General features: G+C 43.5%; 1 protein-coding gene across 1 annotated transcript; it reads right to left on the reverse strand.

Annotated features, from left to right (window-relative positions):
* Positions 1 to 2980: 2980 nt before the first annotated feature.
* Positions 2981 to 35292, reverse strand: Lonrf1 (LON peptidase N-terminal domain and ring finger 1). Its single transcript, XM_052752038.1, has 12 exons — positions 34529 to 35292; positions 21805 to 21923; positions 18895 to 19017; positions 17167 to 17316; positions 16455 to 16695; positions 16257 to 16353; positions 14562 to 14676; positions 11012 to 11133; positions 8180 to 8338; positions 7931 to 8093; positions 4951 to 5103; positions 2981 to 4393 (listed from the first exon to the last, which is right to left on the reverse strand). The coding sequence occupies exons 1-12, from the start codon at positions 35232 to 35234 to the stop codon at positions 4232 to 4234; spliced, it is 2310 nt and encodes a 769-aa protein (XP_052607998.1). The 5' UTR covers positions 35235 to 35292; the 3' UTR covers positions 2981 to 4231.
* Between the last annotated feature and the right edge of the window lie 36797 nt (positions 35293 to 72089).

Raw genomic sequence — 72089 nt, forward strand, 5'->3', positions numbered from 1 at the left:
ATCTGTATACGAGTCTTTATGATGTGAATGGATCTGGGCCCTAAGACTGCATAGAAGGTGTTGCAGTAGTCTCAGCATGACTCATGGAAAGTTGCTTCTTTCTTTCCTTCTGCTAGGAAAAAGCTGCTCAGCCGGCCAGACATTAAAATCTTCCTATTGCTTTCCTTCACGTTCCTATTGATTATTCATGCCTGTTATCCTTCACGTTCTGAACTCGACCTCTTGTCATGGGAAAGGCTTTAGCTGCATCCTCCACTGGACTCATTATCTGCACTCAGTCTATTTGGCTCGGTGACAGACTTCACTTGGATGATTAATTCACTGGTTGAATGTTACTGAAGTTCCTAATGGTGGCAGAGACTGAGACACTTTCCTGGTTCTGTCATCTTTGGGAGGATTGGGACCTCCCCTGATCTCAGCACCCTGCTGTCTTCTTCATTATCTTTAAACTTCTAGGATTTGGTTGTCTACTCATTTTTGTTGTTTGAGATTAAACCATTGGGGTTAGTGCTCCAGTGAAGGTAGCCTAGCTAATGTTGACCATGGAACATTCGGGAACACACTGCTCAATGTGAGGTGGCTTGTCTCTGAGTAAAGGTTCTTGATCCCATAGGAGATCAGTAGCTATGTAAGGTATGGTGAATCTTCTCTGGCCCAACACTCACGTTCAACACTTTGGCCTAAGAACAACTGCTGTTTCTGTCTACAGCACAGTCGGGGACGGGGACAAGTTCAAATTCACACTCACCCTCCTTAAGTGAGGTTGCTAAGATCGTCTCTGAGTCCAGGGGGTGGGGGACGCTCCCTTAGCTATTTGCACTGGGCCCACAGTTCTCCACTTGTGCTAAGCCATGGTTTCCTCAGGTCTACCACGCCAGCTTCACTTAGACCTCTGATACACTCAAAAGCTCCTGCCCATTCTTGATGTTCTGATTTCATAATGGCGTCTTCATTACTTTCCTTTGCATTATTCCTTGAATTGGGGGAGAAAGCAGTGATTTTCTCATTCTAGCTATTGAATCTCCTTCCTCGACTGGAACTTTTTTCTTCCCATCCCAAACAGAGGCTCACTATGCGGCTCAGGTTGTCCTTGAACTTGTTGATCCCGAGTGATGAGGTTACAGATGACTGTCACCACACTCTAGTGTTGAAGTACTTATTTCAGCTGTTCAGCGGTCAATCGTTGACCCTTCAAACAGGTCTGAACTGTTGGAGCCGTGGGAGAGCCCTCAGTGGGGCCTGTGAATGTATCTTAGCTACTCCTGCAAGTACTATGAGCAAAGCACAAGGAAAACGCTGTGGAGTTCACAGTCCCCTACCTGAAGCATCTGAGTGGGATCTAGAAGAAGAATTAGACATGCAGACAGACATATAGCATAGCAAACTAGACACTTTAGATAAAAGTATTGCACCTATGATGGAACTTAAGCACCTGCAGTGATAAGGTAAGCAACTTGATTCTTCAATTTCTTTTTTGATAAGATGTACAGAAATATACAATAAGAAAAAAAAATCTATAAACTGCCATAGAACATCTGCCACAAAATCAGAATAAATAAGTAAGGCCCACATATTTCCACTGGCGTATGTATATGTACATATATAGAAACCATTCAAAGCCCATCCACATATGTAGCACACATATGTAGATTCAACACCAGAGAATTACTTTTGCCATCTGGTATTTGAGAAACATATAGGTAAATTATGTACACACATTCTCATTTTAATAGGCACTTAGTAGCAGTATTTTTAATCACAAGAAAGTTTAACAATTCGAAACTATTGATAAAGTACTAGTAATGATAAAAGTACTGTTAATAAAGTAGCACTGGGTCATTTACTACCCATTCATTGGCTGCTTTCTGTGAACACTCTTCGCTGTCAATGGTGCTAGAGAACAAAGCCAGGGCCTTGAACTTGCTAGTTTTCAAACAAAGGCTAAGCTGCCCACACTGGCCTAAACTACTGGCCTGAATCTTCTTGCTTCAGCCTCCTGAGTGGCTGAGGTACAGACCTACATCAACAGACACTGAATGGTTATCCACAGGCTAATGGTGGATACCATGGATGGTGGTCCACAGGTTAATGGTGGATGCCATGGACGGTGGTCCATAGGTTAATGTTGGATGCCATGGATGGTGGTCCACAGGTTAATGGTGGATGCCATGGATGGTGGTCCATAGGCTAATGGTGGATGCTGTGGATGGTAGTCCACAGATTAATGGTGGGTCTGAGTGGGGTCTTCGAGTTCTTTCTGAATAGCTGCAGCCAATCCTGAAGGTGTGATTTGGGGCATGGAGGTGTGTGCCTGTAATTACAGCAGTTGGAGTCTGAGACAAGAGAGCAGCAGATCTGAAGCCAGCTTGGGCCACAGTGAAATCTTGTCTGCAAACAAAACCAAAACAGTCCTGAGGCAATCTCAAAGAACCGGGGACAGAAATGGTCAAGTGTGCACAACCAAGAGGGGCCAATGGGGAAGAATGTATGCAGAATTTTATCTTCAAAATTTTAAATTCGTTAGTGACAAGACGTATTTTTAGCATATTGAAAAAGAATATCTTTATCTTAAAGGGATATGGGTTTTTTAAAGGTTAAAAAACAATGCTTGAGAGAATGGTGGTTGGACCTGAAGCCTCAAGACACCACACAACTTGTGGGTGTGGTGGCAGATGCCTTGAATCCCAACACTCAGGAGACAGACAACTGGATCTTTGTGAGTTCAAGGCCAATGTGGTCTACAGAGTGAGCTCCAGGACAGCCAGAGATATGTAGAGAGACCGTGTCTCAAAAAATACCACCCCCATCAAAAAAAAAAAACAAAAACAAACAAACAAACCAAAACCACAACTTAAGCCCTCATGTCACAAAACAGGAAACCAAATACATGTGTTCTCTACTATATAGGGATTGGTCCCTGTATTGACTTTTTTTTTTTTTTTTTTTTTTTTGACATCATTTACAATTTAAGGTCTAAAAGTATTATGAATTTAGCTTTTATTCAAAATTAAATAAGCAAAAGCAAAAATCTTAAGAAACTTGTACAAATTACTTACATAAAAGAAAGTTAATAGAGACAGTCACAAATCTGCAACAAATAATTATAAAAGGGCTAGGGCAGCATGGATATAACCATGTCACAGCACGGTGCTCTAACTGGGATGTGAATAAGGCATAACTAACATTTGCACCAAGACCAGAGGAAAAACAAAACAAACCTTACAAGCTTAGTTCTACGTTAAGCTCCTCCTCCCCCAGATCCTCAACGGCTTTATACACTAGCTAATTCCTTAAATACGAGTTATCATGTCAAACTCTATATGACAGAGACGGGCAGTTAATGTGAAAAGCCCCCTAGAATGTACAAGCTAACCGGCTGAACCGAGTTCTCCATCTACCTGTATGTACACTTTAATGTAAACCATATTTTCACAGTTTTGAGAATGGATGCACAGTACCATGTTAGGTTTGCAGCTGTCCCTGGAGACTGGCTCTAGATTCTGCATCCCTGCCGGCCGGCCACGGGGATGCAAGTATTTACATAAATAAGAAACTGTGTCATAGTCAATGGCCAAGACAGTTCAGCAAGAGCAGGATTTCCAACAACAAAAAAAATGATACTCTGTACCATAGTTTATAGACGTGTGCAAATAGAAGCATCAGGACAAATAAATCTGAGGCAAATTCAATCGGCGAAATCTCCTATGACTACCGCTGCGCTGTAAACGTGGGCAACAGAGGACCCTCAGCAAGTTCACTCTCTATGGCTTTTTTTTTTTTTTGTCTTTTAAAATTTGTCTTTTAAAGCCAGAGAAAAAACACACACGCTACCCCACACAAACACACATGCACGCACACACGCACGCCAGTTTGCATTCACACAGGCATACACACGCACACATCATACATCCACGGAGTACTTAGTTCAGTTAGAGTATGGTACATAGTGCAACTTCATCACAATGTAGAGGTTTAACACACATTCAGTGTGTGTTTTCTGTGCAAGTTCTTAGTGGTCTAGGACCTAGTTGAAGGTATTCATTTGCAGATCCACGAGATTCAGGAGGTTGAAGAAAAAAAAAAAGTTTCCTTAATTTCTTAAACCAGCACTGGGTGTGCAAAGGCAGCGGACAATCTGGCCGTCCATGAGCCAGATCAGGGTGACTTTCAATGAGATCCAACCGCTTCTCAGCCTTGGGGCTAAGAGCAAGCTAAGGAAGATCCGAGCCGTTCATGACTTAGATTGGTCTCTAGAAAAGTAAGTCAGAATGTGCTGTATCTTCGTCAGCCGTTCCTCCAGGGACTTCATCGACAGGACGGAGAGTTGATACCGAGGGTCTACAGGAAGGACTGCCAGCAGCCACCAACACCATGCAGGTCCATTGGGGGTTGCCTAAAACCAACCCAACAGTTCATACTGTTAAGAAAGTGTAACAGTAAAAACTACCAAAAATGCCCCACTTTAATTCAAAATTAAATCAAATTCAATTAAATCAAAATCAAATCTAATCCAAAAATCAGAATCCTAAACAAGAAGAAAAAACTTGACTTCCCATTTTGAAAAATGACATGTCTCTGACAAGGAAGTTCCTGTGTATTTCCGGAACAGCCACCGAGACAAGGAATTTCAAGATTAGGATCTGAAAGCCTCCCTCACTGCCCACTACACTGGTGCTCACAAGGAACCACCACCTCTGAGAATGACAAAGGAACCAGGACAGTGCCTGGGGGTGGCTCCACTCACTGTCTGCATTGTCTCAACTCTGCATCCCGTCTCCTTCCTTCTACATCCCAGAGACTACGGTTCCCAGAATCCTATCCTCCACATGCCTCCAGGTTAGGCTCAACCAGGCCAATGGCATTCTCAGCACATGCAGACACTGGAGAGAGGTCATTATTCTCTGGAAACTCTTACGCAGTGTGGGAATGACAGCACCAAAGTCATCTCACCTGAAGGTTTTCCTCCCTCTCAGGCATCGATCCAAAGTGTTGAAGGATTTGGCTTCGAAATCTATCTCTTAAATTCTGAAACCAGCTGCAGGCTTGTGAGTACACCAAGTCATGAAGCTCTCTCAGACTCTGTATCTCATCTCCATTCTCAATCTAGAGAGAAGAGTTGGTAAGATCTCTGTGTCCGATTTCCTAGCCCTTAGCATCAACCACCCAGAACACAAAAAGCAGAACACAGAACAGAGGAACAGCCACGTCAGTGCTGGATTCTCACAGTGAGACTCTCTTGCAGTATTAGCTTATGTTTCTACCCTACAGAGTCCTACTGGGACTTGCTGGAAAGAGCATGGCCTGATCTCCACTGAGAGCAGGCAGCAACCTGACTGACCGCCTGGGAAGGAAGAAGTATGGTGGGCAATGAGTTCTGGCTCAAAGGTCTATGAGAATTTGGAATAAAACAGTTGCTGCAATATGAAGAAAAATGGGTCGCCTAGGGTACAAACGGCCCGGCAGAAAGCAGTGTCGGGAGGGAGGGCGGTCATAAACACATCTTTTCCCAGAGAACTGGGTCACAACACAAAAACAAAAAGCAGCGAAAATACTTGTCCCCAGACTGGCAAATCAAAAGGGAGAGAATAGAGTAGACAATGTTCAACTTCTGCCATACAGGCCGAAGGCTGGGGCTCCCTCCATTCACTCCTCCAAACCACCGAATAGCAAGTGTCAAATGAAAGGCATCTTCTAGCCAGGAGACTCACAGAACACAGGTGGACGGACCATCAGGGAACTCAGCCATTTGAACAGGCTTCCCCACGTTCCTGCCCCGCCCCCTCCCCGTGTGCCTGGCTGTGCTCTGAGACAGCTACATCAGTTCACCTGAACAAACAGCAGGCAAGTGCCACAAGACCGTTTTCTGGGCACAGGGGCTTGCTGCAGAAACTGCCAGCCTGGCTGCAGACCCACAGGGTGAAAGAGAACTGACTTCGAACAGCTGTCCTCTGAACTCCACATGAGCACCATAGCATATGAATGCCCCTGTGCCCACTACAGTGAATGAATGAATGAATGAATGAAATATTTTTAAAAGGCAGGATGACTCAGACTTTCATGTTTTAAAGGGTGACTAACACAAAACAACCAAGGGACTCAGGAAGATTTTGAAATACAAAAACGTAAAACCCCGAAAGGTCATGCATTTCACTTCTGAAAAAACTAAAACGACAACTGAAACTAAGCATCAAAATCAGCTGTAATTTGCATAACATGATATATCTATGAGCTGTGCTTAAAAATAGCTAAAACGGGAAAGGGCTGCACATCGGAGAGAAAAACGAAACCAGCCCAGAAGCAAACAAATTTCAAAAGCAAGCGTTTTTAAGGTTAAGAACACTGCTACAACAATTAAATAGAGCTTAAAATTTCATTAGACACTACAGAAAATAGGATTACCACAAGAAGAAAAGGTAAATAATAAAACTGAGATCTTCCAGAGCAGAACAGGCAAAAACAAAAGCAAAGAGCCAAAACGTGTGAAAGGGAAAAAGAATTCTTAGACACTGTTATGACCAAAGACAAGAGCCAAGTCTCCTAAACACGGCACCACTTTCCAAACACACTTCCAACATGCTACTCTACCGATACAAGCTTTCAGCCATAGATGTTCAGCTATGCACTGAAGGGATTTTGCCTTAACATGTGATATATCATTATACAAATTTACCTAAAATTAAAACAAAGAACACTGTCTTTCGCAAACAATTCTATCCCAAGTACACTAAAACAAAGACTATCAATCAACTAAAATTTTCAAGTCATTCAACATTCTGCCCTGACAGAGCCAAGTATCCCTCCCCCATGACATTTTTGTTTGTTTGTTTGAGGCAGCGGGGTCTCTCTGTGTAGCCCCATCTGCCCTAAAACTCACTACACAGACCAGGCTGGCCTCGAACTCTGCCTGCCTCTGCCTCCTCCCACATGACATCTTTCTAAGAGAGACCAGGCAACATCGGGCCAGTCAACTCTATCACCAGAGAGGCAGCAGGGTGCAAGGAGAAGGCCCAGTGTGTGGAGCCGGCCATCATTTGTTACACACTACAGATTCCTGGGCAAGTGATCAGCTGTCACCTCCTCTCTCTTCAGATGTTAACTGTCTCAGAGTTATGAAAGTCTATGAACTCTCTGTGAGGCGGCTCGGGCCCCACGGTCAAGAAATGTTGACTGAAATGAAGGGACAAAATAGATCAGAGAACAGTGATAATGTTAGACCCGTGCTTTATCCTGCCTTTCCCATAGAAACTGTTTTCAACTTGATACTGAAAAGAGCAACAACTTTCTGGTACTTTAATTCCAGTTGGTAAACCGGGTCCTGAAAACATCGTGAGGCCACATCAATCTTGTCTAAGAAAGATGTCTGTCACCTTAGAAAGCTATCAGCAGCATGTATCCACTGGCAGTGTCTTATCTGGGACATCTTACCATTTTAAAACAGCATCCAATTGTATTTATTTTCTAATTAAGATTGTCTCTGACACAGGAAAAATCCTAACACACAGAATAACCATTAAAGAATTTTGCGTTTACTTTCACATTAAATTTTAATCTACAAATGCTAACAGTTTTAATTATTAATGAATCAAATAAAATAAGGTACAGATTTGATGAGCTGGGGGCTCAATTAGTCAACAGCTACTGTTAAGTGATTACCGCGAATACAATATGAACAAGCACAGGTAGGGTCCAGGCACCATCCTGCCGGGGATGCCTGGAACGTGATGAAGCTGGAGATTCTCATCCCCAGGTTCTCCGGAATGGGCAAACGATTCAAGAGCAAGATAAAAAAGGCAACTGGAGCGGATCCTTCTATGCAGCAATGATGAGTAAAGAACTGGTTCCTGTGCCTACAAAACCTCACCTACATGTACGTACCAAGCCCTAAGATGCGGCAGCCCCAGAGCACAGCAGAATAGAACACTTTCAATACCTTGACATCTTCCAGATACTCAATGTCTGCAGTGCAGTATCCGTCTTTCATTCCTCTTTTTAAAACTCTAAACCGCTTTCCTCCAACTGTGTCAACCACAGACCGTCCGTCGGGTAAGAAATGCACATTTCGAATTTGTAACATACAACCATAATCTGCAAAACTAAGAGAAAAAGAGTGTTTGAGCGTTAAGTGTGCAAAGCCTCATTCAGACACACAGGAAGATATCGAAGTTCACAAGCAGTCTACCTGTTCTGTGTATCACTGACACACATCCCGAACTGCTTGGTTCCAGTCTGTATACTTCTTCGAATCATGAGCCTGTATCTGGGCTCAAATACATGGAGAGGGCAAGGCACAGTGGGATAGGCCATAGTGCAAACAAATATTGGGACATTCTTGGTCAAGCTGAAGAAAAAGAAGAAGAAGAAGTTTCATTGTTATAGACCAAATCAGACGGCAAAAATATATCAGGATACAACAGTGACAAAATGGATTCAAACCCAACAAAATCTATTTTAAATACGTGCTCTCAATTCCTGGCCGGGACAGGAAGCAGTTCCCCTTTCTCAAGTTCACACTGCTGCATCCTAAGCCTGAAAATCTGATTACGTTCCTCGTATTTATAAGCTTGAATTCTAAAACAGTAGGTACCATATCGAGCTAACTATTTTTAAGAATGAAAAGGAAATTTACCAGAACTAACATTTTATATTGAGAACTTGTTTAAAATACTTACAAGGAAGGACAAAGTTATAGCTTTAATCCATGAAACATTGAGGAAAAAAAATGGACTCCTAAAATGGACAAAAATTCTGAAGCATGATATTTTCAAGTTATCAATGGAGATAATTCAACAAAACAACATTTTTTTTTTTGTTTTTTGTTTTTTGTTTTTTCAGATAACTGAAATGTCAGTCACCTTTCTTCTGCCAGATTGTGAACAGTAAGAGTGACCAAGGCAATGCCTAGGTAGCAAGGATGAGTAGGCCTGGCCGTGTGTGTGGGGGTGGGGGCGGGCGCAAAGCTGAGAAAGAAATGCACATCCAAGTACTTGGCTCCACAGCAGGAAACCCCACAGGTTTCTGGGTAGAAAATGTTCGTGTTTCTTTGGACCAAGAATTTTTCTTTATAGAAACAACCCTACAGATGCAGAAATGAATATTCACAGTGACATTGTAGGGGCTTTCTGGAAGTTGCCAATTGGAAGAGGAGACCATACAGTATGGGGCAAAGCGTGGACTGGCTGAAGACGGAGCGCCACGCTGCCCACTAGGAGGCCCAGGGCTGCACTGACCTACAGAGTGACCTGCACTGTGGAGAAGAGGACTGTGGGGAATAATGACGCCAGCGTGCTCCCTTTCCATCTCACCAGCGTGCTCCCTTTCCACCTCACCAGCGTGCTCCCTTTCCACCTCACCAGCGTGCTCCCTTTCCACCTCGCCAGCGTGCTCCCTTTCCACCTCGCCAGCGTGCTCCCTTCACACCTCGCCAGCGTGCTCCCTTCACACCTCGCCAGCGTGCTCCCTTCACACCTCGCCAGCGTGCTCCCTTTCCACCTCGCCAGCGTGCTCCCTTTCCACCTCGCCAGCGTGCTCCCTTTCCACCTCGCCAGCGTGCTCCCTTTCCACCTCGCCAGCGTGCTCCCTTTCCACCTCGCCAGCGTGCTCCCTTTCCACCTCGCCAGCGTGCTCCCTTTCCACCTCGCCAGCGTGCTCCCTTTCCACCTCGCCAGCGTGCTCCCTTTCCACCTCGCCAGCGTGCTCCCTTTCCACCTCGCCAGCGTGCTCCCTTTCCACCTCGCCAGCGTGCTCCCTTTCCACCTCGCCAGCGTGCTCCCTTTCCACCTCGCCAGCGTGCTCCCTTTCCACCTCACCAGCATGCTCCCTTCACACCTCGCCAGCGTGCTCCCTTTACATTTCGCTGCTACATGACCGCTCATGACCTAAGGACATGTGAGGCTTCACACAAAAGCCCAGTTGAAAGAACAGGCCTGCGAGCAAGCATGGATGCCCCTGGCTTCTCTCCCCCACTCTCGGCTCTCCACCTGCTGCTTCTGCAACGCCTCTCTCTCTCTAAGGGTGGGCTGGCTTCACCACTGTGCTTCCCATCTGAAGCGTCCATCACCACATCTCTCTGATCTAGGCTTCTATCAAAGACAGGCAGGGTCTTCACCTCAGTATCTTCTATCATAAACTATACAATAAAACATGAGTTTCTTGGGAGGATAAATCACTAACGGGCTGTAAAGAAGAGCTTAGGAACTTCTGTGTTGAAGGCCACTGGCCTGGGAAGAATTTCCATGGGCAGGCAGAGGTGGGCAAATCTACCCAGCTCCAGCCAATCCATGGCAGTGGGGACAGCTGCTAGCACCCCAAAGTCGCCTCTGGGTGTTTCTTCATCCTTCTACTAACCTGCATGTTCTCCACCCTGGTATCTTTGCTGAGGATTTGACCCCTAAGGCATTCCTTCATATTTCAATCCCACCCTATTCCAAGTCTCTAGCCTAGGGGTTCTCAACCCGTGGGTTACAATCCCTTTGATGGGCCGTCTAAGACCCCTGGAAAACATGGAGAGTTACATTACGATTCAGAACAGTAGCAAAACCAATGTTATGAAGTAGCAACAAAAGAAATTATTTAGTTGGGGGTCGCCACCACACACAGACCTGTATTAGACGGCTGCAGCCTTAGAAAGGTTGAGAACCACTGCTCTAGCCTGTTAACATTCCTGCTAACGGAGGCTGATGTTCCTCCTGTTCCAGGATGTGGGAGACCAGTCTGCATCCGCCTTACCCACTTCACCTCTACCCCATCCCACCGCCTGTTGTCAGAGCAGGAAATCGCCCCCTAACCTCTAACACTGCTTCAGTCCTAAGAGCTGCACTGGTGACTCCCTATAGAACATCTGGACTCGACCGATCGAGCTTCTGCGATCCCATCTGCTCAGGACAGAAAACCTGATCAACAGTTGGCTAACGTGTGCCTCTGTGCTAGACTGACTGACTGACTGCGTCCAGCTCGCTTAGGGAAGGCTCTCTTGCTGCTTCCGTACTCCCGGTTAATTTCACTAGAGACTTACTGTGAGAGCTCGGCAGTCTCTTCATCATAGATTTTCTTCCTCTCAGACAGCTCATCCGGCAGATACTTCACTATTAACTCTTCCAACAGCTGCGTGACGCAGTACCTCCTGTCTGCTAGATACTACAAGACAGAATTATTTCACACTCCAGTCGATGTTTTCCTACAGTACAAGGCAGGCAAAACAGTGTCCCTGAGAGATCAAAGCCTTTGCTATAGACCTGCACACTTGATTCTGACTGCATTTAATTAGCGAGGGGGACCCTGCAGTTCGTGTAGCTACACAATAAACCTGCCTGGGCCTCTGCTCCAGCGCGAGGCTGGAGACTCAGCTGGAACCAAGCCCCACGTAGAAACGGTCCTGCCACGAGCACAGATCTTTTATTGGCAGCAACCAGCCTGGCCCCTGCCATCTCCCACAACACAAGCCAGTTTCTAGGAAGCAAAAGGAAGACGTGGATGAAGACAATAATGCACTTGTCTGATTTCAGAAATTCAAAACAATTCCTGTTTTGTCTACTTTCAAAGATGAAGTCTCTACATGGCTTTTGTGGTTGGGAGTGCTGTTTCTATTTCTGTGAGATAAGGTCTCACTGTGTAGTTCAGGATGCCTTGCCTGGAAGTTGAGGTTCTCCTGCCTCAGCTCCCTAGGTACTGGGATTGGAGGCATACAATACCCCTCCATCCTTTGAATTTTTCTCTTAGGTTTTCTTTCCAATGTTACTATCCCTTAGTGTTCACCGGGATGATGCTTTTCCTGTATGATCATCCCCACCTCTTTGTAAATGGTACATTAGTGTTCCCCTTTAAACCCTGAAAACTGCTATCCACACGTAGTGTGTATCATTGCTGATACACCGAAAAAAATATCCACCTCACTCCTGTGAAAGCTGTGAAAGCTCTCTCGGGTCAGGAGCCAACTGCGTGTTTCATGACGTCTTCCTTAATTACTCTTTCTTTACCTTACACTGTGTATTTTACAGTTTTTACTACAGTAAAGGGACATATCCACCTCTACACTGTACCACATGGATATGGATACATAAATCTCTGTCACTAAACTAAAAGTTGCTTAAGACCAGGGACAAGCTCAGAGCAGGTAGACAAAAAATACACATGTATTAACTACACGTAGTCAGAATGAACTCGGAAGAAAAACCACAAGAGAAGCCATCCTTCAATCTGTACAGCCAACCAAAGCAGCAGTTCTGTCCAATGAAGAACACAACGGGAAACCGAAGAATTCGGGAAGGAAACGAGGGAAGCCGTTCTCAGCGCTGACTAGGAGACAGACTGCAAGACTCACCCCGGGGCTGACTTAGGGGTGCGGTGTGGAGTCTGAGAATCAGTTCCTGCAAGGGCTCAGCTGACCCAGGTGCTGCTGCTCAGTGCACACACTGGAAGGAGGGCTGGATTTACAATGGAGAGGAGGCCTGAGCAGCACTCCATTAGACTGTGTGTGTGGATAACAGGAGTTTGCCATCAGACTAAACACATTATACACTTCGTAAGAGCAGTCTTCTTACTATTTTCTGTTAATAAAGATTTCTGAAAAAATGGATGTGCACACAGTTACAGCTGATGAAATAGTACCTTAGGCCCCTTGGGAGGGGTCTAAATCTGTGTAGCAGTTTTAAGGGACTAGGCAATCCGACAAATATTTTAGGAGTATTATAAAAATATAGCCACTGATTCAGTAGTTCACCTCCCAGGAACTTAGCCAAGGCTATTGTCAAATAGCTACTCTCATTAATTGACAAAGGGACAGACCAACTGTAAGCTCTGGAACAGGGGAATGCTGCAAAGCTCATGTCTTTACACCATACTTCATGGGGAAAGGAAGATGGCAAAATGCAAGCAGGAAATACGCAAAACTACAGAGCATAGCAGTATAATTTTCAAATTCTATACTATCTATATTTACACTTTACAAATGGCAATGTAAGGTATCTTCAAAGTTGGAAATAGGATAGATATTTTTAAACAGCTAATTATATATTCAAATAGTATGTTCAAGGTTTCCTTCAAACTACTAATATTTTTAAAGACAAAATTTCTCTAAATGAAAGCAATGTACTGAATAATTGTTAGCTTGAAAATAAGAGCAATGCTAATACAGATTATCTAAACTCTGGGAAAAATTAGCATGTTAAGCATAGCTTATCCAAAAACATTGAGAAGCTGTTACAACTGGTAAACCCTTCTAAGACTTCAGCTTACATTTCTTGACTTTGCAAACACTGTATATGGGTGTGTGTGTATACACATGTGTGCTTGTGTGTGTTTTGAACATACCAGCTTGCTATTTAAGACACATATCAAATGTAGCAATACACACCACTGTGTTTTCCACACAGGTATCTTTTATATAGAAAATAATTACATTTAAAAAGGTTTTATTCATATTTTAATTCACTGGTGGAGGATGCTTTCTCTGTACAGATGTGATACAGGGAGGCATGTTCCCATGGATGCTCCCACTGCAGATGCTACATAGCACCACTTTGCTGATCCTGATAGAGAGGGGCCAGGAGACAGCCCTGCCCCCACCTTCCCATCACAGGATGCTAGTACTAGTCTGACTCTGAGACAAGGGGGATGCTTCTTCTATCCCACCACTCCTTAGAGCTACTCTGTCCAGCGTAGTAAGCACTGGTCACCGTGCCTCAAGGTTTAGTTTACTGAACAAAATGAAAACCAGTCCCTCGGCCACTCTAGCCACAATTCAAGTGCTTCGGCAGTCACATGGGCTGGTGGCCGCCAAACTGGACAGGAAAGCTGACCGTTTCTATCATGCAGAGGCTGTACGGGACAGTTGCTCCAGGTGATAAGGGTTCTGAACAGGCCTCAAATCTGGGAGAGATGCAGGGCAGTAGCGTTTCCCCAATAGTGTCATCATTAAAACTGAGCCTTCCCCTGACCAGGCAGCTGAAAAGGCTCGGTCTTTAGGACCTGTCTCTTCCCAACTCTCAATTCCCCTTTCCTAAGCAACATGGTATCTTAGTTAGGGTTTCCATTGCTGCAACCACACACCATAACCAAAGGGCATGAAAGAAGCAAGGGCTTATTTGGCTTACACTTCCATATTGCTGTTCATCACTGAAGGAAGCCAGGACAGGAACTCAAACAGGGCAGAATTCTGAAGGTAAGAGCTGATGCAAAGGGCATGAAGGGGGGCTGCTTATTAATTTGCTTCTTGTGGCTTGTTCAGCCTGCCTTCCTATAGAACCCAGGACCACCAGCCCAGGTATGGCACCACTCACCATGGGCTGGGCCCTCCCCCACTGATCACTAATTAAGAGAAATGCCTGACAACTGGGTCTCATGGAGACATTTCCTCAACTGAGGCTCCTTCCTTTCTGATGACTCTAGCTTATGTCAAGTTGACCCACAAACCAGCCAGTCCAGGGGGTAATGAGCAGTGTGTGCAGTCAGACAGAATGTACAACGCACCTCACTTTGAAAATGAAATCACTCTTTCTGGGCCTGAACAGAAACCAAACCATGTTGCCAAACTTAAGGCCAATAAACAGATACAAATGCACACTTACCTCCTTTAAGCTCTCTTTGCAGAGGGGACAGTACGGCGTGTGATCTAAACAGCGCTCAAGACAATTCTTACAGAATGAATGTCCACAAGGGGTTGTTACTGGCTCAAAAAACAACCTGAAATCAAACGAAGTACGTGTTAGCTTTCCCACCAGGAGCCTTCGCATTGGAAAAGCGTCTGTTCATGATGGATCACAACACAAATCTCCACTTAGAGGAGGGAGGCCGAGCTGGGGGGCAGAAGAGAAGGAAGGAAGAGGGCAATGCTAAGTGTACTGTGCCCTCCTGAACCTTCTGGAAGATCTCTATCAACAAAGTACGCTCCCGGGGCCTAGAACTGTGCTGGCCACTGCAGTGGCCACTAAGTGGATGCCTGTGGCTACCAACCACTTGAGCTGTGGCCGATCCAGACTGAGCCTCGAAAGTAAACTGACAGCAAACGCCGATGTCAAAGACAGTTCAAAGTAAATAAAGTTCAAAGTAATTAAGATTCTTATACAGCCTCATCAATTAAAGACGGTACTTTGTAGTTTTATAAAAGCTTTACTACACAGAATACACTGAAAAAAAGAATATTCTAAGCAAACTATAATGACACAAGTATGAAGATGCCATGATGAAATTCCTTTGCATATTAACTCAAAAACTTAATTTAGGGAAAGAATGATCTAACATGGCATGGTGGAACAGGTATTGAATTCTTTTTTTTTTTTTTTAAGATTTATTTATTTATTGTGTATACAGTGTTCTGCCTGCATGTGTCCCTGCAGGCCAGAAGAGGGCACCAGATTTCATTACAGATGGTTGTGAGCCACCATGTGGTTGCTGGGAATTGAACTCAGGACCCCTGGAAAGGAGCCAGTGCTCTTAACCTCTGAGCCATCGCTCCAGCCCTACTCCTAATATTTTAATCCTAGCACACTGGAAGATGAGGTAAGGCAATCATTAGTTCAAAGCACAGGCTACACACTGAGACCCTGATTCACAAAAGGAAAACAGAATAAATATGACTGAGGAAGCACCAGAATGTAATATCAGATATGACTCTCAACACAGAAAAATGTATTTACTCTATAATTACTTTCTGAAAAATAACCCTCTGGCTTCCCCAGAATATTGCTAGATTTGTATATACTTTAGGAATGATAAGGAAACTGAGGTTCCCAATAAAGAGACCCACAGAGGAGTACCATAGAGTCTCACCCTCAGCCAAGAATGGCCAGCCCCAGGCCTTGGATGGGTTGTGAACTCCGAGTCTACCATAATTCATGAAAATGAGAAAAGTCCTTTCAAGCCTTCCTAACATCCAGGATCATAAGTAGTCGCATAAGGGAAATCCTTATCCCATGTTACTTTAATAGGACTTAATGGTTACTATGAGAAGGACAAGATGATATCCATGAAATACATACTCTGGATTCTTACTCAAATCTATGTCAGAACACACTACAGCTTGCCATATTCTTTTTCTAGTTGAACACTGAGGTACAGGCTATGCAAACACTGGCCTCACTTTCTAAACCTGTAAATCTGAGATTCAGAGATCTAGTCCCTCAAAGGTGTGAACAGCTAAACTTAGGACTAAACTTCCATCATCTGATCCTTAACTAGCATCGTTACTCTCTTTCCTAACATTACCTTTATCTCTACCACATTTACATCAATAGAGTCATCTTTATAAAATGTGATACACTTACCTCATACAGAGAGAACATTCAAAATCGGAGACATCTATTAACTCTTCTGGGATGTCACCGTAAGCTAATGACAACACACAGTCTTCACTGGGGGACTCTATTGAAATAAACAGACAGGGTTTCACTCTTCAGGGAGGAAGTTCAAAGGTCATTCTCAATCAATCCTTTATGGGGGTAAGGGTAGGACGGAAGCCTTACCACTCTGCTTTTTAAGTTTATTCCTCCCGTCTTCATTAATAATCACATCCTGTTCTAAGAGAGACAGCTTCCTTTTCAGCAGAACGCCTTTTCCCTGAGCGGACAGTAAAGGTTCTGAGGACACGCGCTTCAGACCCTCTTCCCTGGCAGGCACTGGCGCTGTATTGACGGCTTGTGCTGACCGAGCACGGTTTAAACTTCCTTTGACAGGCGCTGGGGCGTCCTCTGGTCGCTCTTCAGCCTACAGAACACAATACAGAGGTAACTCTTCTCGCCGTCCTTTACTCTTGCCCAGAAGAAAAATGGAAGTGAGATTCCAACTCATTTAACGGAACTTTTTAATTCCCAAACGGGGCAAGCAAATGAGTTTTGTCAGGATTTACGCAGCCTTAGACATCAAGCTGACTGACGTCACCGTGTGGGTTAAGGCAGTGGTGCTAATGTAGACGCTCCGAGACCGAGAAGAAACTATTTAAAACTGTCTGCATGTTCTAAAACACTGTCAACTTCCTGACAGTGAAGTGATCTAAAATGGTGGTCAATGAGAAAATATTTTAGTATAAATCAAAAGCCGCAGACAAGATCCTGCTGCGATAACTAGATAGGCAATACACACTTAAGCGGGTCTTCATGCTTGACCATGAGAAAGCGGGGTCTTAGCTGTGAGGAGGCGGGGCTGCAGAGCAGATGGTCACCTCTTCCACCATCTTACCTGCCTCAGGCTAAGCTCCCCCGGAGAGTGAGGCCCTTCCACTACTGCAGGAAAACCGACAGGTTTGTTTTTAATACATGGTAACAAGCTCCAGGACGACTCCTTCAGGCCTTCCTTTAGGTTCTCAGGCGACAATAAGTCACACAAGATCTGTAAGAGACATGATAAAAATAAAACAGAAGATATATACTATCTGGTGAAGAATGGCAAACTTATCTATTCAAATTCTCAGAGGTGTTTGTAGCGGACGTTATTTTTAATCATCAGGGAAAATAAGTCAATATATTTTAAAGTTTTTTTAACCAAGGTATGTCTCAGCTGGGATCCTATCACCTCAAGAAAAAAAGGTCAAACCTTTGAAAGAAAGGAAGGCATAAAGTGGCCTGAGAAGGTACTCAGGGGAAAGGCTGGCTTTTAAACATAAGGATTATAAAGGGAAGGGATTTTAAGAGAAGCAGAAACTATTTAATCTATTAGTGAGCCCAATTCTGTCAAGACAGACCAAGGGGTCCACTCCAGTGTATTCTGAGGTTGGAACTGGAGTCCTGTGGTCCTGTGTGAAGCACAGACACTGGACTCAAGCACAAAACTCTGAAGGTCCCTGTGCTTATACTGCACTCAGCCTGTCACTGACCAACTACCCATAAGGCAGCCTGCCTTGTTGGGCACTTGCTCGGGAGCAAAGTGCTACCCTGCAACAGCTGGGAGTTCAAATGCAGCTGGCTGCACCATCGAACCTTCTGGGTGTGCAACAAAGGATGCATCTCAGCCACTCAGATAAACAGCTTTATTAAGGTAGAGGGAATGCCTGGTTTTCAGACGCTGTGTCAGCCTGGCGGCAGCTAATGTCACCCTTTTGCTTCTGTTTTGTTTTTTTCCATGATGGCACCTATTTAACTTGGTTTGGTCCAATCTTTCCTCTGAAGTCCTCTGATCATGGAACTCACATCTCTTGCCCCCTACCCCTTCCCTCCCTCGCTGTCTACTAAAATAACAGCTATATCAACAACTCCAGGGCAATCGATGGACAAAGATGTGTGGTATGCTGAGATAAAGAAGGCAAAGCAAGCTGAATGGGACAATACTACTGTCAATCATGGAAGGAAAAGGCCCGAATGACAGGTAAGTCCAGAGATTCCTGAGTGGGTATAATGAAAGCAACTTTCAATAGGGACCATCAGCTTGGTTCTGACAGAACAAAGTACAGCCCTTTCCAAAGTGCTTGGGGCCAGAAGGGTTCTAATTAATTAATTAATTAATTAATTTTAAATTTTGGAGTAATGACAGAGATATCTTGGGTATGGGACACAAGTCTAAATACAAAATTTGTCTGTCTGTATCTTGTACCCATAAACTAAGGGTAATTTTATATCATGTTTTCAGTGCTCTTGTGTTTTGACTATGACCAATCACTCATATGAGGTCAAGTATGAACTTTTACACATAAGGCATCTCATCTCCAATGTTTCAATTTTTGATTTTCATATTAGGGATGTTGAACATCAATTTGGAAGCATCTGTATTAATAAAGCAAAACTACCACAGTGAAATATCTGTGACTGAAACTCCTTGGTTTCCTCGAGAATCCAGTATCTGAAGATAACAACATGCTTGTCAAATTGCTCCTCAGATGAAACTCCTGAAATTCCTTGTCTCACTGATTTTAGAGGGCCTGGTGGCTGTCCGCCCTGGCTTAGACAACGGACGACTGTAAGCACACTGTCGTACCTTCTCTACTTGCAGCTTTGCAGGGGCGAAGTCCTCATCCAGGGCTAAGCACTGGAGGAAGAGCTGTAAGGCGTCGCCTAGGAAGCCGGCGTCCTGGAGGACCTTCCCCTTCCGGAAGTAGACCTTCAACAAAGCACACGCGCCAAGCGTTAGGACTCTTGGCCAAAACCATCCAGGAAACAAAGCGTGCTCAGACATGCTGATTCTGCAACCGAGTGACTCTGAGAAGGACAAAGCGTGTGAAAGCCTACCTGTCGCTCCAAGGAAATACTAATGGGTAAACTGAGGCCCTCAAAATGACTGGACCGACGTTCACAGCAGTTAGTGTTTCTGAAGACCAGAGACACATCTTCACTTGACAAATTACTGATGTAAAGACTTATTTATCTTTTATCTGTGTGTGTGTGTGTGTGTGTGTGTGTGTGTGTGTGTGTGTGTGTGTGTGTGTGTACATGCAGGTACCTGAGAAGGCGAGAAGAGGGTGTCTGAATCCCCAGGAACTAGGGTTTATGGTTATGAACTGCCCTCCACAGGTGCTGGAAACTAAACTCAGGTCCCCTGGAAAAGCAGCAAGTGATCTTAACTGCTAAACACCCCTAACCACTAATTGAAAGATTACTCATATAAGAAGTTGTCTGAGGGAAACAGAAAATAACATGTAGAATTTATTAACTTTAAGTTGTATCAGAAGCATGTATTAAAAAGCATGTAAAACCCTCATCTTTAAATCAGGGTGAATAATATTAATATTTAAATTATGAGTGATTTCTTCCAATACACTGAATAGATCATTACCAGTTACAAATAATTTCAGTAAAATTTAAATAACCTTGTAACTGTTAGTGACAAATAATCTAGGTAAAATTTAAGTTATTATCTTATAGTTCTGAACAAACAGAAGTTGCTACTCAACTTTCAAATGTGTCTAGTGAACAACCTATGCATGTAAATAATTCAACAATTCATGCTATGGTGGGCTGTATATTCAAGCTAAAATACGGCTGGATGGTGGTGGCACACGCCTTTAATCCCAGCACTCGGGAGGCAGAGCCAGGCAGATCTCTGGGAGTTCAAGGCCAGTCTGGTCTACAGAGCGAGATCCAGGACAGGCACCAAAACTACACGGAGAAACCCTGTCTGGAAAAAAAGAAAAAAAAAATCAAGCTAAAATACAATGTTCATACTATCTACAGAATGTGAGGGGATCTAAGTAATCAATTCAGGGCAACAGGCCAACATCTCCCAAGTTACTAAGGAATGTATCTTTTTCTCTCTATTTTGAGACAAGGTTTCTCTGTGTAGCTTTGGAGCCTGTCCTGGAACTCTCACTCTGTAGACCAGGCTGGCCTCAAACTCACAGAGATCCACATGCTTCTGCCTCCCGAGTGCTGGGATTAAAGGCGTACACCACCACTGCCTGGCATATCTTTCTCTTTAGTCTGTCTTAAGTAAGAATTTGTAGACACAACCTTGTCAAAATCTTTGTCCTGTCTTATTTTTCTACATGATATGAGTTCAAGTTCTATGACAAAAGGTGAATCCTAGAAATCACCATTAACTCAGCAAAAATTCAGTATGTGGGTCACTTCCACAGCAGGCAGCTTGGAAACATCTTCTGTGGTCAGAAGGAAGTGGTCTTCCAAATCACAGGCTCACCAGTGCTAAACAGCGTTAAAGGACACTAAATACTGTCCACATCAGTTCTTACTATCATTTCAATTAGTAAAGACAACCATATTTCTTTATAAAGAACATAATTTAGGGTTATTTGATGTGTGTGGTATTCGGTCCACATGTGTACCACATGCATGCCTGGTGCCTGTGGAGGCCAGAAGAGGGCATCAGATCCCCTAGAACTGGAGTTACAGACAGTTGTGAGCTGCTACAGGAATGTTGGGAATTAAATCCAGGTCCTCTGGAAGAGCAGCCAGTGCTCTTGACCATTGAACCATCTCTCCAGCCTGAAAACTATACTTCTTATTACACCATTTCAATGAAATCAGCAGAGGGCTCTTTTCTTTTTACGTCTGAATGCTATTTCCCTTGTGTGAACGACCAGGAGAAGTGCATCATTTTCCTCAGTATAGTATGACAGAATCCTTATTGGACTATCCTCAGACACAGTTTTGAGTGGAAGGAGAAAGTCATCCAAAAGATCATTTCTAGCTCAGAAAAGGCAAATCAGGAGACTCGGTAAGTGGATCACATCTTATATACATACATCCCTTGATCCTTGTAAAAACTACCCAGGCAAGGCCTACTTCTGTACAAATCCACTGTGCAGTCACCTCATTTCGACTCCACCACCTCCAAGCGTCGCCCGGCTTAGAGGACTACGTGCTTTCCACTAACAAGCTCTTGGTGAGATCGCATGAATCCATCTTTACAAGGCAGTAAGTGGAAATTTTTACTTAAAAAATTGTATAACATTGTCCTGTGTCATGAATTGTTTGTTCTTTACTTGGGAAACAAAGGAGTTTAACAATCCATCTTTTCTGATAATAAAATTTGCTTAAAATACTTACCTTACCTAAATTTCTAGGAAGCTATGTATTTCTTTTCAAAAATGATTTTCATTTGTGTGTATGTGTTCATGTGTAGGCAGGTGTGCATGGAGACCAAAGGTCAACGTCTGGCACTCTTCAGGCACCACCTTATGAGCCCCAGGGCTCTGCCTGCCTCTGCCTTCCTGGATTATAATCCTGTAGCAAGACACCTGGTTTTTACATATGGGTTCTGAGGCTTGAATTCAGGCCTTTAAGCTTGTTTGGTAAACATTCAGTGACTTAGCTCCAAACTGTATTTCATCTGAGGCCAACCATCCATTCTGTTAAGACCTGTAGCTCTAACTGAAGTTGCTCATAGCTGCCACTTTAAAATTCATGCAAACTTGACCGTCAGTCATCTTACCTCAGGCCAGTTTGGAAGCTGAAAGAGAACTGCGTTCAGATCCTCTATGGCTGCTTTAAACTCCTGGAGGCCAGCGTAGGACTCGGCTCTGTAGATTTTGAGAGTCAGGTCACTAGGCTCTGAAATAGACATTTCACAAGGATATAATTAATTTAGAAAGATTACTATAATAATCTGCAAAATATTATACTAGCTTAAGAAAAGACTTGAGTCCAAAGCCAAAAACTACCAAATTGAAGTTTATAAACCAAGTACAGCATTCATGCAACACACTTTTTATATTAAAAGTTGAACGCAAGTTTTGTCATAAGATTAGTTCAGTGACAAGAATTATAATTAGGAACACTGGAAATACTTTTGTGATAAAAAAAAATTACTTGTAAAAAAAACTCTTTTTTTTTCCCAAAAAAGTACCCTATAAAGATTTTCAAGCCACGTCTTACATGTTTAGAAAACTTGTCTTTTTTGAAACTTTATCAATTAAAATAGAATCATATTACTAACCCCTGAAACCTTAATTTATAAATCACTGTTTATAAAAACAAATGAAAAACCAAAACCACTTCAGATGAAGTGATGGGAGTGTCCAAGGTTCGGTCTTATGACAGTATAAAGTGGTCCTGATTCTAAAGGGAATGGACTGATCAGAATTAGTTTGTATGTGGTCAAATCTTTAATTCCCAGTCACAGCAGGGCTTGTACCTAAATACATACATCTAGTTCCAAATGCTCCTGGAAACCCGCTGCTCCCCTCACTGTCCATTATGCACGTGCTTGTAAAACCAAACTATTATCCAGTAGCTTCAGGACTCAGGCACTGAGCTGGTCCTCTGCTGTTACTGTAACTAATTAATACAGGTGCTCAAACCATCAGCTAAAGCCTAAGCAAACATTTAATACACTATTGATGAGGTTCAGCTGACTCTTCTTTAAAGCTATTCAGCTTTCAGCTTTCAAAATCTTATGTTTCTAAAATAAAGCATTTGTTGTAAATGACACTTAATGCCTCCAAAAATACATTTAATAAAACTCAGTAGTTCCTAATTTACTCTAGTTTTTAAATAAGTGTTTTCCACAGATAGCCCCCACTTTAGAACTCAATTAGGCACTTTCAAGTCTCTGTAGCATGCTTGAGAAACTGGAATGATATTGTTCCCTCAATTTTACATTGATGAAAAACCTTGAATCAATATTTCATGAGAAACGCCTTACTTCCTAAATAAAAAGACCCAGTAGCTGCACACAGGAACTCACAACGGTGGTGACGGCATGCACAAGCCAGACACATCCTCAAACCAGAGTAAAGCCCAGCATGGTGAGAGGAAGCAGACAGGAAGTCCCACCCCGAGCAGAGGAGCCTGGCAACTGACAGCTGCTGGGAGATAAGAATCTGTGTCAAGACTGCTGCCGATGGGTAGGCCAACCATGCGCCAGTGGAAGGCCACACATCCATGAATCCATGGGCCACACAAATTGCATTTGGTGGGTGGGAAAAAAAACAAACGGAGGACACAAAGCTGGGATGAGGAGTGGATCTGGGAGGAGCTGGGAGAAGGGTGAATATGACCCAAACTTGTTGCATGAAATCTCAAAGACCTGATAAAAAGTATTTTGAAAAAGACAGGACAAAAATTCCATGTTTCTTCTTAAAGCAATAATTTAAAACAAACTGAACAAAACTGCACAGAAATTTTAAAAGCCCAGTGATTGATCAACCAAGAATTAAAGAGCTCCCTTCCATTCCACCTGCCTCTGAGCACCTTACAATCTAACGGGTAAACAGCCTCAGCAGCACTGACTGGGGAGCCGAGTGTGCGAGCCAACACCACCCAAAATTGAGCAGCAAAGTCTCGGCATCCAGGAAGTGTGACTTCGCATCACAGCTCAGGGGCTTCCAGCCGCCTCGGTGAGGCAGAGACCCCTCAAGAGGTAGTTCAGCGCGGAAGCACAGCCCCCTCCGTCCCTGGAGGGCTTCTTCTCCTGTCACATGTTTACACAGTTCTCACCGTGCTTGGCACATGGTGCACACTCCCATCTTCCCATCCACCTGCTGGGACTGGAGTGTGAACCGGCTTCCTCCTGCTCCCGGGAGCACTTGGCCTCCAGCTGCTGGCAGTTTGCGGAGGACGGGGAATGTTTTGCACGTGGGGTCTAGATGGCAGATACTACTGGGCTAGAGGGCTGTAACCTAGCGGTTCCCAGTCAGACGTGCTTCCTGGTTGGTAGCATGTACAGTGCAGTCCCACCCTAGTTCACCACCACCATGAAGCCACTGCGTGCCACACTTTCCTGGTCACCATGCATAAATATACGTCATTCTACAAAAAGAAAAGAAGGAGCTGTCCTCACTCTGACAAAAGTGGAAAAGGGGCCGTATCTTCTCTACAAACACTCAGCTACGTTGCCCGTCTACAGCCAGTCCTAAAAAGTGGGTGCACTTGGAATAAGAGAAGAGGTATACTCTGAGAAGAGAGGAAAACAGAGCTGGAATAATTTACAACACTTGCCCAGCTCCCTGTAGGTCAAATGTTAACGGAGTCATTATTCTGAGTGACTCCATTAGCAAATAGCAATGTGTCCGTGAGCTCACACTTTGATCACTTCTGAAGGAAGCAGGGCCACCCCACTCACTCACTTCCCATTCTCAATTCTCCAAGGGACCCAAGCACACTACTTTAGGCCCTTTGGATATTCAAGCACACAGAATGTTTACTCGCCACAGAAACTTTCAAGAAAGCCAACTGAAAATAGCACCCTGCCCTGACTGTCATCAACCCAAGGTTGAAAGTCAACAAGGATGAACCACCTGCTCCGCACTTGAAGACACTGGAGTAAACAAAGGACTTTACCACCTGGGTCACCACAGAGGACCCCAGTCCACCACTGCAGGTGTCCACGGCACCCGGCACATGCCTGGCGTGTTTTACACTCTGTTGAAAAGTGAGGAGCTGGGATGACCTGGTTTGGGCTAACCATACTGAGGGAAAGCGCTGTGGTTCTTAAGAGCCTGGCACTGTGGGGCCCACCTGTCACCTCCACATTCAGGAATCTGGAAGATCCTGAATTAGAGGCTAGCCTGGTCTACCTGATGAATTCTAGGACTACATGGTGAGACTTTGCCAAAAACAAGATGAAAAAAGGTGTGGTGGTCCCAAACCCTGTGATCTCATCTAGCTGTTCCCTGCCACCAGGCATGTATCTAGTTCCTTGCCATTATTTACCTCTAGGGTCTGTCCCCTCAGGCTTGAATTTTCACCCTAATGTCACAATCACACTTCCATCCGCCTGCTATAGCTCTCCTCCAATCAGCCTGTTCGCCATCAGAAAGTGCTTTCACCTTTCTATGAGTGACAGTGCTGACTTCTCAAATCAACGTCATCCTTAGCACTGGTAAGTCTCTTCTCTTTCCCAGTTCTCCTGCCAGGAGTCCTAAGTTGGGCTCCTATTAGAGAAGCTAGCTTTCTTCCGCCAATAGCTTTACCTGTCTTCACCATCCACAAGACAGAGACGTGAGGGGAGGCCCTGCCTCTTTCGGCCTTACATCTTATCGTCACCCCCCCCCCCCGCCCCCCCCCCCCCCCACACCCCCATTTCAATTCCCAATGAGAGACGACTGCTCTTCGGATGCCAGTGTCTATGTCCCGACTCCTCCCTTTGCTCGGTCTTCCCTCCTCATCCTTCTGTCCCTTCCGTAGCCCTCTTCTTCTCTGCATGACTTTTCCATCCAACATGTGACTCAGCTCACCAACCTCCTTTCAGGATGCTCTCCTCTGGAGTCTGCCTTGGTACAGAAGATCATTAGGATCAACAGTGTGTGAGGTCAGACGACTTGGCCCCTCCTCACTGTCATCTGGGGAAAATGACAAATATCCTTTACTTCACTTAGCTCTGCCTGAGGGGGTTTAAGGTTTTAAAACTTAACCAAAAAAAAAAAAATCTTGCGCATTAGAATGGGTGTGTCCATGCCACAGCACCCATGTGGAGGTCAGAAGATAATCTCGAGCATCAAGCCTAAAGACAGCGTCTCTCTTGTTCTGTGCTGCGGCTGCCAGGCTGGCTGCCACTCAGCTTCTTACCGTTTTCGTTTTTTGCCTCTCACCCCACTATAGAAATGCCAGGGTTATAGATCCATGGTACTGCCTCATGCTTTACTTGAGCGTCCATGCTTGCACTCACCTAGGAAGACATCACCCCACCCCCCTGAAATCTATTTTGATGAAACTGGGCCTGCTGGTTCGGATTTGTAATCTCAGCTACTAGGGAGACAGAAGCGGGAAGATCTCAAGTTCAAGGCCTGCCTAGGCAACTTAGTGAGGCCTGTCAAACTAAAAAGTGAGAAGAGCTGGGGATAAAGCTTGGTGCTGGAGGGCTTGCCCGCATGCATGAGACCCTGGTTGTAACACATGCAACTGGCCCACGCTGGTAATGACAGACTCAAGATGCTCAACCCGGCGCTCATGCTGTTCACAGCTCCACACAGTTAGTAATGAGCAATTAACACAGGACTGATGCATGGGACACATGAAGGGCTAGGCTGATTTCGTCCATCACTCTGTGTGCACAGCACTGGAAAGCAGCTCCATGTTGAGATGAGGGACGTCTCCATCTCTTACTCTGTGTCCCGAGAGTCTTGTGATCTAAGGGAAACACTAAAACCTGAGCCCTCTGAACTCCTCGGTCAAGTTCTCATTTCCTCTTGCACTTGGCACTGTCGTCAGTAGACAGCTAAGCTCTGCTGCACCGCTGAAGAAACTAGGTGGGCCGCCCACGCACACCATGGACTGAAGGGGTTCTCTAGCCATGGGTCCTCATCACTGTGTCTATCTTCAGGGATCCACAACATTAGCGAGAATCTTAAAATTTGTTTCTTTAATCCACCTTAGAGATTTTTTTTTTTTTGGCCATAGTGCAAAAGTTCTAAAATGCATACTGAGAAACTGAAAAATAAAATTAGGAATTAAGCTGGATAGGGTGGTACATGTTATGACTTCAGCATGTGGGTATGTTGAGGCAGGATGGGGAACTTGAGGCCAGCCTGTACTAAATGTGTTCAAGGTTAGCCTACATGATACTGTAAGAACCTACCTCAAAAGAAAATATATGTGTGTGTATGTGTATATATGTTGTTATATGCATATATGTGTGTGTATATATATTATATATATATTATTTTCCCCTCTCACTCCCCATCATCTCTAAATAGCCAGTATCCATACCATCAAAAGACAAAATCGAGGTACACTAGCTGCAAGCTTTATCCTAGGGGAAGAAGAGCAAGCTGAGGTGGAGGCGGCAATGGAGGCAGGTGGTACCCTGGGCAACCAGGAAACTAGTGACAGGCGAGCTCCTCTTCCAGCTGTTCCAGCAGCAGTAATGGACTGAGGATCACACGCCTCCACCATCACCAATAACTCAGACTATTCTCTCCTCCAGAAAATCGTCAGGGACAGGTAGGGATGAAGTGTTCTGAGCTGTCACATGTGGGAATTTGGGAATCCACATCTGCACCAGCCAGGAGTATCACCATCCGATCAATTACATGAGTTTTAGTTTAACCAGTCTTCAAACTCTCCAAGGTACACATACACCATCATCACTGCACACTGCCAGTGGAGTTCTCATCCTAACCAGGAGACAGGCCAGCCAGCTGTGACCTGATCATGTATTGCAACAAGCATGAGTCTATATGGAGGCAGAGACGGTTTCTTCAACAAAGACAGGAGTCATGACCACAGGATTCATGACAATGGAAACCAAACAGAAACTAGTAAGGACAGAGAGTGCCTGTCACCTCAGCGTAAGTGTCAAAAAAACATTGTTTGATAGTCACTTCAGGCCCTGGAACTAAAGTGGTCTGAATTATTTTTGAAAATCTATAAAGAAGAGCTTTACAATTTGCCACGTTTCTTTATACAAATTTTAAAATCCACATCTAGTTTTATACAGAAAGGAGAATTGTGGTTCCAGTTTAGTTACACTGATAACCTCTCAATGCTGAGATCCATCCATCTATCCGTTCGTCCGTCTGTCCTCCATCCATCTGTGTGTCTGTGTAATAACAATCTCGCACTGAACCTGGAGATCACCAATTCAGCTCACCAGCAAGCACTGTGGCATCTCCTTCTTTCTCCCCAGCCTTGGGATTACAGGTAGACGCTAATATGCTCAGCTTTCTCCATGGGTGCTGGGCAGAGAACTCAGGTCTCCACGCTTGTGTGGCAAGAACTGTACATAACGCCTCATTTTCCCAGCCCCATCTGTGGGTTTTATGAAGAGAGAAGGGTTTCCATAATAGGAAGTGTCACAATTCTTAACAATTTCTGACAGCTTGGGATGGGCGAATTGTATAGATTAGCTGAATAAGTATTTTAAATACAGTATCTATTATACTGAAAGAAATCTCTTGCCAGTGTATCATTTTGGAGCGCTTGAGAGAAAACTTTCAAGTTGAAAGGGATATGCATGTTCTGGTGATCCGAAAATATGCTTTTTCAGTGATTCACTTTTATTAGCATTTTGAGAAAACTTATTGGTTACATTTAGGGATAAACCATATTATTTACCTTAAAAGTATAGGTTCTGTAAAAGGTTTTAATGATTTTTAAAACTGTAATTGAACACACAGGTCAAAATCTAAACATGTTACTGTGTCCTAAAATTGCAGAAGTCTTTCGTTAAGCCACGTGTGATGTACGGCTGCACCCACTGGATATTACCTATCTCTACATGCTCATCTGTGCATTAAGATTAGGGTTGCGATTGTTTTTCAAGGAGAACAAAATGCCAATACACAGTCAGATAAAACTGAATCAGTTTTACTAAAAGCATTGTTTTTGAGGTAAAGACTCACAGAGCCATATAATGGGGAGACAATGCCCTACCTGTATGTCCTACGCCACATTAAAATGGACATTTCAATCAGAAGAGATCTGCATTTCTGACGTAGATCCTACAAGGTTCAAATACCACCTCGCTGTGTAAGCCAGTCCACTTAGGCATGTACATAGACTACGAAGAGACAGGCTAGTGATACACCCTCAAGCGATGTAGGACTCTTAGCAGTCAGTTTCTACATTGGGTGTGTGCACAAAATGTCCTCGTTGATGGCCTTATTATTTCTTCCTTATTTATATATTAAAGTATCAAAATATCCAATGAGTAACAAAAAAATAAACTTTTCCATTGTTTTTTGAGCAGTCACAGGTAAGGAGAAAGATCCCAACTGATGTGTGGATCCCAAGATGTGGGTTCAGGTTCCCTTCAGGCAGCTTAACTCTTTGGCTCAGTTTCCCGATCTAGAAAGTGCTTCTCTATAAAACAGTTATATCGGCAGGCATGGTAATACATGCCTTTACCCCAGCACTCAGGAGGCAGAGCAGGATTATCTCTGGGAGTTTGAGGCCAGCCTGGTCTACAATGTGAGTTCCAGGATAGCCAGGGCTGTTACACAGAGAAAGCCTGCCTCAAAAAAAACCCCAAAAACTTTTATCTTAAAATCACTAAAAAAACTGAATAAAATAACAAATGAAGGGAAAAAACTAGACGGGCCTGGCACGCAAGTGCTCAAGCAGTACCGAGAGTGTCAATGACATGGCGACAATTTCAGAATGTCATAAAAGCAGCTGATTAACTCTTGATGTGTTTTAGAAGAGGGTGCTCCACCTTGTCATTTACCCACATAGATCTCAGACGAGAAGATAAACATCTTTGGGGATCAGGAACGGAGACTGGACACCACAGCTGTCCAAAGTGAGCTGGGGAGAAGAAGACTTAAACAAAGCTGCTGTCTTGCAGATCAGAGTGTTCGGAGGGAATTCATTTTCCGTAACAACTCAACTCCAATTCTGAAAAATACCTCGTAATAAAAGAAATGGAAAACTATACCATGTTATCTAAAATGTTACTTGAGGAGGCTGGAGAGATGGCTCAGCAGTTAAGAGCACTTGCTACTTTTGCAGAGGACCCAGGTTCGATTCCCAGCACCCATACTGGGCACTCACTAATAGCCTGTTAACTCCAGCTCCAGGGAACCTGACATCTCTTCTGGCCTCTGCAGGCACTGGTACACATATGGGGTGTGTGTGTATGTGTGTGTATGTGTGTGTGTGTGTGTGTGTATAGACACATGCATTTACACACACACAAATTTTAAAAATAACAAATCTCTAAAAAAATGAAATGTTTTAAATTAAATAGAAACAATTTTGAATAAACAAAAAGTTACTGTACAAATAACTACAAATCTAAGGTAACTATGTTTTGGTATACTTTTCATTATTTGATGAACAAGTGACAGGTAAAATATGGAAAGTACTTATTTAAAACGGGACACTTAAAAGGTATTTGTAGGGCCAGGCTTTTCCATCTTCTACAACAAAAAGACTACTATATCCGTCTTTTTAGTAACACAACACTGTAAAGACCTTTCAAGCTCCTCATTAACTAAATGACTATAGTATCAATTAATTAGAAGTCCATAATTAACAAACTCAATTCTTAAAAATATTTTTGAATAAATATCATTTCGCTACAATTAAATAAACCAATAATACAAACTCTGCAATGACAGGGACTTAATTTTGTTCTTTATTCTATTTCTATATAGCACATGTTCCTGCCATATCAAAGACACTCAGTAAATACTTGTTGAATGAACAGTATGGAGAGTTAATATTCCTTCCATACTAATACTTCAATCTACTCCATTTGCAGGGGCAAGTCACCTGGTTTCTGCTTAGTTCTAACTTGACTATTGGTCTTAGAAGCCATCTGCAACTCTTGGGCTTTCTTTCCCCAGCCCATGAACTAGAAACACTGATGCTTGCCTTTCAGTTCACACAGGTTTTGTGGGGTTCAGTTAAGATGATGGAAATGAAAATATTCTGTGAACTATAAGAAGCACATATCTGCCCATGTTCTTTGTGCAAAAAGGATATAAATACGTTTAGAGTAAATTAAAATGCAATCATTTGAAACTGGTTGAATTGTGGAAGACTGCAAAGCTCTTTACATTCTCTTTAAACATATTCAGAATGTACTGGATTTGATCAATCTTTTTATAACTAAAACTTTGTAGTATCTTTTGCTTCCCCAAACTGATACGGCAGGCTGCTACTAACTGACATGTATACTCTACAATCAGGATTTCACTTTTATTTGGTAATAACGTATATAGAAACTGGAATTGAGCATGAAACCACAAGGCTTAGATTTCAGTTTCAGCAAATTCACTAACAATAACAAAGCATTCGCGTTGTGAAACTGTCTATGGTTTTCTGGGAATTTACTGTGCAAGGCACTTTTTTGAAGCAGTTCACATGTTTCAAAAAATTAATTCTCACAGCATCCCTCTGAAAGAGAGACCACGCTCACGTTTTAGACAAGGAATCCAGAGCACAGAGAGGTCAGGCCACATACCCAGGTCACACAGTAGGTAGAGGCTGTATCGGGACTCAGTTAGGTAGTCTGCTTCCAGCGTGCGGAGCTTTGTCATTAGTCATAAAACATCTCAAGCTTTAGAGGCCTCAACTTCCTTCTGAAGGTTCTCTGGAGGATCCATCACACATATAAAACTACTGAGAGTCAAGAACTATACAATTAATATTAAAGACAAAAATCTGGGCAGGTAAGATAGCTCAGCCAGTAAAGACATTTGCTGCCAAGCCATTCCCAGGTCCAACGTGGAGGAAGAGAAGCGATTCCCACAAGCTGTCCTCTGGCTTCCACACACACACCATGGCATGTATGTGTGCACATGCAATAAAGTAAATAAATGAAAACACCAAAAAAACTCAAAAATGTCCCCTTTCTTTTAACAATTTAAATAAAAGCGCACACCGGATTTTTTAAAAAGCCAGTTCAAATTGTCAGTTACACTGTTCTGTTTTCATGTGGCGAGTGGGGACACAGGAAAGAGGGGAGGTCAGTGTAAAACTCCCGTATGAAAAGACAGCAGCACTCCACAGTGGGATCAGTTCAAAAGACTTGAGTATAAAGATTCAAAGCAGCAAAGACTTTTACGTAAGCTCCCTGAATACTAAGAGGAAAGTTATGAAACATCTGAGAGTTAATACCAAAAGATCAATGGATTAAATGTTATCTAAATATATTTCAATGCAACAGAACCTTATGTAATCTCAATGGGACTTCTGATTTTTTGGCAAGGGTTTCCAAGCTTGCTTTTTCTGTCGACAGGGACAAGTTTGGTTGTGTGTGGGCCAACTGCAGACTGGATTATTTTTTTCTAATAGTATTTGTTCCATTCTCAGAAACACGAAAAATTACAGCAAAGGATTTTTTTCCCATTATCAACAATGACAGGACCATTAATAAGTATAGCTGGGACAATTACAAATGCATTTCAAATGCTGACCTAGCTAATTCACCAACTCCAGAAAAAGTTAACCCTGGCAACTGTGCAAACGGATTTACGAGGCTAGCAGCTAGCAAACTGTGGTGGGTTGTTCGTTTTGAAGGCCAGGAATGCAAAGCAGAATAATACACATGCCAGGCAAGCCCTCTACCCCTGAGCTACACGCCCACTCTTATTAATGCCCATAAATTATGAAACATAAATTTGCCATCTACCAACTACAATATGTTTTCTCTAATTGTTCTCCTATCTCTCATGAAGAATTCAAAAGATAAAAATATTATTCCCACTAATATCATTGAGATACATATTCAGGTGTAGAATTACTGATTCTTGAGAAACCTACAAATAAGGGGAAAAAATAATAAACCAATAAGCCAACAAAGTGAAAGGCAAGAGACCTGAGTTCTAGTCCTGCAAAAGTGTGGTTACACAGCTTGTAGGCAAATTCTACACACGGTCTGTGAAGCTCAGAAACAGAAGAGTTCATCACTCATGGCTTTTTCTGTTAAAGATAATGTCCTGGTCTAAACCCTAGAAGCTTAATATCGGGCACAGGACACTAAATTAGTTCCTACTTAGGAAATGAACTCATTCTCCCAGGACAGGACCTGAATTGATCAGATCAAATAACTACATCAGAAGCTAATAAAATATTGCTTCAAGTTTCACTCTCAATTATATACTAATGACAAAAAAACTTTCATTGGAAATATGCATTAAATTTTGGTGAACTATAGAGACAGGTGAACCCCGGTCAACACGTAAAAATGGAGGGTCTGAGCTGCCTATACAAGCCACCACCCAGGTGTCACTTGTCCTAGCTCTGCTTCCTCATTAAGGTCAGACCACAGCCTGTTACTGGATGACTGGAACAGCCAAGTCCAGCTTCCCCACTCGACTTTATTCACCCAGGTACTAGTCACCCCCACCAGCACCGTGGCTTCCAAAGCTTTCTTTTGTTCTGGATTTATCACTCCAGTTTATTAGCACCTGCTCCTCATGAAGATCCTGAAAGAAAATGAAAACATGCCATATTTGTGCTCTAAACTCTAGGGGTATGACTGAAGCTACTGTCACCTGTTCAATATGACTAAAAGACTCACGAGATGATACTTTCTGTAACAGTTTATAACTTACCTAAAACCTAAAATCAGTTCATATTTCCAGGGTCACTGATTTCCTGGGGGCTATTCCCATAAGTAATTTCTTGTAGCAGGCAAGAGATACAAAGTATACCCTACACCCGGTGACCAACGACGATACTGTTGACGTTTGGGCCTGATTAGTTTTTCATGTGGGAGGCTGTGAGTCTTGGAATGTTCAGTAGCATCCTTGGAAGGGCTTTAGATGTCTGTACGGACACGACCCCCACAAGGGGTGGCCATCCAAAGATGTCTCTAGATGCTTTTCTAGATAAGGTCCCCTGATGTAAAATCCCCAGGCACTAAGCCCCCGCACCCTCACCCCGCTCCCCCGGCCCGGTAGAGAATAACCGAATTCAAAGGTCTAAAGAGAAACTTCGTGGTTTTGCTAAGTTTGCATGACCCTTTTTCGCAGCAGCCTAAAGTCATCTCAAGAAAAACGCTGAGCGGGAGACGACGACAAGGCTGCTGCTTCTTGGAGACGAAAATATAAACAAAAGACAGACAAAGCTTCCCTTCACAGGTCTACTGTGAGTAAGGCAAACTCTTGATGGGAGGCAACCTCTCCACCAACACCGGGGGGTATGTGGGAGCACGCCCAGCGGTCTATGGAAGCGCGATCTGAGATAGGCAGGTGGCGGTTCCAGGAGCAAGCGATCCCGCAGGCGCTTTCAGGTATGAGTTGACCACCTCGTGGGCAGCCGGCCACCAACTCCGAGCCCGGCCGCCGCTGGGCCTTCGGGTGCCGGTGCCCGCGCCGAGCTCCCGCCACGCCCACCGAACGTCACCCGTTACACAACGCCCCCCCACCCAGCTTATGCAATTCTGCCCTCCCGTGGCATCCAATTGCCCCGGTGACTTTAGTGCAAGACCAAGGTAGACGCGGTACCCCCGAGTCCCGCCTCGTCGGGGGGGGGGGGGTATGCTCGCCCCACCCCGGGCTTGGGGGGGGGGGGGAGTGTTCCCGGACAGCGCGCAGCGGGAAGCCCGCGGCCCCCACCCACCCCGCGCCCCGGGCTCCGCGGCCCGGGTCCCCCGCTCCGCGCGCGCACGAGGGAACCTCGCGTCCGCGCCCCTCCCCGCGCCGCGTCACTCGCGGCTCCCAGGCGATCCCCACCGTGACCGAAGCACCCCGGGGCGCCGCCCCCTCCCACACCCGCGATCCCCGCTCGCCCGGCCCGCACCGCACCGCAAAGCCCCGCGTCACCTGCTCGCAGGGCGTCGCAGGCGGCGGCCAGGGCCTCCCGGTAGCGCCCTTGGTGGAGCAGCTCCCCGAGGCGGCCGGCCGCCCGCGCGCGCTCGCGCTGGCCCGGGAACCACTTCTCCGCCAGGTGGTTGAGCACGACGCTGGTTCGGAAGTCGGCGATGGCGGCGGCCAGGGGCGGCGGCCGCGGGGTCCCCTCGGCGGCGGCGGCAGCGGCGGCGGCGGCGGGCGGCAGGCGGTCCCGGCACAGGCGGCAGCGGGCTCGCAGTTCCCTTCGCAGGCAACGGCGGCAGTAGCTGTGGCCGCACGGCACGGTCACCGGCTCGCTCAGGAAGCCCCGGCAGCCCAGGCAGCTGAGCAGCCCGGCCGCGCCCGCCGCGGGCGCCGCGCTCCAGCGCAGCCCGTGGCGGAGCCGGTAGCTGAACACCAAGCAGTCCACTAACGACCCGAGGCGCTCGGGCCTGGCCGGGGCCCCGCGGCGCAGCGCGGCCGCGAACGCCTCCAGCGCTCCCTTCAGGTGGCCGCCCAGCGCCAGCAGCTCGCCCCGGCGGAGCAGCAGCTCCCAGCGCCCCGGCTCCGCGCCCGCGCGCTCCAGCCGCTCGCCGCCGCCGCCGCCGCCCACTTCCCACGGCCCGTTCCGGCTCCGCGGTCCGCCGGCCGCCTCCCGATTCCCGCCGGGGGACGCCCTCGCCACGGCCGGAGACGACATGGCCCGCGCAGGGCTGCTCCGCCACCGCCGCCCGCCGCCACGGTCCGGGAACCTCCGGGGCGCGCGGCTCCGCACGCGGCCGGCGAGCAGGGGGGCGTGGCGCGCGGACATGGCGGGGCGGCGCGCGCCCGGGGAGCCCCGGGGGCGGGGTCTGGGCCTGCGGGGCGGGGCCTGGCGAGGCGGAGCGGGGCGGGGCTTGGCTGCGGGGCCCGGCCTCCCGACACGCGGCCGGCCACCCAGTTCCCCGGAGCTGCGGGCCCACCGGTCCCGCCCTCTCTCAGCCCCTCCTGGAGAGGGATGAGAGATCAGATGATCCCCAGCGGGGATCTAATTGGCTTCTCTGACAAGGAGGGCATGGCTCGTGACTGAACAAAGCCCGGAGTCTCCCTGGCGGCCTGCCCGCGGACACCTCCCGGAGCCCTGGCCAGTCCCCAGGCCTATAAGGTGGGCGTCTGCGCACCCGCAGCACTGTGGCCCCAAACCTGCTGCACCTGAGTAGGGACTTCGGCCCCTCCTGGCGGTAGAAGGAAATCTTAGGTGGTTCTGGATGTCCTGGGTTACTGCTGGCAAGTACAAGCAGAGGAACTACGAATGCACCGTGGGATGACTTTGAGACTCAAATCTGAAATCGGCCAATTTAACACACACACACACACACACACACACACACACACACACACACACACACACACACACACACACACACTCCTGAGGCTGCTTCTTCCCAGCACGCAGTTTTTCCTGCTGCTAGGTTAGTGCTGACTTCTCTTGAAAGTTCATGAAGAGTACGACCGACAGGAATGAACTGTCCTAATGAAGCCCGATACTTTGTATGTGACCTTTAAATTTAAATTAAAAAGTGCGATACACCAAAACCGTAATGGTTAAACAAACAAACCCAAAAATGTTAAACAAACCCAAAAATGCACTTAAGAGAGTGAAAGTCCCCAGGTTCCTCAGGTGCGCTCCACATCCTACATATCACACTAATCCACAGTTGGTTAAAGTTCTTTTGAATGGGAACACGGGAAAAACATATTCTCCCGATGGTGGAAACCAGATCACTACAATGTAAGCAGTCTGCAGCTTTGTCGAAAGAAGATGGTTTGGCTCATATATAATGGGTTCTAGTCCCTTTAAATGTGACAGCAGCGAGTTTAATACTCTCAATGGAAATATTTATAGATTTGATTACAGGGTACTGGATTGTTAATGTAGGAAGGGATTTGAGGCTTTTGGTTCTTTTTCAGATACTTGGTAACAGGAAGGGAAATATATTTGTACAAAAACCCCACAGTCAATTTTATAAGGAGATTTTAAGATCTTCTCACTGTGGCCGTATCATATACAATGTTTGATAAACTATTACCTTTCTTTGAAAAATTTTACTTGAGATTTTCAAAATAAAGCAAGTCGATAATCATGCTGTCGGGAATTAGCTAACAATTGATGATGCCCCTGTTAACACAGAGCAGGTAAGGAAGGTTCCAAAGTGTCTTCCCGCTCCACAATGAGCAAACATCTATCTTCAGAAACAATAGACGGGACAGGAAGAAAGAGGCAGAGAAAGAAAAGTTAAGAACAGTCCCAGGCTCCTACTCCAACAGTGATGCAGACTTTCATATTGTCTCTGAAATAAGCTATAGCCAGCCAGACAAAGAGCACGTCATCATCTGTGGTGGGGAGCACGGGGAATTGTTCATGAGCAGAACCTTAAATCTAAGGGACCAGGGCAGAGCAATTGTGTCTACCTTATTTGTGTAGCTCTGGGATCAAGCCCAGGACCTCCTGCCTGCTAGGCAAGCCCCCAAGCATGAACCGCAGCCCAGGCAGAACAATGGTTTTAATTAGATGCTTAGGTATTCACTTAAGACTTAAAAATCTAACCAGTATAGCAAACACACACACACACACACACACACACACACACACACACACACACACACACACACAATTCACTTTTATGCTTCATTCTTATCCCCAGCAGTTTTCAAAATGTGCCCTAGCCAACATTTCATTAAGTGCATTCATGATTAGACAGAGTATAATAAATTGATGCACATGTATTTCTTTTCAGATACAGTTTAAATCAGGTCTGTTATGAAATTTCTCTCCAAAGGAAAATGGGTGCTTCAGAAAATGAAATGAAGAATCACTCTGTCCTTTGGAGTTTCTTTCCCTAGTGAATAAGACAGATACACCTGATGCTGGCATGAAATGAAGTGGTACAATTATGATAAGGTTGGGGGGAGGGGACGGTAGGAGGAACCACATCCTGTTCTCTGTGGCATTTGTGAATGGTTATAATTCATGTTTGCTGGTTTATACATTTACATAACCTGTTCTCTCTCATTTATGTAACTTATTTATGTAAGAGGCAGTACTTCCACTGTGGCCTTTGTATGCAGCACAACTTCCCCAGGAATCAGGAAGCCTGAACACAGTAACCACCGGCTTGTAATAGGTCACTCTTCCGCCTTCCTGTACCATCAAAAAGGGGCTGCCCTTGGATGTAATTGCCTCTTAAACTCAAAGGAGAGAGAAATTAGTAGCTTCGTTCGTTTTCTAAAATTTAGCCTTTGGTCTCTGACTCATCCAGAAGTCTGTGATGAAAAAGAGGGCATCCTGCAAGCCAGCCCCTGGGCAGGAGGCGCCGGATGGCTTCAAGAGCTCTCTCCTTTCTTCCTGTGAGCATTACTGGCTCTTGTCATTCTTTGCTAACAGAGTAGTAAAGTCAGGAGATTTGTATTTCATTTCAGTTTTTTTTTTTGTGTGTGTGTGTGTGTGTGTGTGTGTGTGTGTGTGTGTGTGTGTTGTCTTCTAAAATAGATCAGTTATGTAAGAGAGGCAGAAGAAAAGTGTATCTGTTTCCTAATTTGGAAAATGCTTATCACCATCGTTCCATACTTATCCCTCCTGCCCACTGCCGCACCCCAAGACTTTTCCTGTTATAGTTAGAATGTTAAGAATAACATCGACACAATGGTTTTCTTGCACCCACTTCAGCAGAAGGGCATTTGAACCTCCCGTGTGTACAGTCAATGAATTTAACCATTTGTTTTTCACATCAGCATTAAAAAAGAAAGACAGCTGAGTTTCAGCTTGAAAGACTATGGGCTGGGGGATGTGACACAAAGGTAGAATTTATGCCTAGGCAGTTCTGGGTTCAATTTTACACACATATAGTATACATACATATATACATACATACATATATACTTACATACATATATACATACATACACATACAGTCCATCTCCTGGTTCAGGTTAATGACATTCTAGCAGGTAGAATCTAGCTAATGCACTGAAAACTAAACCATAAAGTCTCATATAATCAACCCACATCCAATAGTATTTCTATAGGTGAAACACCTATAGAAAGTCCTCCTTCTACTAAGTCTCATTCATTACATATGAAAGCAGAGCTGAGAGACCCCTGGCTTGACAGAAGTCCTCGAGAGAAGGGAACCCAGACACCTTAGTGCTAACTATGTTCCCTGGGTTGTGGGGGGAGGTCGCCTACTTCACTGGCTCCCGTCTGCCATATGTACAGAGGACAAACTCCAAGTGGCTCTGAGTGGCCTCCGACCCTTGGAGCCTAGCTGGAGAAGTTTATGTGAAAGCAACGGCAGGTGGAACAGTGTCTCCCAAGCTCAGGAACACAGCGGGATGACACCTGATGCAAATGGAACAGAAGAAAGAGGCTGAAAGGGAGGGGACCGAATCTTGAGAACTGTATGTTGTTGCTGCACATGCAGCCCTGCTCAGAGCAGGTGGAATGAGCCTCTGGGACAGGAACATGATGCAGCCACTGGACAGGGGTCCCCTAACCCCTACCTAGCTGCTTACCCCTACCGTAAATCTGGGCGAGGCTGGAGAAAAGCCTGGGGGGGGGAGGGGGCTGGTTATGTAACAGGCATTTGTAAGGAAGTTTATATAAGATGCTAAAAATACAGTATATGATCGCTGCAATAGTGTTCTAAGTGAAAAGCCCTAATGAGGACAGCCCGAGCAGGTTAAATAGAGGTGATCCTGAACAGACGTCTAAACCCGGTTCCTTGCAGTGGCAGCTGTCTGAGTACAACCCACTGCTCGCTAAACTGCGTGCTGTCCCTGGGAGGAAAACTCAAGGGTCTTACTAAGGGCACTTGCCCTAACTCTTCCAAAGACTCTAGGAGTACTAAGCATGTAGTTGCTACTCTATCTTATTATGTTCAAATAGATGTGTTTCCCAAGTGTTGAGTTATTATAAAGAAATAAGCACAGCGATGAACCTCACATGATAGTTAAATTCTAAGAGCTAGCTACCCATGAGTCCCCAGGTAGTTCTCTGGTACCATTATTGTCTGAACACACACACACACACACACACACACACACACACACACACGCATGCATGCACACTCACACACACACACCTCCTTATTACCATTATCATCTGAACACACACAGATGCAAATTCACACACACACAAGCATACACACACACACATACACACAAAACCTCCTTAGTACCATTATCATCCAAACACACACACAACCACACACACACACACACACACACACACACTCACATACAAACATGCACACACACATATAGAGCCCTCTAGAACATAAGCTTCTTTGGATCTGGGATTTCTGCCCTCCTTTTCACTGATGAGTCTATAGTGTGAGCAAGACGTCGATAGGTAATTGTTAAATGAGCCCACTCACAAATGGGAGATATCATCTGGTAGGCTGCTTTCCTGTTAACACCAAGAATCTGTTTTTTGCATTAACATACTGGAACACCATTTTCTCCACTTCCTTCCAGTTGTGGCCTGAAGGCATCCTCTTAAAATTCAGGTGGAACATTGCCTTCTCTGTGATGGTATGGGGGGTTTGGGAAGCCATTGGGACGTGACAGTGGAGCCTCATGAGTGATAGAACTTTTATAGGAGGTCTGAGGGCTTGCTCCGTCTCTGTTGTTAACTGTCATTATTATTACTATTATTGCTATCACTCCAGTGTTGAAGATAGAAGGACACCTTCATTAAATATCCTACAAGTCTTATTGACTGGTTAATGCTGTGGATTATGCACATTGCTAATAATAAAGCTGACTGGCTGATAGCTGGTCAGGAAGAGATTGAGTGTGAGAGCCAGATAAGGAGAATTCTGGGAAGAGGAAAGGCAAAGTTGGAGCAGATGCCAGCTAGCTGCCAAAGAAGCAAGGCATGTCAAAGATGAGGTAACAAGCCACAAACCATGCACCAAAGAAGAAATATGGGTTAATTTAAATGTAAGAGCTAATGAGTAATAAGCCTAAGCTACCTGCCAATCATTTATAATTACTATAAGCCTCTGAGTGATTATTTGGAAGCTGCCGCAGAACAGGAAATCTTCCAATTATATATGATAGTTCAACATGCCCCCCCCCCATACATCTATATAAAGCCTGAGACAGCTTTAAAAAGAGCAGGGGGAGTTCTAGAACACAGAAATGGAGCCAAAACCAGGTTCCTAGTTGTGTCTCTCATGCAGGCTGTGGTCCAGAGACACAGCAGTGTGCAGGCTTGACCTATAGCATGGTGGATTTCCAACATGGTACACAGAGGCATCTCCAAACTGTGCAGTGTGCTATGTGGTGGATTTAGCTTTTGTTCATACAGACAAAAAGAAACACAGAAAACAGATTCAGACAAAAAGGCCTCTAAATGGGTCACAATATGTTTAAAAGATGTGCTTAGGCTTGAGAGAGAAAAGATATATATATATATATATATATATATATATATATATATATCTCCTTAAATTAAAAATATAGATTTAAAATAATAAAATAAAGTCCTTAGAAAGGGGAGTACAGTAATATTTTTAAAAAATGAGCCATGTGTGAATGGAAAATACACAGAGAGTCTGGATTATGTATGTTGTTATGTTTTATTTGGATTTTTTTAAAATTTATTTTAATTTATTTTGCAATACAATTCAGTTCTACATATCAGCCACGGATTCCCTTGTTCTCCCCCCTCCCGTCCCCCTCACCTTCCCCCCAACCCCCCCCATTCCCATCTCCTCCAGGGCAAAGCCTTCCCCACAGACTGAGGTCAACCTGGTAGACTCAGTCCAGGTAGGTCTAGTCCCCTCCTCCCAGGCCGAGCCAAACAATCCTGCATAGGCCCCAGGTTTCAAACAGCCAACTCATGCAGTGAGCACAAGATCTGGTCCCACTGCCTGGATGCCTCCCAAACAGATCAAGCCAATCAACTGTCTCACCCATTCGGAGGGCCTGATCCAGTGGGGACCCCTCAGCCATTGGTTCATAGTTCATGTGTTTCCATTCATTTGGCTATTTGTCCCTGTGCTTTATCCAACCTTGGTCTCAACAATTCTCGCTCATATAAACCCTCCTCATTCTCGCTAATTGGACTCCCAGAGATCCACCCGGGGCCTAGTCATGGATCTCTGCATCCAGATCCCTCAGTAGTTGGATGAGGTTTCTAGCACAACAATTAGGGTGTTTGGCCATCCCATCACCAGAGTAGGTCAGATCGGGCTGTATCTCGACCATTGCCAGCAGTCTGTTGTGTGGGTATCTTTGTGGATTTCTGTGGGCCTCTCTAGCACTTTGCTTCTTCCTGTTCTCATGCGGTCTTCATTTACCATGGTCTCCTATTCCTTGTTCTCCCTCTCTGTTGTTGATCCAGCTGGGATCTCCCGCTCCCCCAAGCTCTCTTTCCCTCAACCCTCGCCTTTCATTACCCCCACTCATGTCCAGGCTGTTCATGTAGATCTCATTCCATTTCTCTGTCATTGGGCGATCCCTGTGTCTTTCTTGGGGTCCTGTTTTCCAGGTAGCCTCCCTGGTGATGTGAGTAGCAGACAAGTCATCCTTGTTTCATGTCTAGTATCCTGCTATGAGTGAGTACATACCATGTTTGTCTTTCTGAGTCTGGGTTACCTCACTCAGGATGATTTTTTCTAGATCCATCCATTTGTCTGCAAACCTCATGATGCCATTGTTTTTCTCTGCTGAGTAGTATTCCATTGTGTATATGTACCACATTTTGTTTATCCATTCTTCAGTTGAAGGGCATCTGGGTTGTTTCCATGTTCTGGCTATTACAAACAATGCTGATATGAACATAGCTGAACAAGTGCTCTTATGGTGTGGTTGAGCATTTCTTGGGTATATGCCCAAGAGTGGTATAGCTGGATCTTGGGGGAGATTGATTCCCAATTTTCTAAGAAAGCGCCATATTGATTTCCAAAGTGGTTGTACAAGTTTGCATTCCCACCAGCAGTGGAGGAGAGTTCCCCTAGCTCCACATCCTCTCCAGCATAAGGTGTCTTCAGTGTTTTTGATCTTAGCCATTCTGACAGGCGTAAGGTGGTATCTCAGAGTTGTTTTGATTTGCATTTCCCTGATGATTAGGGATGTTGAGCAATTCCTTAAATGTCTTTCGGCCATTTGAGTTATTTGGATTTTTTGACTGTTAATGAGCTAACTCTGAGAGACATTTGATTGTGGGGACTGCTAGGTTAAACCAACCTTTTTTATTTTAAAAATATCTTGACTTCAAAATTTGAGTCTGAGAATGTGTTGCTTTGGAAAGGAGGTTCTGCTTATGTTTCCACAGAAGGTGAGAGTCTATGGATTCATTTTGAGTTGGAAAATATCAGGTTTGTTTGAGGAAGACCCCCTGAAAATCCAGACTACAGACATGGGAAAATAAGCATAAAGTAACTACAAGACACATGACATGTATTTTACTTGCTCAGACATAAAACAAAAATTTATCTTTGACTGCTTTTGTATAAGACACAGTTTATACTTCTATTAATATGGATATATATGTTACCTTTAAAAGTTTATATATTCAGAACAAGGGGAACAGACACCAATAAAAATGGATGACCCAGATGATCCAATGTTTCAATACACCTCTGTTAGTTTTCTCTGAGTTGGACACCAAAACAGATTTAAGGCTGCTGGCTGAGATGGACAAGCAGCACAAAATACCTGTCAGGACTTGACCATAATTTTACATTTTATCAGGGTCCCCATAAGATTACTAGCACCACCAACCATCAGGAAATAGTCTAGAGAACTACACCCAAATTCCCAAACATATTATTTATGGATGTTTGATTTCACTTAAGGTGATTGGTTATAAATTGTTAATGGTCATAGTCAATCTCTTTCTAAAGAAGAAAGGGGGATATGATATAGAAATGATGGGGAAAAGGGTAGATTATTATGAAAAAAAGGTAGATTATTGAATCTACTTTAATCCATAAAACAACTGTTGATCTCAAAATACTTTACATTGATATGAATTTTAGTTTTATTGATACAAATTTAAAGTCAATTTTGTTATATTTTATGTATATTTCTACTCTTGTTTAAGGTATTATGTTTATGCAGCTCATTTAAAAATGTAATGTGTAATTAAAAACTACAGATTAATAGTTAGTCATCTATAATAGTCAAACTTATAGCCATATTAGTTAGGTCTTCTAGGTATACAGAGTTATATTGCAATTAGGTAATCTTCCAACACTTCAAAGACTAGAGAATACGGCATTTAAAATGTTTTAATAACTTAGACTTTTCATGGCAATGATACACATCTGTTCCTGGCAGGACCAATTACTTCTTCAAAGAGGATGGTGGACATTGAAGAAACTCCCTATGGAGTTTGCTTTCAGTGTGGCAAGGCTAGCCATTTTGGTAAGAAACTGCTATTACCGGGACTGCTTGACAGTGTGCTATATAAACTGGACATGCAGACCCCACAGGAAAGTGACCACTAAACCTTGCCAAAACAAGGCAGGATAGTCCTTCAGGTTCCTGTTTCACAGAAGAAACTGCCGGACATTCTGAAGGACACAGAGGAAAGTGACTCACAAACCTTGCCAATATAAATGTTACAGTCCTTCAAATTCCTGCTTCATTAAAAAGCCTACCAGGTACTCTAGACCTATTGGCTGAAGACAGATGCCCCAACATTACAGAACTTTGGATGACTGTCCAGGCAGCCAGATGTCTCTGTCATTTCTAGAATTTTGGAAGTTGCTTGCAATGCACTTCTTGTTTACTTGGGTAATATTATATCCTTCTGGGTCATTGATAGATTTGAAGACTAGATAATTATAACTATAGTTTTCCTTAGTTATGATAAAAGGTAAATTAGATATGAAACTTTAGACTCACAAAGACAGGATAGATAATAGAGTATTTTCTTTAATTTTGTCAAATACAAATAGACTGGATATTGTTACTGTAATTCTTACTTGATAACTGTTTTTGTTGTATATGATTTTACTATGTTAAGATTAAAACCTTCTTTTTTAATCAGACAAAAAGGTGGAAATTCTGTGGGTTATGCTCATTGTTAATAATAAAACTGATGGACTGATAGCTGGGAGGAAGAAATTGAGTGTGAAAGCCAGACTAGGAGAATTCTGGGAAGAGGAAGGGTGGAGTCGGGGCAGATGCCAGCCAGCAACCGAGGAAGCAAGATGTGTGGAAGATGAGGTAAAAAGCCATGAACCATGTGACAAAGCATAGATAAGAAACATGGGTTAATTTAAATGTAAGAGCTAGTTCGTAATAAGCCTGGGCTACCTGCCAATCATTTATAATTAATATAAGCCTCTGAGTGATTATTTGGAAGTAGCTGTGGGACAAGGTGGGACAGGAAAACTTCTGCTTACAGATTAATATTTCAATGACTATGAAGAGTTCAAATGTTGCAGATTCAGATCCAAATTATCATGGGCTATCTTAAATTCCTAGGTAGCCATTTATTGCCTACCCTTGTATGTAATGTAAAATCCTTGTAACTGTTAGGTAAGTCCTTTTGGAATGTACAGACCTCTAGCTTTCACCAACATAAAAGCTAAGAATATCATCAGATAGCAGCTGAGACCTATAGCTGAGATCCCCTGTAACCTGTCTACAAGATGTGTCCAACCATGTATTTAAAAATGCCCTGATTTATAGCTTCCTTTGTTCTGCTACTACAACAATTTCATGAAACTCTTCCTATGGACTTGAGGCAACCTGAGGATGTGTTCTCAAACCATAGCCACTCATATTTGGTAACAGAATACTCCTTTTTATTTCCTTTGAAGCAAAAGCTGTGTTTTTCGCATCGACACTAGCATGTGGGGATGTTGGAAGAGACTGTCTGCAACCTGGAAAAGACCCCAGACACCTTGACCACAGACTCCCAGCATCCAGACCATGGTTCACTAGCCACTTTGTCATAATAGCTGAAGCAGACACAATCTCAGTGTCACCCCTGCCCTCCCCCACCACCTCTTTCTCTTTATCCCTCTGGCCAACCTGACAACCCTTACACTCTACCTTCAGAATATACCGAGAGTCGTCTTCCCGCTTAGCCCCGCCCTACAACCCCCCACCCCCCGCCCCTGCCCCGTGAGGAGTTGTATGGGAAAGGAGGTGGGGAGGATCTAAGAGGAGATGAGGGAGAGGAACTGTGATCAGAATATACCACATTCAATTTTTTTTCAATAATAAAAAAAAAACAATTTGGTGTCTGGTGAGGGCCATCCTATCCATAGATGACATCTTGCTGCTGTGTCCACCCATGGCCAAGGGAAGGAGAGGCTCTCCACACCTCCTCTAGAAGACGATTTTACACTTGCAGTATCTCCCACATGCTCTTGTTCATGGACACTTGCTCTCCAGCTGGCTTTTGTGGGGCCTTTATGAAGTCAGACCTGGGGGTGGTAGAAGTAGATTACTACTTTGAAGGTCATATCAACTTCTGCTTGTAGCCTGCTCAATCTGGTTCCTGGTCTTTCTTCCATGTGGCTGGCTCCTTTTGCCATGCACCCCTACCACCACAAGTTCCCTCCACTGTGGATTGACCTGCTCATCTGCCACACCTTCCCTCTGTGTGACACCATAGAGGCAAATACACTTTTTCACACTTCAGTTCTATTTGTCACAGTGATACGCAAAGTAACCAACATAAACGCCAGATTCACCCAAGGGCTTCACTTCCATGAAGCCTTTGAATAGCCAGAATTACTTTGACTAGAGAAGTCTAATTGCAATATGAAAGACAGGAACACACCCCAGCACATGTCAGTTTATAAAGACCCTCTCACATGACTATTTCATGCTAGCTCCCAGAATTCTGGTCACCAGTATTATATCAATCTAGCGCTAATTGTTGTGAAAATTCCAGACCACTGAGCCGGATCCTTATTTCTTAGCTGACACCACTTCTAATCTAGTTGTGGGGAAGTGAGGCCTTCTGTGAGCGGAGTCATTGCCAGGCTAACTTTGACTCAAGTGCCTTTGGCTCTTAACAGATACATGAACCCACGTGTCCCTGTATCATTGTTCACTAGCCCATCAACACAAGCGTCTCCCATAGAAAGCACTGTGCAGATTTGGACAGAGCCTCTCCAGGCAGCTTGGTACATTCGAAGTAACCAAACAGCTGCACATTTGTTTTCCCCTAAATTTGATCTAGCCAAGTTATCTGGTTCCAAATATAGCTAGATAGCTCAAATAAAACCAGAAATAGATGAGTTTACTGAGTGTCCTTTGGTGTCTGTTTACCTCAACAACCTGCTCAAAAGGACGCTTTGTGATGCTTTGTAAATCCAACCTGTGCGGGTGCTTCTACAGAAAAGAATAGAGAGCCCTTGCATGCACAGCAAAAGTTGGCAACAGCCAAGCTGGTGTGAATTGGACACTGTTCATGAAGTAACACTAAAAATCATGACGGTAAGCCACTTAGATTCTTATACCCAGGAAAGAAGTTGCTGGAAGGCTGTGTGATGGGGGGCAGGGGGGGTTGTCGAGATCATTTCTAAAACTCTTTCAGTTCACAGATCCGAATGAGCATCCCGGTCTAGAGATAAATTTCTAGAGGAAAATGAAGCTATGCATGTCCATGCATAGTATCTTTTTTTTTTTTTTTTTTTAAAGAAAGGTGGTGGTGAAATCTTCCATGGGCCCCAAAGGGGTGAGCTAGTCCCTGTGTCAGTGTTCCAAACTCACTTCCTTCTAACTAGGAGGACAGTTGCTGAACAGGGCACTATTAGCCTTTCACTAAAGCCACACCTTAGAGGTGACGTCAGCAAAGGACAGCATGATGGCGTTAGATCACAATGGACAAAGGATAGATAGTTTGGGAGGAAGCTCCACAGGAAAACAGCTGTGGATTGAGGCCCAGGTTGAGCATGGAAAAGCAGAGGCAGAGGTATGCCAAATCTCAGGCCAGACACTGTGCTCCCGCATCACTGTGTCCTTGGTGGCCTCAATCTAGATACAGATGTCAGGACCTTCTCAAGTGGTATACTGAGTCAAGAGATGGACAAGCACCATCTCTGTTCTTTTCTGGCTATCCCTGAGGTAGTTGGAGGCAATGAACTCATGTATGCTAAAGCAATCTGGAGAACATGTGTGGCCTGTGAGGTGTGGACAGGGGCCAGTGGAGGAGCTATAGAGAGCTATCTTGATAAAAAAAAAAAAGCCATGAACAGTGAATCTTTTACTCTATTACGCATTGGGTAAAGTCATGCAATGGGCATTGTTAGTAAATTATTTCATGGGAAAGCTGAGGTGAGCACCCAGCAAAGGCCAGTATACCATACTCAACTACATAGTGATCTTTTTAAGCTTTTAAAGCATTTAACCAGCAAAAGAGTTGGTACCATATGATCCATGTATGTACCATGGGCGTAGTTACTGTGAGTCTCATATCTACCAGCCCCAGCCCCAGTCTCAACCCCAACCTTGTGACACCTGATGCCATGCTCCTGGCTATACCAGAAGTGGTGGTGGCACATTCAAAAGAGGTCATAGGTCTACAAAGACGAGGCTCTCTGGCTTGCTTTTTTGGACACCTGTGGGACCATCCAACAGCAGAATTAGTGCAAAGGTTTCATCTTGCCTGCTCTTCATTTTTAAAAATTCATTTATTTATTTATAAATTCTTTATTGATTCTTTGTGAATTTTACATCACGTACCTCAATCCCACTCATCTCCCATCCCTCCATATCTGCCTTCTACCCTTGCAACCTCTCTCCCCCAAGAAAACAAAAAGTAAAAATAATAAAAAATAAAAACGGAGAAGAAAAAAGTCCCACTGTGGAAGCTGTGATGTGTCATGGTATGTCACCCAGTACACACTTTTGCTCCAATGGGCTTTGCTTGCAAATGTGCATTGCAATGAGTCATGGGTCTGGTTCCAGGCCTCTGGCTTCTACAGCACTGTCAATACTGGATCTCCACGGATTTCTCTCAGACATCCTGTTGTTGTCCTGAGTCATGGAGATCCTGCAGCTTTGGCTCTGTAGGTCCAGCCCCTTCACATGCTCCAGCAGTTCTTAGAAGGGTGGATGTTAGGGTGGGCCAGCTCAAAACCCTGGATCTGGGTCTGGATGGTAGTTGAGTTGGTCCACCTGTCTGCTCTCCCTCTTTGTCTATGTGAGGGGTGGGACCAGCTCTCCCTCACCACCCCATAAAGGATTGAGATCAGCTCTCAGGCATCCACACCTCCAGAGCCAACTCTCCTATGCTGCCCAGGTTGGGGTGGCGTGGGTCAGTTGTCTTGTCTGCTGCAGGTGGCCACGCCACCAGGGTTCACTTTACTGTGCTGCCTAGGCAAAGTGCAGGCCTGCTCTCTCAAGTGCTGCAGCCTGCCAGGGGCACCTGCCTTTCATTTTTAACTGTGTCCTCTTCAGATGCTAAAGGTCTATTACCTCAGTGGGAAACTAATGTTCATTATGGTGGGGTGGGAGTTGCTATATCTATACCCAGCTGTCTCAGCAGAGAACACCATGGACATTTGATTCAGAGCCCACGGAGCTCCATGAAGGAGATCCCTCCAGGTTACTGATGTGAGGCTACATCCTCTAATTATATTCTGATATAGAATTGTAATCCAGCATATTTCTTACCACATGTGCCGATTCAACACGCCCTCTGTGTATGCGTATTCTTGGAAGTACACTGTCTTCTAATTACAGCATCTCCAGTGCCCAACAAAAGACTAGCAGGTGGGGATGGCAATTGCGGTGCAAACATCTGGCATCCCCGCAGGCAATGTGGGAATGGTGGCACCCAAGTCTGAAGACGAGACACACAGCAGCAGCAAGGAAGCCATAATGACTTGAGAAAGAAGTCAAACCGACATGTCTGCAGTATGTGTCCCCTGAGTCTTCAGGATTTGGAACAGGTGCTTTCTAGCACGTCTTGTTCTAGAAGGATATACACACCATAACAGAAGGTGTCACTGGTCTCTAGAGGGCCACTGCGCTGTGAGAAGAGTGTGGCACTGTGTGGGGATCACTGATACCATATCGGACACTAAAGGGACAGTAACTCTGAAGTCTATCAAAAATACAGCCAGAGAGTGCAGGCCAAGGGAGCCACAATTTTAGCTGGTCTTGGATTTAAGGAAATAAATGAAAACAAAACACTGTAGAGATGAAAAAACAAAATAAACAAACCTGTAAAGCAGAACCCAAAAGCACAAGACCTTCTTCAGAGAAGTCACATGCATATGTCAAAGAGAAGAGCTGTCTCGGTAGATGAAGGGAGAGTCAAGAACCCACATTCACATTTTGGGTGGGAAGGTGATGCAATAGCCCTCTGCTGGTGAACAGAAGGGAATCTAGCCTTCTTTTTCTGCCTGATGCACACACGGTGTCGTTTAGTACAGTAATGATCTAAACCATCTCAGGTACTTTTTTTTCTGGAATATCATTTATTAGGCCTGAGTCAAGGGAACCAGATGTCACACGGTGGAACAGTAGCAGGCGCTTTAATAGAGACGATCCAAGATCAGCTCAAGGCAAACACCAACACACCATCCAGTTGGAAAACTGGCCTTGAAAGTGGACAAGTTGGCCCTGTGGGATTTGCTGTAAATGTGCACATCTCTTTGGATTGTAAACTAGTCCATTTCAGTCATGGCTTCAATAGATTTTCATTCATTAACAAATGCCAGAATAAGAGTCTACCATGTGGTGGGCAGTTCTGGATGCTGCACTTACCAAACCTTTCTTGCAGTGATCACTTTTATAAGACCATATGCAGACTTTCCTCATTCCCTTTAGCTGATGTATATTGCATCACCTTATGTGTGAGCACTACAGGGTCATTATTCCTAAAGGATGGAGACGAGGGATAAGGCCCTTTTTAGTCTTCAGTTTAGGTCTCATGTAGGCCAGGCTGGACCGAAATTTGTAATAGCTAAGGATGACCTAGAACTTAGGCTCCTCTTCTATATCTCTCCAGAGTTGGGAATGCGTGCCTGAGTCAACAGTCCTGGTTTATGTAGGACCAGGGATTGAACCCAAGGTTTTATGAATGCTAGGCAAGAGCTCTACCAACTAAGCTACTTTCACGGCCTCACTTTCTTTATTCTTGTCCTGATGAATTTTTCAAAGCTTAGCAAGTCTACTGACTTTGCAAATCCTTAGTATATTGCCAAACAGAAAAATAAAGATGTCATGAAATAGATTAAAAAGGAGGGTAGGGCTGAGAAGCAGTAGATAATATATGATAAAATTACACATCTCTGATATTTTGACAAGGAATCTACACTGAGGCCAGAGATAAACCTTCCCTTCTACTTCCTTAGTGGCTGTATCTACAGTGATACACTGGAAACTAGACTGTGGAAGTCAGGTGACACCCATATTTCAGGTAAAGGAAATTTTGTATTGCCCCGCAATACCAAATAATAGCTTCTTTTTCAATCACGTCTAGTTTCAGCCTTGAGTAATATTTTACTTTTCTCCTTGTTGCAACAAAAATGCCTTACAAAAACAAGTAAGGAAGGAAAGATTTATTTTGGCTCAAAATTTGTGGCTGTGGTCCATCCTGGTGGCAGGAGTGTGAGGCGGTTGGTTGTTTTGCCCCCGGAGTCTAGAAGTAGAGAGATGAATTCGGGCTCTAGGTTCACTTTCTCCATCTTATTCATTCTGTGGACCCAGCCTAGAGGATGGCACCACCCATATTGAGGGTGGGTCTCCCTGGAAACACCACCACAGATATGATTCTAAATTCTGTCAAGTTGAAGCTCAAGACCAGCCGCCACATGTAGCACAAAGAATTTATTTTAAAAGAGACACTTTTAGCAAATTATGGTTATCGCTGGGACAGTCACATGCACTGGTCTGCATATTAAGAGGGCTAAGTCTCTCAACTTGACAAACATATTGAAAGTTCTATAGTTAATGGCGAGGATCATGTGCTGCCTAGACTTGGTGAAATCCAAAAGATGAATATTCTAACTGGAACTTCTCCTCCCTGATCTGCTCCCAGGGATGAGGTCCCTTACATGAATAATGTTCTTTATCAAGGGCACCAGAGGCAGTTCCCATTCTGCCAACTTGCAGAATTTTTCAAGCAAGCCAGTCATATCTTCTGCAAAAGCAGCAGACACCTCATCCTGGATACTCTAAATCATGCCTCCCACAGTCCCTGGTTGTTCCCTGTGTTCCTCTGTGCGGCCTGCATGCCCTCCTCTCACATGAGGGCAGATATAACAAATAAGACACTGTGAGTCGCCTCTGTCCCAAGCTGGAGTCTCTGACCATCCCTGTTAATCCTAGAGCTGGCATCCCACCCTCACAAATATGATGAAAGGAGGTGATTAAATCACACCTTTTCCCAGTGAAATAAGAGCTTTACTGAAATAAACTTTACATTGAAATCTTAGGAAGTATTAGAAATCAAGTATTTGTTTAAATAAAAAGAAAAACAGCATCAAGAGAGTGAAGCAATCCACTCAGATATTTCAATAGCTTGTCCATGAGATACACCAGCAATAAAAAAATATATATATAAATGGTAGGTTGTTATTAGCTGACACTTGCATGGGCTGTTAATCTACTCTGGTTTTTGAGGCAGGCACCACTATCCACATTTACAAATGAGGAAATTGCCTGAAGTAACTTATGCAAATCTGCAGAGCTAAAAAAGAAGGGAAACCTGGATTCAAATCAGAGCAAGTTTCTTAAGAGCACCAGCAGGCACCTGGGCATTTCAGGGATACGAGACTAGGGAGTAAGGATGGAGGGGGTGGTACTTGGAACTATCGGCTCCAAGGGCAAAGCTAGTAAGAGAGCAGGCTATATCTGCAACACAAGTTTTAGATGATTTTGTTTTGGACAGAGAAAACAAACCATCTGTCCCATAAATACACATAGTTAGGGACTAGTAATACAGATAGACCCATGCAATAAGAAGTGACAGTGATAGGAAAGGACATGAAATAGATATCCACACTGTGCTGTGGTGTCACTTTCTGGATACCTCACAGTTCTACATAGCATCCTCTGTAGAAAACGTGGTCGTAAACATGTATGCGCTGAAGGCATTGATCAGCACCCGGCTCCCTCCCCTTACATAAGCGTGTTTATGTTACATAACGTCAATACCCAGAGCACCAGCCAAATGATGCTATGCTAACTGATGGGAACAGGGAAGTACTGCAGAGCTCAGCACTTCCCAACAGCTTCCTTCCGGAGGTATCTAGTAAGGAGAACCGACTCACCTTGGGAGTGCATCTCCTGCAGGTCGGTAATAGGTTCTTTTGCGCCCATTGCACTTTGTGATGAAAGCCTGATATTAATCCCCATTGATTCCATGTATGCGTTGATTTAAGGAAGTACATTTAAAAATTCCTCATGGTTAAAAATCAAAACAGCAACAACAAAAAACCCACCTGCTGATGACCTGCTGGCCTTCGTGAAGTTGTTTTTTTGTTTTTTTTTTAAAGACTGCCCTGTTTGGAGGTGTTTAGACACAGTGATTTATAATGGCTTTTAAGGAGCTTAACCAAGGTCTGAGTCATTCTACATCGTGTAGATTTGAGTTATACCTAGGCTAATGTACTGGTTTAGAGCAAATGTTTACACTAACATTACACTACAGTGTCTTTCACCAAGTCTTCCCCATACAAGACTGGATTTTATTAGTTTTTCTCTCCACAGCAGGACTTATTATAATTAGTATTTAAGCCACTGTCTAGGTATATAATCATGTGTACACACCTGCTGTGTGGCCTCTAATTTACTTTGACTCCTTTTTATTACATTGAGACTTTGAGGTGAGGGATGGAGACTGTATATGTTACATATAATACATACATATGTGTGTATATATATGAGACACATATATATGTTGGAGACATATATAAGGGAACTATATATGTCACAGGCCTCAAATCTGCCTGCAGGACACTCAGTACATTCTGTGTACATATACACAGGTTACAGGATCTTGTCCGATCATGGGGTTCAAGTCCATTGACAATATAGCATGTGGTTAAGCATAGCTCTCATAGCAATCAAATGGCCGTGGTGTTCCCCAGCACAGGCCATTTCTCCAGTCATAGCAAAGGCTTTGGTAAAGGACTTCCAATGGCTTGTTTACCATAATCCAGTGGCCAGGCCCTCTGTGAGGCCACATTAAAAGGCAGCAACATCTAAGCAAAGGATCCAGTTGCAAAAGTTCTTAAAAAGAAAGAAAAGAAGGTCCTACCATATTCAAAGGCTAAAAAGAGTTTAACTCCACATGCTGTTTCTAGGTTAGGTCAATTTGTCTAAATTTTCTCCTGTTCTCACCCATGTCTGATCAGCCCATGGGTGCAAGTGTTTCCATAGATAAGTGATCCTATTAAAGAAAACTAGGCTTAAGGAAGTCTGGACTTCCCCACTGGGCACATTGAGCGATGTGTTATTCTACACTACAAATAATTCTTTACAGGACCACTCTTCTTGTCTTTCTATAAATATGATAGGGCACATTTGGAAGATGAAATGAGTGTTGTGCATGTGTGTGGTGTGTTGTGTGTGTGGTGTATGTGTGGGTGTGCATAAGCACCTGGGATGAAGGCTCTCTCCCTCTGCTACTCTCCACCTTATTGCCTAGAGACAGGGTCTCTCTCTGAACTTGAAGCTGTTTGGGCTAGGGTGGATGGCTAGCAAACTCTCAGAGATTCATTTGTTCCTGTCCCCGAATGCTGAGGTTACAGGCACATGCAGCCATGCCTGGCTTTCTACTTAGGTGCTGGGGATTTGAACTCAGTTCCTTGTGGTTGCAGAACACACACTGAGTCATCTTAGTGGTGAGGAGAGTTTTCAGGATGGATAGTGATGATGGTGGTTGTCACTGTAGTTTGGATCCAAATGTCCCTCATGGCTCATACTTGAGTGCCAGATGTCTTCTCCCTTGTGATGATGCTATTGTGAAGGTCATAGAGTCTTTGGGAGGCAGGGCTTTGAAAGTTAACCCACATGTGGTTCTGGCTGAAGTGCTCTGCTTCCTGTGTGCCACTGGTGATTCATACACAAGAATGAACTGCAGCAAGCTCCTGAGACCTCAGACTCAGTCACCCCTGCAACAGTGCCCTCCTGGCTATGAAGGGTTAAAAATCTCATTGAAACTCGGCCCTAGGGACCATTCTTTCACTACACTGAAAGGAATTTTGTCACAGTGATTAGGAAAGCAACTAATGTTAGCACATGGGCACATCTTTAATGCTCCTGATCTACACACTCAAACGGCCAGGGTGGTAATGGTTGGTTATATTCTGTGCACTTTACCACAATTAAGAAATGTCTATTGCTGCTGAGAAAAAGAAAACAGCATGGAGTGTAAAGGAGCTGGAGAGGGTCAGGATGAAGATCATTCAGGTAAACAAATCTTTTTAAATTTTATCGTATTATGTGTATGGGTGTTTTGCCTAAATGTATGTCTGTACAGCATGTGCATGTAGTGCCAGCAGAATCCGAAAGAAGGCATCAGATTCCCAGGAACAAGAGTCACAGACAGATGGGAGCTGCCATGTAAGTACTGGGAACCAAGCCAGGGTCCTGGGGAAGAGCAGCCAGTGCTCCTAACCACTAAGCCATCTCTCCAGCCTCTCAGGTGAACAAATCTGGATCTTACTCTCAGTCAGATGGAAGCCACTGTGAATTTTTAAATGGGATATGACTATGCCAGCATTTACTTTCAAAGAACCTCTGTGGCTTCACTCTACAGAGCGGATGAAAGACAAAGAGTAGAAATAGGAAGAATAAATTAAAAAGTGCTTGAGCCCTTTCCTTTACTGTAACTACTTGGTTTGACTTCAAAGCACAACAATTTTTTAATGTACCCATTCAAGGGAAAAATAAATAAAAATGGATCTGTGATTTGTTTCTTTACAGAAAATCATTTTTTCATTTTTCATTTTCTTTCCTTTGCATTTTTAACTAATACATAGTAGATTTCTGACTAATATAATTTATGAAAATGCTATTTATAAACCGTCCAACATGACTAATTGATAGAATATTGCTCTTGCTTGAGTAGTGGATGACAGAAATACTCTCAATAATGTCTCATTGGCTGAACAGATGACCCTAAGTTATTGCTTTCTTGACACTAATGGTCAATACTGTCTTTCCTTCCATTTTATTTGAGCCATTCTGTTCAACTCTGGGATCAAGCAGGGTTCTCGCAGGGAAGAGGCACATTTCTAAAAGTGAGCCACATACCCCAGAAGAGTCTGCTCTGAAACTAAAATAAATACTTGCAGCACCCCAAAGTAAGGACAGGGCCAAAACACACACAGTGCAATGGCAGGGATCCTGCCACTAACCACAAGATCAAGTTGCGTTGGTAAGTACCAAGACCTTTTTTTTTGCCTTATTCCAGTTTCCAGCTCCATTTCATGAAGCAAAGACCATCAAAAGTACAGTCGAAGAATGCTTTATAACTGTTGCACAACCCGAAAGAGTTCTGGGGGTCCAGGCTTTGCTGTTTGGAGGAGGCAGCATCCAGTTATCCTGTGCATCAGCATAGTGAAACAATGTAGGAAACGAAGAGCACACGGGTAGCTTTGCTTGGTCTGATCTGGAAGTGCTGTAATCCCCTGGTAGCTCCAAAGCCATGCCCCCGCAAACAGCAGTTATGGGGACAATGTCCTAAACAGAAGGACTTTGGCTGGGTAAACAGAAGCCTAAAGACTGTTCTCTGTTTACCAGACAAATGGATCTTAAGACGGGTTTGTGTTTATTAGCAATCACCCTTAATCATCCCCCAAAAGGTCAACAACCTTGGACAAGGGCACCTAGTTCCAGTCAATTAGGACAGCCTGCATCAGCGCAAAGCCCCCATCCTGCTGACACATAAAATCTTCTTCCTTTTTCGCCATTTTGCTCTTCTCTCTACCCTCCCCTTCCCCGGCTCCTGAGACGGCCTTGGCAGTTTGATCCTAATAAACCTTTCTGTCTACTCCCAGAGTGGTCTAGTTTGATGGTTTCGGTGCACCCTCGTTTACATCTACCCCTCCTCCTTGCATTCCTCCAACTACAGTCCCCCTTGTAGGGGACCTAGGATGTGTAGTCTGACAGAGGAAGGATTGAAAGACAGGAAAATTTGGGGGGACAAGAGAGAGGAGCCCCTTCTCCTGGAATCCGGTTAAATCTCTCACCAGCTGAGAAGCAAGAATTCCAGTAAAATTAATATTTGTTGTGAGGGTTGTTGGCATAGAGATGCTAATTGCTTTTATAGATAGATAGTTTATGTTAAAGGAGCAATGTGGCAATGAGCCAGGCCTAAGATCTCAATGTATTTGACATTGGAAAGTGCCTCACTCCTTTCCCCAGACATTTTCTGGAACTCTCCAACAAGACCATGATTTGTTTACAGTAAAGATCTCCTGTCCTTCTGCAGAACCACCCCCTACAACTGCTCTGTGATATTGTTTATATTCCTCGAACACACAAGCTTCAAAACTCTTTGTATAAAGTAAAGACAAGGAAGCGCGGGTCTCCTTTGAGACACCTATCCCTATACTTGGTTCTTCTCCCCACCCCCCACGTATTTCTCTTTCTCTCAATTCCCTACTTAAAAAATCTGTGTTTAAAACGTCCTTTAATAAATGATGACTTGCTCTTACAAAAGCCCATACCCATACTCTCCAGCTTCCCGTTTCTTTTCACACTGGTACTTAAAATCCATATTAAAATATCATTAATAAATTCCAACTCCACTTCATACTGGTTCTATCAAAGCTGAGAGTCTCTGCCCCTAACCAAACTCCTCAGTTGATTAGGGTTTGCCTGAGTGCCAGGGAACTATGTCTCTGCTCTGTCCCCTTAGATATGATTCGGGTGCCAAGGAAAGAGAAACAATCTTAATGGTCACTTAGACATCTCAGTCCATCCTGGGATGCTGTGGTTCCCCTGGATCGAGATCACGATCAAGATGTCAAGATCTGGAGGGAAGGAGCAGATTATTGGTAATTGCCCTTACGGAAAATGTATTTTATTAGTTCCTTGAGAAGTTCGTGTATATATACAATGTATTTTAATTATCTCCACTCACTAGTCCTGTCCATAATTCCTCAGAGATCCATCACCACCTCGCCACCCCCTCTACTTAATGACCTCTTTTGTTTTTAAATAATAGATCTAATCTAGTTAGTGCTGCCCATAATATTCATGAGCTTACGGCCATCTTCTGGGGAGTGGATCCTCCTAACAGAGACCATACCTTTAAAGAAAACTTACTCCTCCCCCCCACACACAAATAATCAGCTGTTAATATGCTCTCTGATAGGGGTAAGGGCTGTAAGCCCCTCCTACTCTATGCTGGAATGTTGACTGGCTTGATTTGGTGCGGGTCTTGTATATAACAGCATGGCTGCTGTGAGTTCATGAGGGCTGTCGCTGTGTCACATCTAGAAGACTCTGTCTTGTTCCCGCCCTCCCTGACCTGTAGACTTAGGATCCTTCCACCCCCTCTTCTGCAATGGACTCTGAACCTTGGGGACGCATGCACTATAGATGTGGCTAAATACTCCACATTTGTGTCTAAACACTCCATAGATACGTTCATTCTCTGCACTTTGATCAACTGTGAGTGTCTGCACTAGTTTTGTATTAATTTTTGTGCATTTATCTATGCCCAAAATTTATGTATATAGTTAGAAGATACTAGGTCCATTTAGCAAAATAATAGTAGTAGGCTCACCCTTGGAGCCTGTGAGCTCCGAGCCATGGATTCTTGGCCAGATTTGTAGTGCCTGGCTTGTGTTTCCTCCTGTGGATCAGAAATGAACTCCAATCAGAATGCAGTTGGTTGCCCCATAATATCTGTGCCATTAATGCACCTACAGGTGTGTGTCATTATTATAACTGACAGGGTTGGCAGCAGGGTAAGACTGTTGAGGATTCTTTTCTACCAGCAACCTTGCAGGCAAGGAGAAGGCTTCCTGGTGATTACTAATTTGATTTTTCCATGTCCTGTGACCAAAGTATGTGATGTCTTCAGCAGCCGGGCCTTATCATCAACCAGCAACCAAAAGCAATGGCAATAACCTGTACTGTTGTGAGTGGGAGGATCTCTGGAACACTCCTGACTTGAAGGGAAGTTTTATCCTACACTTGGCACTGGGCTTTGGCAAACTCTTGTTTCTGGGAGGAAATCTCCATAGAATAGCTCTAATTAAATCTTTAAATGAATATACAAATATACTTGTACGTAATACATGTATGTTATATATGTGTGTGAGAGGTATAAAATAGTAGGTTTCCATATTGCTTTTTCAAACATCCTTAATGTTAGTTATTCCTCCCTTACCCCCTCCTCTTCCCTGCTTACTTATCCTTCTCCTCATTTAAAGTCTCCTATCCCGTTATTCCCCCTTTCCCCTTCTTATTTCCCATATTCTACTCTCCTCCATCCCTTCACATCTTCCTTTCCCCACCCTCCTGTAGCACGAATTGTTAGAAGGTCTTATTAATAAAAACAAACCCAGAGCCAGATATGGGGGTGAACACTGAAAGGCCAGAGAAACAGAACAGGCCATAGCAACCTCACCTTGCCAATTCCTCGGTTGATCCTGTTTCCTCAAACTGTGTCCTTATCCGAATGGATCTCAGCTGAACTACTGCTCAAAAGCCTAAAAGCTTAAAAGACTCTAGTTCCTGGTCCTCACGCCTTATATACCTTTCTGCTTCCTGCCATCACTTCCTGGGATTAAAGGCATGTGTTACCATGCCTGGCTGTTTCTAGTGTGGCTTTGAACTCAGAGAGATCCAGACAGATCTCTGCCTTCAGAATGCTAGGATTAAAGGTGTGTGTGCCACCATTTTCTGGCCTCTATATCTAGTGGCTGTTCTGTTCTCTGACCCCAGACAAGTTTATTAGGGTGCACAATATTTTGGGGAACAAAATATCACCACACCCTCCCCTCATCAATGTCCCCTTTCTAGTTTCCTGGATTTGTGGTTGATTTATTGTGCACCCCAATAAACTTGTCTGGGGTCAGAGAACAGAACAGCCACTAGGTAGACATAGAAGCCAGGCATGGTGACACACACCTTTAATCCCAGGACTTGAGATCTCATGTCTTGCTTGGGAAAGACTCATGCATTTAATCCCAGGAAGTGATGGCAGGAAGCAGAAAGGTATATAAGGCATGGGGACCAGGAACTAGAGGTCTTTTTAAGCTTTTAGGCTTTTAGCAGCAGTATAGCTGAGATCCATTTGGATAAGTGGATCTCAGAGGCTTTCAGTCTGAGGAAACAAGATCAGCTGAGAAGTTGGCAAGGTGAGGTTGGATGTGGCTTGTTCCATTTCTCTGATCTTTCAGCGTTCACCCCCAATACCTGGCTCTGGGTTTGTTTTTACTAAGACCTTTTAAGATTCACGTTACATGGATTCTACAGGAACTCTGAGTTAAACACACACAAAAAGATTCTGTAGTCAGACTTTCCTTTAGACTGCCAGCTCACAAATAATGACACAGAGGCGTATTATTAATTGTGAAAGCTTGGCCTTAGCTTAGGCTTTCCCCAACTAGCTCTTACAGCTTAAGTTAACCTGTTTTTTATTCATCTGTATTCTGCCACGTGGCTTGATTACCTCTCCTCTATATCATGTGCCCAGCTTCGTCAGTGTCTCACTGGCTTCTTTCACGCACCAGATTCATCCCAAGTTCCTCTCTCTAAGCAGGAGTCCCGCCTAGTCTCTCATGTCTAGCTATTGACCATTTAGCTCTTTAGTAAACCAATCACAGCCTTCACACAGTGCTAACAAATATTCTGCAACAAGATTGCATACTAGCATCCACATCTCAGTGAGGGTGTGTGAGATTTGTCTTTCTAGATCTCCTTATCTCACTCTGCGTATTTTCTGGTTCCATCCATTTACCTGCAAATTTCATTTTTCTTTATAGATGAATAAAATTCTGTTGTGTGGAGGTGTCACATGCCGGTACCATGCAATTTTTACTATTATGGATCTTTCAGTATAACTTAAAATTAGGGATGGTGACAACCAGCCATGTTTTATTTTTTATGCTTCCATGTGAATTCTAAGATTAAATTTTCATTTTCTATGAAGAGTTGCAATGGAATTTTTGATAAGGATTTCATTGAATCCATATATAGCTTTTGGTAGGACCACCACTTTTATAGTATTAGTTCAGCCAATCCATATGAATGGGAGATCTCATATCCTGATGCTTTCTTCAATTTCTTCAGTGTCTGAGAATTTTCATCATCCGCATCTTTAACTTCCTTAGTTAGATTTATTCCATGAGTATTTATTCCAATGACTGGGATTTTTTAAACTGATTTCTTTCTGAGCATATGTGTTGCTGATATATAGAAAGGATATTAATTTTGGCATGTTAATTTTATAACCTACTACTTTGCTGAAATTGTTTATCAACTCTAGGAGTTTCCAGGTAGTGTCATGGGGGTCTCTGATACATAGACCCAGGTCATCTGCAAATAGGGATATTTTGACTTATTCCTTTCCTATTAGTGTTCCCTTTACTCCTTGTTCTGGTTGTTCTAGCTAGAATTTCAAGTGCTATTTCAAACAGGTGTGGTAAAAAGTGGACACACTTGTCTTGTTCCTTTTCATAATGGAAATGCTTCCAGTTTGAACTGATGGTGCCTCTATTTGCCAAGCATATAATTATGCTGAGATATATTCCCTCCACCCTAGTCTCTTCAGGGTTTCTATCATGATGCATTTTGCATCATGTCTTTTCTCCGTCGGCTTAAAGGCTCATGTGATTTATCCTTGAGTGAGTCCATTTTGTGCTTAACTACTTTTATTGATGTATAAATGTTGAGTCAACCTTGCATCTTTGGAATAAGGCTGACTTGACCATGGTGAATAAACTTTTTGGTGTGTTCTTGAATACAGTTTGCAAATATTTTATTGAGAATTTTTGTGTCTTTGCCTATTAGAGAGACTAGCTTATAATTCTCACCGTTTCCCACTCTCTTGTTGGGTCTTTGTTTGGTATCAGGGTAATACTGGTTCATAAAAGGAGCTCATACGTATTCCTTCCTTTTCTGTTTTAGGGAATAATGTATCTAGTACTGGTGTTATTTCTTCTTTTAAGGTCTATTAGAAGTGTGTGCTGAATCTATCCAGCCTTGGGCTTGCTTTATCTGAGAGATTTTTAAATTACTGCTTCTAAACCACTAGTTGTTATATGTCTGTTTAAATTATTTTCTTCATCTAGGTTTAACTTTGGTGAGTCATATATATACATCTAGCAATTCATCCATTTCTTTTAGATTTTTCCAGTTCAGTGAAAAATAAAAATTTAAAGAATGTCCTTATGAATCTTTGAATTTCCTCCACGTTTATCATAACGTCTCCCTTTTCATCTCTAGTTGTATTAATTTAGATCTTTTTTTCTTTTTTGGTTGATTTGGATAAGAGCTTGTAAATTCTGTTTATCTTTTCAATACCAAACTGAATCGTTATATTTTTCAATTCTATTTTGATCATTTCTTCCCTGAGCTTTATTTCTCTCTGCTTAGCACTTTGGGATTGGTTTGTTCTTGTTTTTCCAGTACCTTCATAATCATTATTAGGTTATTCCTTTGCGGTAGCTCTGATTTTTTAATATGGATACTTAGAGCTAAAAATGTCACTCTTAGGACTTCCTTTATTGTGTCTCATAGATCTAAATATTTTCATTTAATTATATGAATTAAAATTTCCTCCTTCCTGACTTCTTCAATGAGCCATGCATTATTCAAAAGTGTGCTGTTTAATCTCCATGAATTTGTGTATTTTCTTTAGTTTCTCTTGCTGCTGATTTCAGATTTATCCCGTTGTGATCAGATGGAGTTTAGGATGTTGTTTCAGTTTTCCTATATTTGTTGAGAGCTGCTTTGTGTCCTAATATATGATCTGTCTTTGAGAAGGTTCCATTAGGGTGCTGAGAAGCATGTATATATTTTGGTGTGTGGGTGGAGTGCTCTGTAGATGTCTGATAGGTCCATTTGATCTGTGTATTAATTCTAGTGTTTTTTTATTCACTTTTTTGTACAATCTGTCAAATGATGGGAGTGAGGTATTGAAGTTATCCAGTATTACGGTGTTGGGATTAATCTGTGATTTTAAGTTTAGTAGTGTTTGCTTCATAAAGTTGGATGAACTAATGTTTAGTGTGTGTATATATTTAGAATTGTAATTTCTTCTTGGTGGATTATCCCTTGATCACTCTGAAGTAACCTTCTTCATGCTTCTGATAGGATTTGGTTTGAAGTCTATTTTGTCAGATAATAGAATAACAATGCCTGCTGGTTTCCTAGTTCAGTTTGTTTGGAGTAAGTTTTTTCTATCCTTTCCCTGTAAGACAATGTTTATCTCTGAGTGTAAGCCGTGTTTTGTTTTTTTTTTTTTTTTTTTTTTTTTTTTGGTTTTTCGAGACAGGGTTTCTCTGTGTAGCTTTGCACCTTTCCTGGAACTCACTTGGTAGTCCAGGCTGGCCTCGAACTCACAGAGATCCGCCTGGCTCTGCCTCCCGAGTGCTGGGATTAAAGGCGTGCGCCACCACCGCCCGGCTGTAAGCCGTGTTTTTTGAAGAAAGAAAAAGAGAATTGTTTCTAATAAAATCTGCTAATCTCTGTCTTTTGATGTATGAATTGAGATCTCTCCTACTCAAATTATTATTGAAAGGTCTGTGTTGCTCACTGTCATTGTTGACTTTGCAGTATTTGGGACTTCTTCGTCTTCTGTTGTTTAATGAATGCCATTGTATCATTTATTTTTTCCCTCCTTTAGTTTCTTGAGTGTGTTTATCTTTCTCTTCAGACTAAAGTATTCCTTCCAGTATCTTCTGTAGAGCTAGCTTGGTGTTCATAAATTCCTTTAATCTGCTTTTATCATGGAAAGTTTTTCTTTCACTGTCAATTATGATTGATAGCTTTGCAGGGTATATATTACAGTAGGCTGGCAATTGTGGTCTTTCAGAGTTTGAAAGACATCAGTTTAAGCCCTTCTTGCTTTCAAGGTTTAGGCTGAAAAGTCAACAGTTTTTCTATAGGGCTATCTTTTTATGTTTCTTGGTCTTTTTTTTCTTTCTCAGCTTTCAATGAGCTTTCTTTGTTTAATTTAGTGTTTTAAGTATAACATGGTACAGGGCATTTCTTTTCTCATCCTGTTTTCTGTGTGCCTCTTATATCTGGACAGGCTTCTCTTCCCTTAGATTTGGGAAATTTTGCTCTATGATTTTTATTAAAAACATTTTCAGCAGCTTTTACATGAAATCCTTCTTTTATGCCTAGAGTTCACAGGTTCTGCCTTTTCATGGAGTCCCAAAGTTCTTGTATGTTCTTTTTACTCAATTAGAAAATTATCATTGACCTTGATTCAGTTCCTGTTTTGCCTTTATATCTTGATATTCTTTTTCCAGACAGTCCATTCTACTGGTGATGCTTTCCACTATACTTGTTGTTTTGACCTGTTGTGTTTTTCAATTCCGTCATCATTCAGCTTGGAATTTCTTCATTATGTCTATCTCTTTACTAACTTCTATTTTTGTACTGAGAATTGACTTCTTTATTTCACTCAGTTGCTTTTGTCTTGGAAAATATTGGAGTCCTTTAGAGTTGTTTTTTTTTTCTTTTTACTATATTTATACTCATTCTTTTGAAGTCTGCATCTGGAATTTTGCCTATGTCATTTTGGTCAGGGATCATTAGTATGGGGTTAGTAATTTTTTGAGAGAGATGGTTTTGGTTTTTCATGTTACTTGTGTTTCTGTGCTTGGATGTGCCCATCTGGGATTAGATCGTTGGTCATATTTCTGTTGTTATTCTTTAGCTCAGGTTGCCACTCCTTTTTTAGTGGATGTATTTGCAGTGTTCAGGAGGTAGGTTGTAATATAGTTGCAGTGATGTTTTTGTCCTAAGATTGATATTCTGGACCCCTGTAGCAGAGGTTCTCAACCTCCCTAATGCTGTGACCCTTTAATACAGTCCCTCATGTTATGGTGACCCCCCAGCCATGAAATCATTTTCATTGCTACTTCCCAATCCTATTTTTGCTACTGTTATACACTGTAATGTCAACCTCTGTGTTTTCCAGTGGGCTTAGACGACCCCTGTGAGAGGGTAGGCCAAACCCCAAAGGGGTCACGACCTACAGGTTGAGAAACACTGCCCTGTAGGTTGAGTACTGTCTTCAGTAGCAGCCACTTTTCATAGTTGACCCACTCTGATAAAACTCTGATAATAGAGCAGCAGGAGAATACAAAACAGATATGTGTTGGCCAAGGACTGGTTTGCGCAGTACTGTGTCTACACTAATATGTATGAGTGGAAGTGAACAGAGAGTCACGGTGAGTCTGGGGATAAGTATTAGTTTGTTAGGTGAGAAGTTGCTGAGAGGGACATACAGAGGAATGGTAAAAACTGGGGCAAGTAAAAAATAATAATAGTGTGGCTATGGGTAGGTTTGGGTTCGTGGTAAACTAGAAAGAGGAAGTCAAGATGCATGCCCAGATGTTGCAAATGAAGTCAGCCTCTGGGCTTTAGGAGATGTGACTGTAAAAGGGATGGGTACTGGAAGAGAGAATGAGAAGGAAGAAGAGAGAGAGAGAGAGAGAGAGAGAGAGAGAGAGAGAGAGAGAGAGAGAGAGAGAGAGAGAGAGAGAGACAGAGAGAGAGAGACAGAGAGAGAGAGACAGAGAGAGAGAGACAGAGAGAGAAACTCTCGTAAATGAATAAAGGGGGTGAACGGTAGAGGACAGTGTTGACTTGCTCCAGTGACTCACAGGACTGTACAGAACCAGCAGCAGAGGAGGGAGGAGAGCTGGGTAGAGATTTGGAGACAATGGAGAGATAATAGGATCACCAGCAGTTGAGGAACAGCTGTACTGCAAAGGAGCGCTGGGTGAAGACCTAAGGAAATGGATCACTGGCCTGAACGCTGTCTCTTTGGAGGCTCCCCTCTTGTCTCCCTGGTTCTGGTCTGTAGAAGGACGGGTCAGGTCCTTCTCTTGTGGGCTCTCAGCTCCCTCTGTGTGGAGTTCTCAACTCTGTTCTGTAGGCTGTGGCTGCCGCATCCCTACAAAAGCTCTGGTGGCCGGGACGCTAGCTTCTGACGTTGTATAGAACGTATGTGTATCTTTACAGCTTCACGGTTCCCACTCCTTTGGGCACTGATGGTGACCCTGGCGACAGTCGCTGGCACCTCTCCTTCGAAATCCCTCCTGGCACTGCTTGTGTGGATTTCCCCATCAGTCTTTGACCCCAGGCGCCTGCACTAACACGCAGCATTGGTTGCGGTCCCAACAGCAACTCCATTCTGATAGTTTCTGGGTTCCGTTGTAGAAGTTTATCGGGGTGTCAGTCATGTTGATTTGGGGACTGGGGAAGCAGCTGATGGAGTAATAAGACATTCCTTTTCCCTTTGTTTCCCAAACCATAACCATCCACTCACTCTGGTGACACATCTAGTCCACCATGGGAATTGTGTTTCATTTACTCATTACACGTGGTGGCTTACACATCTGTAAGTCCAATTCCAGGAGATGGAATACCATGTTCTGACTTCTGTGGGAAACAGCCATGTGCATGGTGCATAGATATACATATAGAACACACACACACACACACACACACACACACACACACACACACACACACACACACTAAATAAATAAATAAATCTAAAAAGATTTTTTTAAGAGAATTTTTAGGATTGCATTGGCAAAAATGCAATAAAATAATATAAGTATGCATGTATATGTACAGTTTGTACACACAGATCACATATGAGTATAGATATGTTTAAATTTTAGGTCTATATAATAGGATTATAGACTGAATCTGTGTTTCTACTAGGAAGCAGGAAGATCTCTTGTTCCGGGCCAGTCAGGGCTACATGGTGAGACCCTGTCTCAAAAACAAAAGAAGGAAACAAACATTATCAACAACAAAACATACACACAGAGTAGAAAGTGAGAGAGAAGGAATGAGGAAAGGCAAGAGATGAAGAAAAGGAGGGAGGGGGAGAGAGAGGAGAAGAGAAAGAAATTGGAAACTAGAAAGAAATTACAATGGGATCATTAAGGATCACAGCCTTTTAAATTGTCCACCTCTGAGCCTTTTCATTTCTTTCAAGAAAAATTTCCAGACAGCCCGCTAAGCAGCGGTTTTCACTGTGCATTTTATCACGAACTTTGTCATTTCTAGCACAGACTAATTTTATGTTGGAGAAAACCAATGGTAAGTGTTATGTATTTAAAGGTAATGTTTTCTAATTTATAAAAGGGCAAGTCAGGCAAAGGAATGACACTATCAATCATGCGTTCTAACAAATATTTACAGGGCACACACCAAATGCCAGGCATTGGCCTGTGCTTTGGAAATAGAGCAGCAAGCAAACATATCACTTCCTTCTTGGACCTGATACACAAGATAAAAGGAGAGACAAGAGTCTGCTGAGTGGAAATATACAGTGGGCTCTTCAGACAATGGCATGAAGCAAAGTAAAACAGCATGAAAAACAAGAAGTGAGAGGCCTGCCTTGCACCATGCCGAAGCTTTGCTTTGTAATTTTTTTTTTGTGTCTGAAACAGAACATTCTTGGTTCTCTTGAATCTTCACGACCTTTTAACTCTTAACAAGAATTATCCACAATGGGAGACCTGCGAACTCAAAGTAGGTTTTCAGGATTGGGTGCCTGTCTGATCCCTACATTTGAATTTTAGTGACTAGGGGGAAATAGAACAGGAGGAATCTTTAGGTAGAGCTAATCAAACAAGGCATTTATATGTGTTCCTGAACCTGCTTCTGGATTTCTTTTCAGTGATTTAATCCACTTTTAGTTATGTGGGGACCAGTCCCAATACCCAATACAGGGAGCCCAACCCCAAGCTATGTATCAGAATTCTTTGAGTAAACCCTCCAAGCAAGTCTGCTGAACTTAGAGTGAATATCCTTGGGAGCTCTGAGATGATGTTTGGAGTGTCACAACAGTAGTTGATTCTGACATTTGAGATCTTCTGATTGCATAGCTGTATGTTAACTGTGCCAATATTAAAAAATTATACCTTTGGAAGCAATTCTTCCAAATTCAATCAGTTCAAACACCAAAAAGAATGTCCTGGAACGGATTATATCATTACACAGTACTTGAAGCAAAACGTGCAAAAATGGAGAGCCTAAACCAAGTGTATGAAAGTGAAACACTCTGGCTGAGGTTAAACAGTGACAGTGGGGGGGTTTAAAACTTCTTTGCTAGCCCCCTCCCCCCGACTAACCACTGCTCTGCTCTTCCCTAGGAGCCCCTGGAGCCTCCAGGTTCCTCGGGATGTGCTTGAAAATCATTGACTCTTAGACCTAACAGCTGACCCTTGATTTAAAATACCTTAGCAGCTCTTGTGATTTCATTTCGCCTTCTTTTATTGTTTCTTTTGATTTTTTTTTTTTTTTTTTTTGGTTTTTCGAGACAGGGTTTCTCTGTGTAGCTTTGCGCCTTTCCTGGGACTCACTTGGTAGCCCAGGCTGGCCTCGAACTCACAGAGATCCGCCTGGCTCTGCCTCCCAAGTGCTGGGATTAAAGGCGTGCGCCACCACCGCCCGGCCTTTTCTTTTGATTTTTAAAAGAATCTTCCTTGTGGTCTTCCCTGGACAGAAGGAATTATAAATCATGAATGTTATGTATGAGTGCGCAGAGGGAAGGCATGCAATTAAAAGTGATGTCGTCAATACAGTAGTCAGAAAGCCAGAAGTAGGAACTCTGAGGACTGTATGTGTCCATACCGCCCACTTTGCTAACCATGTCAAAGTGTAATAAATCTACTCGGGAAAGATACAGACAGCCATGCCTACTAAGCCAATTAAGAATATAAAAGTCCTTTACTTTTGACCAGCCACCAAGAATGGGCTCATGCCCCAAAGTCTCTTGGTGCCAAAGCTCAGAGGCACAGCATTTTAAAAAGTAAAACCTACAATTACATCAATGTTAGATGAGGGTCCGAGTCAGTTTAGGCAGAACATAGTTATTTCGGACACAGCATGACAATTAATTTTGACTCATACCGTCTGCAGTTATTTTAGGTTAAGGTCATGGAAATATTAATTATTTTGGTTAATACATCTAGACCATTGTCAGGGTCTTGGAACTCTCAAATGTGTTGCCAAGGCAGATGTGACTTGATGGGGGTGGGGCAGAGGGCTGAGAAGGGTCAAAACAATCACAGAATAGAGCCAGGACAAGGTGGCAGGACATGAGGCACTTCAAAAGGAAGGTGACAACCGAGGAAGGTGGCAGAGTTAGTAGTTACTCAGTGGACTCTAGGATTTCTTTTTGATTCACCCAGAAAAAACCTTGTTTTTTCTGCCATATTTAGGAAAGCTTTTCCTGCCCCATTCACTGAACTAAGTAACAAATTTGTTTTCCCAGTTTTCACTCAATGTAGATTTAAGTCTGGAATTCTTGACGGGAGCAAAAGTCGGTCTTTGTAGACTTGTTGAGAAGAGCTGTTGTTTTTTACTTATGGACCTACATGAAGTACCTCCTGGAATTGATAGGATAGCTAAGACATAAAAATGCCATCCGGGATAGGATAGCTAAGATATAAAAATGTCGTCCAGTCATTAGGAAAAAACACTCTTGAAAATGCCGGGAGGAAGGTAATGATATTCTCCCGTAGGCGACTTCCAACCAGAACTACGTGAGCTTACCAGTGTAGCCATGCTGAGCTGGAATTTCAGTCGATAAATGTCAATTCTCAGATTACAGGAAAACAGTTATTCATTCAACAGCAGGCCATTTGCTCTCAGGAGGGTTGCTGCATGATGGAACAGAGGATCTCCAGAAGGCTGCTGCAATAGTTCACGTCGGAAATGGACGCGTTCCTATTTTAGAGATACTTTATATACTTTAAAACACACTGCTTTAAGAACCTGATGCCACTCCATGAGAAAGTCCCCATGATTAAGGTCTCCACGTTGAGATGCACAAAATTCTCTTAAAGTACATGGTTTTATTCTAGGACATCTTTGCTTGTTTATCCATTAAAAAAAAAAAAATCTCCTGGCACAGTAATTTTTCAGGCTGGCAGAAAGAAGCAATCAGCAGGCCTCACATTTTCCATCATAGGAAAACTTTGTTTGTAGATGTACTCAGTTCCTCCTTGGGCAGGGAGGGACTCCTGTTCAAAGAGAAGCTTTGTCGGTTTTGTTACGAGGATGTCCTTTATCTTTGAAGCTTGTCAACATTTCACAGTCACAAATGGTCTAGGTTGGTGTAACCTGCTGTTCTGTAGCCTTTAAAGTGCGTTTGTGTTTGCAGGGCTTAGAAAGCACACAACGGGCATTAAGGACTCTTCCCAGGCAGTTTTTTTAGCTCATTCCTGGCATTGATCAACTGTTTTGCTTTCTGCGGTGAAGGTTTCTTCCAGATAAAACCTGACTTTGGCCCTGGATTGTATTTTCCCAATGGCTATTAATCAATTTTGCAAGCTGCCTAAAGTCCTTTTTGGAGACAGGCTGTTATAAATAAGTACACATAATCACTGATTTATCCAGGAAGTACAGATGGACGGGCTAGATGGACGTGCAAAAAAGCATGCCCAGCCCATAGGAGTACAGAGGGTGACAGACTGATTCCTCTCTGTGTCCACATGAGTCCTGCTGTGTGTATTTCACCCTGTTCTGGGGGCTCAAAGGGGTCATAAACAGCATGTGATCCAGGAGGTTACTACCAAAACAAATATGTTTCTCGAGACGCAAGCTGTAACTTGAGATAATTTAAGTATATATAGAATATTTTCTTAAAGGGCCTCTACATCCACAGCTCATAAGACTCACGGGGGAATAAAATGAACTAGGTTTCCTCACATTTAGAGTTGGGATAAATTTGATTGTTGAGTTATGTATGAACATGTATGTTAAAGAATGTTTGGGTGGGCGGCAGTGGTGCACGCCTTTAATCCCAGCACTCAGGAGGCAGAGCCAGCCGGACCTCTGTGAGTTCGAGGCCAGCCTGGTCTATAAGAGTGAGATCCAGGACAGGCACCAAAACTACATAAAGAAACCCTGTCTTGAAAAAAAAAATGAAAGAAAGAAAGAAATGTTTGTACTCTGCATTGTTTGCAACATTTTGTATGCTTAAAATGCATATTTAGAGTATAAATAAAGAGCCGGGTGGTGGTGGCACACACCTTTAATCTCAGCCGTTGGGAGGCAGAGGCAGGCAGATCTCTGTGAGTTCGAGGCCAGCCTGGTCTAAAGAGCAAGTTCCAGGAAAGCCAAGGCTACACAAAGAAATCCTGTTTCAAAAACAAAAGCGAACAATAAAATATAAATAAAAAAGTGATTAGGTTTGCCTTACATTTGTGTGAACAGGAAAAACTAAGTGCTGGGTTGAGACTGGAGAACATCATGAAGTGTAGAATGATCGATGGACCAAAGGGAGGAACCTCAGGGCACCACATTAAGTGGAGCACAGACATGAAACCGTCAAAGAGTACCCTATCTCTCTCATTCCTATCTGGAGTGTAGGAGACTGGAGGTTGAGGGCCTTAATTATTCATGGAAAGCTAAACTCGCCAGGACACCTGCAGCTGAGGAGAGCTGCTAACAAATTAGCTTCCTCCTGAGTGATGAGGACTGAGGTGGATTTTCTTGTGTCTGGAATATGTGGGGGAAGGACAGAAAGGAAAGTATGATACACACACACACACACACACACACACACACACACACACACACAAAAAAAAAAAAAAAAAAAAAAAAAGATAGTTCAACATTGTGGTACTTTCCCATTATGACAAATAAAAACAGAAAGCAAAACTTTGTTCAGTCACAAAACAACAAAACCCCAAACAATGTTACATGTGGGTCTTTTACAAGAACTGTATAGTTATTGAGATGTTTTGGGTGGACTAGTTCTAGAATCTATGACACACAGCTATTTTATCCATGAATGAAGATTTCAATTTGGAAGTAATCACCATGATATCTCCTATATAGTCTAACTATGTCTATTAGTCAAAACTTAACATTGTCACAAGCATACGCTAGGAAGTAATTAAGCTACATCATACTTCAGGCTCCATGTTTTAAAAAGAGCCAGGATGTAGCTCACTAATAGCAATTTCCTAGTAAGTGCAAGACCCTGTGTTTGATCCCAAATACTCCAAAACACAAGCAAACAAACAGAAAACTATTTTCAAAAAAAAAAAAGAGAGAGAGATAGAAAAGCCTTAAACTTGAAATAAACAACAAGAAGAAAACCATTTAAGAAAGGAGGGAAGCAAGCCTCCAATATTCATATTTTTGTGGGACTGTGAGACCCACAAGTTTGTCTGAAAAGTTTGAATACCACAACTTCTTAGTGCTGGCTGTGTGGAGGCAGCTAAGCTCCTCACAACCCAGCCCTGGAACCTTCCTCCAACAGCCCTAAGAGCAAGTACCAGAAATACAATTTGGAAGTCAGCAGAGTCCTGAATATGCTCAGGCATCTTCTTTTATAATTCTAGGGCTTAAGGAAATCTCTATAATGCTCTGTGGTTCTTTCCATCCTTATATGGAA

This window comes from Peromyscus californicus, unplaced genomic scaffold, assembly GCF_007827085.1.
Source record: "Peromyscus californicus insignis strain IS unplaced genomic scaffold, ASM782708v3 Scaffold_23__1_contigs__length_62951481, whole genome shotgun sequence".
Lineage (NCBI taxonomy): Eukaryota > Metazoa > Chordata > Mammalia > Rodentia > Cricetidae > Peromyscus > Peromyscus californicus.

Bases quoted from the DNA above. Each gene is read 5' to 3' on its own strand.
- Lonrf1 (XM_052752038.1), bottom strand. From the start codon at position 35,234: ATGTCGTCTCCGGCCGTGGCGAGGGCGTCCCCCGGCGGGAATCGGGAG. The intron at 19,018-21,804 runs GTAAGATGACTG...GCTTTGTTGAAG, and splicing joins AGCTTCCAAACTGGCCTGAG to GTCTACTTCCGGAAGGGGAA. The intron at 16,696-17,166 runs GTAAGATGGTGG...TGTGTTCTGTAG, and splicing joins GGGAGCTTAGCCTGAGGCAG to GCTGAAGAGCGACCAGAGGA.